Genomic DNA, 72,089 nt, shown 5'->3' with positions numbered 1-72,089 from the left:
TTGTCTTCCAAATTATTTGTCCTAAACTAATATGAATTCATAAATGTGTTCTAGTTACCTAATTTTTTAATAAATATTGTTTTTATTTTGCCTATCTCCAAAAAAGGAAACATGTAAGAAACACTAACAATTATATCGCTCAAAAACAAAAAAAGAAGGCCTCAAAAATAGGAATTTATGTATGTATAGACAACCCATCTCAAGGAACTTTAAACAGTTATAAATTATTTTTTTTTGTCCATATGCGCATTTATGCTATAAGATATTCTCCACAATACTTCTCTTTTATCTGAAGGTTGGGGGCTTCAGGCAACTGGTGAATTCAGACTGGCCCATCATTTGAAATTTTATATTATCCCAGAGACATCCAGGTATGAGTCTTAGGTACATGCAGGGAAATAGAGGAAAGACCTGTGTGCAAAGGACATGCCTCTGCAGCCCATCATGGCCTCAGGGCCTCCACATCATAAAAATATGTAGTCCTCTGAATGTCCACCTGGAGCAAGAGTTGGTCGTGGACCTTGGGATTATGATTTTGATTTGAAGGCTGATAAAAGGGCATCTTTTCTTGGTATGCAGGTTCTGGGCATGCACAGTGTGGTGGGATGTCTACAGTGGCACTGCTGATAATGGCTAGTGTGCTTACAAAGGCAAGAACTAAGCTGCCCAGAAGTGCAAAGTGCTCCTGCCACGTTTTGGGGAAAGGCAGATGGACCAAACTGGAATCCTTGTAACCAAACTGCTACTAACTGGAACTGCTGGAATACAGAGTTGAACCCACTGACTTTCTGAAGATAAGTAGAGGTGAATTTGGCTCCGGGACCTTGGGACATCCCAAACACGAAAGGATCACAGGTTTCTCAGAAACCACTCAATCAAATCAATATTATGACTACACTTGTACCTTTCTGAGAAAAGCTAATTTATCTGGCTGTAGTAATTTCTTGAAAGTCAACGTGAATTTAGATCATGGTCATAGTATTCTAAGGTAAACGTAAAGATGTGATGTTTATTGCAATAAACAACTTTTAATTTTAAACCTACATTTTCTAAGTTACTTCAGCTGCATACGAAGGAGTTCTTCAGAGAAGTAACTAACAGGGAGAAAAATAAACCAAGTAACAGGAAAAACAAAAAAGGAGGAAAAGCACAGAAGGTTGCAGTATAAAGGAATCTAGGTTACATGACATCAGTTTATTTTGTCATCACATGTACATGAGACTTCATGATGCTTGGCCCTGAAGTTCATTCAAGCTCTGAGAAAATATTCCCAAATCTTGCTTTTGGCTGCCATTATAGTAAATGTGTCCTTTTGACCCAGCCAAAATACTGGTACCTAGTGAGCATTTTTTTTCCTCTTCCCCACACAACATGATACTTCCATGTACTCTGCTGTGGCTCAGCATTCCTTATTTTGGCAATAAAGATGGGAGGAGATGAACAGAGATTTTTTTATAAATATTCTTCAGGACATATAAGAGAGCAAGGTGAAACAATATAGAGGAATGAACTTTGGAAAATGAAAAAAGAAGGTAATGAATGTCAAGGACTAGTGAAATGGAGGCAGAAGGAAAAGGAGGAAGAGAAGCCTGAGGCTTCCTGTTGGATGGACCCATGCAATATAACATTGAACTTTTTTTCCTTTGCTAAAGTTAATATTTAAATACATATGATTGAACCAGAAAAATGAGAGTTGATGGTGTACTACAGGACATTATTTCTACTTCAGTGTCAAAAAAAGAAGTACATATAGTTCAATGCAGGGTTTATTAGCTTTAATTCCTTGTTTTATTTGCAGACATTTGGAATTATCTCAGAGTATCACATTATCGAACTGTCATTTTTTCGTAAGGATAATATAGCTTAGAATAAAATTTGAGCACATGAAAGGAAAATTAATAAATGCTGAGAATTTAATTAATTTCATACTGCTTCCTGGAACACATAAATCACTTTGACATGGAGACCAAAATTGTCCAAAAAGCTAGCTAATTAATGAATATTTTGACTTCTAGTGATGTCGAAGAACAAGACTACAGTGCAACAACTGAATGTCTGATCATTGAGAAAACATGAAGATGAAAATGACAGTAATTCACAGAAGTGAATGTCTGCAATGAAATAAAAAGGTAAAGCACACATCTCTTTGGGGGAGTTATTCAGCAGTACAAAGCATATTCTGCTGTATTTGGGGACTAATAGTAAGAAATCTGTAGCCTTGCAAACTCATTAGCTATAAATGTCAGAGGAGAGGAGCTGACTGATTGCAGGAGGAGTTTGAGCTCTTGATGAAATGTGCCATACCTCTGCAGGTGTAATATATCAAATGTATTTTGGCAAGCACAGGGTAACATTACAGCAGCTCTGACTGAGAACTGGTGATAGCCTGGAATAGGTGCCCATCCCAAGAACAGAGTTCGGCTAATATGTGAGAAGAAAACTGTGAGTTTGGGAATGAGTACTCATCGGGCTTTTTTAGCAGTATAGATACCTGTTGCTTGTATATAAATATACATATTTATACTGAAATAAATACTGCGAAGAAAGGAGACACAATTAGACAAAAACGTTGTTACAAAGAGAAGTAAGATAGACCAGCGGTTAATAAATCTAGGCTGGCAGGAACTTTCGAGGCTCATGTTGGGCCTTTTGTTTTTTGCTCTTGGGTGTGATGATTCACAGCTGACAGCTTGCTGGAGCTCAAGGAATAGGTTGAAAGGATCACGACGGCTCACCCCGGCCACATGGGAACTTGGGCCAGCTCCATTCCCAAACTCCCTTTTCTTCTGTATAAGAAACACATCTTTAAACTAGGGGTCTTTTTATGCTTTTCTATAAAGCCTGGCTAAACAGATCAAAATCGCCACCTAGTGAGGATAGTCTCTCAGCTCACTCATTTCACACAAGTCTGTAAATACAACTGAATATTTGTAATATTCCACTGAATTTGAGTGTAAATGCTATAAACATTTTGCAGGAAAAAAAAATCAAGCATTTAAGGAAAAATGTGACAGGAACACAGGCATTTTCCATAAAATAACAAATACAGGGATTCCTACCACCTCTCACTGCAATCATTAAGGTGCTTACTTTAATGTCTTCTGAGTGTATTTACAGGTATCTTGAGTGAAGAGCCTGATTTACTGTCTGCATTGGGTGTGTTATGCCTCCTGTATGGATAGTGTTTCAAAAGGTCTTCAAGTTCTTGATCCTGGTTTCTCTGAATGAACTGCTAAAAATAAACAAACTGCATAATTGGCTAAAACCCAAAGAAGTATCCAGAAGTGGTTTCACTTGAACTGTGTCCGTAATGAATTGAAGTGAATGCACAACAAAGAAAAGATAAACCAACATGTACCATTTTAGCAAGTTTTTGAAAAGGCTTCCAGTTAAATCCATTTTGCAGGTTCCTTTGGCTTGATCTGAGTGACTGAACAGGCATTTGGAATCTGCAGACTTCTTCATAGCTATCAAATCATTCTTCAACTTTCCACTTTCTATTATTTCTACCTTGACACCCTATGTAAGTTGCTTTCTGTTACAGTGAAGAAATAAACTGACTATTAAGGTTTAAAAAATGCATAGTAGATCACTGTTAAGATTTTATTTTAAAAATAATTAAAGTTAAATATACTATATTTTAGATTCTTTTTTTTCCTGTCCTACACTTAGTCTTTTAAAATTTACATTGTAAAGACTCTGTGCAGTTATGAACCTAAACCATAAGAAAAAGTAAGGGAAAATACACAAGAACCTTGAGATACGAGAGCTGTGACTTTCAAATAACCACATAAAAGAATTCTGAAGAAATTGTGAGTAAAAATAATAGTGAGACAGGAAGTATCAGGGTTTTTTTTTCAAATAAAGTTATTTTCCTTGACTTGCCTTGGTAGACATAGAGTTATGGTGCTTACTGCTGATGAATATTTCTAGATCTTTTTGAAACTGCGCATGCCAGGCTTATTTAAAATCAAATTTTGAATCTACTAGCAATATCATAGGGATCCAAAAAACCTTCAGGATTTTTTTTTTTCCTTTCCAAACAGGGCTAATTTTAAACTGCTAAATGCTACTGCCTATGTTTATTTTCTGCTTTCCACATAAATAAATCATCCTCTAAGTGTGAATACTAGATTTAATGATGAAATGTGCTACTCAGACAGAGCATGGGGGATTATCATGGTTGCAAAATTCAATGCTAGCTTGAATGTGGAGTCACTGGCAATGCATTCACAATACACTGTAATATCTTATTCCTTCTTCTGTGAGGTCCCAAAGATATGTGAACAGGACTGAGACACTGCATTTTGAACAAACAGCCATCAGATGTGGAAGGAAGACTGCCACTGATCACATCAAAACAGGTGTCCAAGAAATTACATCTTGTATTTCACACATTTCCAGCACTAGCTCTGTAACAAATGTGAATGCAGCATTGTTTCCCTGCGCACCACCTTAGTATGAAGCTTTTTCTTAGGTTGGTGGTGCTCCACAGAACCTGTACTATGTTCATGTACGCTCACTGAGCTGCCATGTGCTCGTTTTCTATATGCCAGGAAGGAGAGCTCACTTCTGCCTGCATGGGGTTACCAAGAATACATCAGCAGTCATAGTCATAGTTTGACCCTTTCTGGATTTCTTTTTTTCTGCTGCAATGCATTCCAAGGACAAGTGGAAACTTTGGTTTACTGTGGCTTATCTATTGGGTTGCACTGCATGAGGATAAGCAAAGAAGATGGTAAAGCAATGTGTTTATTTTCTCATTCTGAGAATACAATGAATCTCAGGAATTGCTTCACAGATAGTTGGCACAGTTATAGTTCCTTTTGCCCTCTAAAAATTAGAGCTTTTTACCTTCCTTCCTGTTTAAGAGTCCTTGGGTCGCCTAAGGTTAAAAGCCCACTGTGGTAGACACAGGAATTATCACATGTGAGAGTTGGTGCCTCAGATTAGGATACTATTAGGAACAGTGGGGAAAGGAGTTACAGGGAACGAGTTAGAGGGAAGGAGAGGAAAACAGTGGGGATGAGCTATGTCCTGAAGCCACTGGATGCCCACTCTACTACCCAGTAACCATCTGTTGTGTGTCTGGATGGACTGTGGAAAGCTGAAATGGAAGAGACTGTAGGAGCTGTGGAACCAGGAGAGTGACCAGTTGTGGATGCTGTACCACTTTGGCTGAGTTTTCTATCTGGCATCTAGAAGCAGTTGTTCAAGGAAATACAAGGGGAGGATGTATTTTCATTGGAGCTGCCTTTTACAACCTTTCCCTCTTTCTCTGCACCCACTGGAGTGGAGCTGCTAATCTCTGCAACTTCCCCAGTCATGCCTCCTCAGCCTCAGCAGTTCGTTTTATTTAGGGATGTGAGCCTAAGGAATTCTGCCCACACTGCATTGACAGGATCAACTGCATTTGCTCACAGTGTTTACTCACACATATAATTAAGTATGTGAAACAGAAGACAATGTATAGATCTCTCTTTTAGACTGTAGCTTTCTGGATTTAGAACTTGTCATGACATCTGCTAAAATACCAGCTATGAGATGAAGGAAACTGAGGTGACAATCTTTCCAATGGCTGAATATACCCCTAAGATATGACTGGAATTGAGAAGCAAATAAACTGTGTGCTAAGATGCTAGAAATTTGAAACAAAATTATTCCTGGGTGTAGTTTTTCATGTGGGGTTAGAAAAATGGCCATGTTGTCCCTCTATTGTTAAAAGGGAAGAAGACTTTAAACCGGGAGAAATTAAAGGTCAGGACAAGATTCTACAAGAAATCAAAATATACCTACAACTAAGATGGAATATAGCACAAATTTGGGGATATTAGGACCAGCTCTCGAGAAAAGCTTGTGAAAGTTGTTGTTTATATTAAATAAACTTCACTATGTCATCTGAAAGGCCATGAGCCACAACTAGATGATCTAAAGAATCATCATAGAATCGCTGAATGACTTGGGTTGGAAGGTCCCTTAGAGATCATCCAGTTCCAACTTCCCTGCCATGGGCAGGGACATCTTCCATTAGGCTCAGAGCTCCATCCAAACTGGTCTTGAACACTTTCAGAGATGGGGCATCCACTGCTTCTTTGGGCAACCTGTTCCAGTGCGTCGCCATCCTCACAATAAAGAATTTCTTCCCTATATCTAATCTAAACCTACTCTCTTTCTATTTGAAGTCTTTGCCCCTTGTCCTGTCACCACATGTCCTTGTAGGAAGTCCCTCTCCATTTTTCCTGTAGGCTCTGTTCAGGTACTGGAGGCTGCAACTAGGTCACCCTGAAGCCTTCTCTTTTTCAGGCTAAACAAAATCAACTCTCTCAGCCTTTCCTCATAGGAGAGGTTCTCCATCCCTCTAATCAACTTGGTGTCCTTCCTCTGCACTGACTCCAATAGGTCCATGTCCTTCCTGTGCTGGGGATCCCAGAGCTGGATGCAGCACTCCAGGTGGGGTCTCACCAGAGCAGAGTAGCGGGGCAGAATCCCCTCCCTTGACCTGCTGCCCACGCTGCTTTTGATGCAGCCCAGGACACAACTGGCTTTCTGGGCTGTGAGCACACATGGCCAGCTCATGTCCAGCCTCTCATTCACCAGCCCCCCCTAAAGGTTACACATGATTGGACACTAGTACAGTATCTGGGTGTGCTTTCACACAGTCTTTCAGCACCTCCATTGTTCATCCTGCAACAGATCTTCACTTTACCAAGAAAACAAAACAATGGAAAAGGAAAGAAAAGAATCTTTTGTCCCCGTATTGAATTTTTAACCAAGCAGTTGCTATAGCAATATAATTTCTCAAAACACTAAAGTAACAGCTCCTGAGAGCTACCTCCGCTCCTGTGAAACATTTTTTTGTTTCAATTTCTCTCACACTCCATTTAAAGAAACTGTAAGTCTCTACTCCCACCACCAAAATATTCAAAGTTAATTTGGAAAACAGAACAAAAAAGGGATTGACCTATTTTCCTACTTTTTTTTGCACCTCCCACTGTTTTAGCATTCCCATCCTACATTAGTGATATGATGTGTACACTTTGATGTTCAGTGAGAGATGCTATGGGATACACATTCTACTGTACACAAGCTGGATAGAGGCTGTAGGTGATACACTGCTGACAATGCCTCTGGTTTGGCATAGATGAGAATCTGACTCTATCTTGTGCCGTGTCTTTGTAATTCACTTGGATCAGGCTTTTTACATATCATTTGATACAGTTTTTTCCTTAGTGTTTTCTGTTTGGTTTTTGGTGGTGGTGGTTTTTTTTTTGTTTGGTTTGTTGTTTTTTTCTCCAAAGTCACAGTCCAGAATGGAATTTATGTGAATTATCTTTGTTACTTTTAATTACAGCTGAACAGCCAAAACTTCCCTGAGTCAGCTTAGGCTAGCAATTTGACAGTAACACAGCCAAAAAGAAAAACCTTTATGATATGCACAATGTGTTTCACTCTCTTTCCCCTTATCAGAGGATCCCTTATCAGACACTACCTTGGATCAGCAGCACTGGGGACCCTGTAGGTGCAAAGGAGTTGGTGGCCTTGGGCAGGGGTAAGCTGACATCTTGCAGGGCTCAGGGACCACCAGGAGCTGCTGTCTCATGCAGAAGGAAAACCCTGGCAACTGTCAGCACTGGCCTATGGGTGCACAGGCTGTCCCAGCTCCCGCTGAGCTCAAAGCCCTTCTTCGCTTTCCTTCCCTGTAGCCTTGCTCCGTGCAAGCAGATTTTCTGGCTCTGAGGTTGTGCCGGTTCCAAGCCCCCTTATACTCCCACCCATGTTCTCCCTCTGTGCTGTGTGGAGGTGTGAGAAAACAAATAGTTTGGTCCCTTACCAGCTTAGAGAACTTGACTGATAGTGACACTGATGAAATTGGTAATTAATATGGAAAGCGGCCCAAGAGTGACACTGCTGAAGGCTGTCACCAGACTTACCAGAGTGCTTTCAGTAGCGTCATTCTCTGTGAATGGAAACAGGAAGTGGAATATATTAATCTTATAACTCAAATTCACACTTCCTTTCACTTTTTTTCAGTTATTCTGAAGTCAGATGTGTTAGAGGCTCAAAAATAAACCAAAAAAGGAAAAGGGCAGCCAGGTGTCTGTTAGCCTACAATCATGTGAGTCAGGACTGACTGCAGTGACATTAACAAAGTGAAGCTTATGTTTAGCTATGTCAGAAAGGAAAAATGATCTGGGGTGATGCAAGTTGTGGCTAATGGCTGGACTAGATGATCTTAAAGGTCTTTTCCAACCTTAATGATTTTAAGATTCTAAAGAAAACAGATTAAATGAAGTCTGAAATTCCACCAGCTAGGTCACCACAGTTCACTGAAAATCCCCCAACTTACAAAGCTGAGCTATATATTTGCTGGACATTTGGCAGATGGATTCTGCTTTAAGTGAATTATTGATAGACAAATTCACCTCTGCTGTTATCAAGCTGATAGCAGTATCATTTGGCACTGACATTTCATAGCCTGTGGATATTAATTAAATTACCATCACAGCCCTTTTAATTATCCATATTCTTATCATACAGATTTGAAGTGAGATAGGAACTACAGTGACTCACTGAGACCATACACTAATGTTTTTAGGCATTGTCTGTGGTGAAAATGGAATTTGAATGCATGCCTTTCTTCTTGCCATTAAATAGACATTTGAATTTCATAAACTCTTCTGTAAGGAATGTCCTTGCTTTGGGAAGAGTTCCTGTGGATTTGCCTATAGAGCCATCAGGAATTCTAAGTGGAGTATTCAGTAACAATAATACATAGCATGGATTGGAGCCTGGATGACATTTACCATGTCCTATGCTTCCTGTAACACTGCAATTTTAAACAGAACATAGGTGTTCACTTTCATATAGTAAGTTTGGTCCAACTGGGTCAACAAAATTTGGAGAAAGAATGAAAAGAAGTGTAAATTTTTAGCTATGTAAGAATAATGAAGTAAATACACAAATGATTGAAGTACAGGACACTGTAGTCTCTACATCTAGAAGTTTCCTCATTTCTCCAAAGGATTGTGATTTGAACACACAGATTGAGCATTTTGGAGCAATTGAAGGAATTAGGTACTTACATTTTATTGTCATAAAGGGATAGGACCCTGGACTTATATGAGTTTTTCATGAAGCCCAGCCTATGGGCCAGCCACTGTCATTATTTTCCTTTATCCTGAAGTGAATCTTCAGCAATGCAGGGAGGTACTATAGGAAATGATGCTATGAAAAATATCCACACATACCAATATAGGTTGGTCCAAGCTATGGCTTTCAGGAGCTTTGGTGGAATATTAAAAAAATATAAAATCTCAAGATCAAATTTTGTGGAAATTAAGTTTTTTGCATAGGGTCAGGACCCTAAGTTTACCAACAGAGTCTTCTCCTACCACCTTGGGGATTGACTACCTGCGCACAGGCCAGTGCTGACATGGTGCTGCCATGCCCAGTCTTGTACCTCGCTGATCCCAACCTTGCCTTCCTGACATGCCTTCCCAACTTGACCTCAGATCTGCCTCATCACTACAGATTTGTCTGGTGATCATGGACAGTTGGCCAGTACTGGTTACCATCACCACACCTGCTCCATGTGCCTCGCTGGGGTGCCATAGGACTGTGTGGCTTGTCAGTGATGATGCTGCCAAGTCTGCCTGGCTGTACCCTCAGCTCCTGGCCCACTGCTCCATGCAGAGTAGTCAGCTCTCCCTATTCCCCTGACACACAAGTTAAATTGCACTCAGTTTTGTTGCTTAGCTTTAGTTTTCATTATTCTTTATTCTGTAAATTAATTCTTAAATTCTTTAAAGTGCAAATAGAATTAACTTTCCAAATTTTCCAGCATGTGACAGATCTAAAAGTGAATCACTGAGTTCTTCTTTCCATGAAGTTACAGTGAGGTTTGGTTCTGCTTTTATTCCAGTGCTACAGTGAAATTTCACATTCTGTTGCAAAATGCATAGGTCAGCATAAGGACAAATCTGTGGTGAAGTAACTTGCACTGCTCCTTGCATAATTTTTCCCTCATAATATATAAGAAGGAACTACAGGAGAAAAAGAAAAAACACACCAAAACAAAATCCAGCAAATGGAAACAAAAAAGAGAAGGGAACATATTTTTCTAGAGAGGAAGGCAACAGCCAGAACAGTGACATACACAGTTCATAGGATCACAGGACAATTGTGGTTGGAAGAGACCTCAGGAATTCTTTAGTCCAACCTTCTGCTCAAGGGAAGGTCAGCTACAAGGCCAGACCAAATTGCTCAAAGCTTTGTTCAGGTGGGTCCTAGAAACTTCTCAGGATGGAGCACACAGAACACCTTGGTGCAACCTGCTCCACTGTTTGTCAGCCCTCATAGTTCAAAAGTCCTTCCTTAAATCAACTCTTACCCTTCTTGCTTCAGGTTATGCACATGATTCTTGTCCCTCCTTCTATGAGCTCTTGTGAAGAGCTTGGCTCCATCTTCTCAATACCCTCTTTGCAGGGTTGCAAGGCTGCCATTAGGTCCCCCAATGTCTTCTTTTCTCCAGGCTGAACAAGCTCAGCTTTCACAGCCTCTAAGTTCCCATTTCAGAACGTGAAATTAATTGAAAGTATAAATAGACACAAACAGCAACTCACGAAAACTATGGAAGTGCTCTTTGTAATGGAGAAAATTTTAATTTACACACAGATTGATGTTCTCATAAGAAATTTCTTACTGCTTGTGACCACTGTATGCACATCCTCCATATATGTCAGACCTAGAAGTGTGCTGAAAAGGGATGATCAAAATCTTTCCACCACACAGATTTGCTAGAGGGGAATTTTTTTTTGATGGAAAGAAAAATTCTTTCCCTATGAAACTGAAAAACTACCATTACCAAATATTCTTCCTGGCAATTGAACAAAAGTAAAAGGTAGTGAGAGGAGAAAAAAAAAAGAAACTCCCCATTGTGTTTAACTCTTTTCAGAGGCTTGGGTGCAGTTAAGTAAAAGGATATAAACCTTGCTCTATTGACTCTGAAAATGTAACCACAGTCCAGATTTAAGTCATAATAAGCAAGTCTAAAGGCTGGCCATTTATGTTGTGGAGATGTGAAACTTCACTTTTCAACCTTTCTCTTCCTCCCTTCATATATCAGGAAAAGTTTCTTTTGAGTTAAAACAGTAGTGGTTAGAATTGGTTCTTTATAAGCACTTAAAGTAATGAATCTTCCACTATCTGAAACCCAATATTGATATTGTAATGAAACTGCATAAAATATGGTTATTCATTAGAACATATATATTTCAAAGGAAACAAAAGCTGAAAAGCTTGAGAGCAGGTAAGTACCCCTGCACATGAAGTAAAAATTTTAAGAAATGGCTGATCTCAGGTGTATGCTGAAGAACAATTTGAGTCTTCACTGAAACACAGGAACCATCACAGCAGCCTAAATCACACCATGAATTTAGAGAGAAATTTACAACACTCCCTCTGTCTGCTCCTTTGTCAATCAGGACAAGGAGGACTTCAGCCTTCCTCCAGCTGAGTACATGAATGCCCATCTTGTGGGCTAGCTAGCAAACTGCAATAGAAGGCAGTTCTGTGGGGAATCCTCAGTAATTCTGTCATGTCATGGTCATTCTTATTGACTGTGCATGTGTTTGTTGCCCTTGATTTATGTACCATACCTGATTTAAAGATACGTGTTCATGCTCCATTGATTTCATTGATCCTACAGTAAGTTCTTATTGGCTCCAACTACTGGTTTTTTTTAGATTGGCATCTCTAACTTTTGGGGTATTTCCTAAGTACAGACTGGAGAAGAATTTTTCTTTCTTTTCCCTTTAGGTCATCCAATTTTGCTTTGAATGTGCTCACTCAGGCTTTTTTGACATCTCCATTTCACAGGAAGTTCTGCAGGTGATCAGGGCACTGCTTTTTGTAGCAGAACTGCACAGAGCATGGTCTTTCACTTGGTCTTCCTCACGCTTTCGTAGGCACAAGCAGCACCTCAGCACATTCAGAATGTGTGTTTGTGCAGTTTCACTCAAAAAGCAGTAAAGAATGGGGTCCGCAATGCAATTCAAACTTGTTAGGGCCTGTGTGATTCTGTAAACCTTATACATCGGCAGCAAAAGGTGTGGGTCAGTGGTGGAAGGTTCTCTGATGCTGCGAATAAGCAATATAATGTGATATGGAGTGAAGCAAACAATGAAACTAACTGTGATATTCAGAATAAGTTTCCTCACTTTTTTCTTTTCTTCATCTAGTGTGGCTTGGTTACACTTCACTACTTGGTAGATTTTATGGTAGCAAAACACAATGATTATCAAAGGGACCAAGTACCCTGAGCATATCCGAAGTAAATTTATCCGTGCCTGCCACCCTTCCAGGGGGTATGTATCATAACATAATGTATGATTAGTGAAATTGCAGGGATCACTGAATACTTCTTTGTACACCAATATGACTGAATTCAGGATGCTTTCCAGAAGCCAAACAGTTACGCTGACAATCAGTGAAAATCTTCTCGTGCGCAAGTGCTGGAGCTTCAAGGGGTGAACTAATGCCAGGTACCTGTCAACAGAGATGCAAGCAAGGAACGCGGTGCTGGTGTAGAAATTCATATACATAAGGAAGGCAGAAACCTGACAAAGTGAGGCAGAGAGTCTCCAGTCATCTCCATTCCAGGCATAATTAATCCACAGAGGTAGAATCAAAGAGTACAAAAGGTCAGCTAGAGATAGGCTAAAGATATAGACTGCTGACTCATTCTTTTTCCTCACCTGAATGCAAGATGAATAGAGGGATATGCAGTTGATGGGGACACTGATCATCATCACAACGCTGTACACAAATGGAAACAAATATTTATCCAGAGTGTGATCATCATGGCACTCAGCAGTGCTGTTGTTCATTGTAAGCCCCAAGTAGTATCTTTGGGCTAATTCCAGCCTGGGTGCAATAAAGACCCCTCTGTAGTCTGATGGGTGGTCATCTGTTACTTCAGAAGCTTGTTGACAAGATTCTCACCTTCTGTTAGTAAAGAAGAAAAATGTCAGCTATAATGTTTTTGTTTGTTTTTTTATGGGCTTCTTGGTGTGTATCTTTTTTTTTTTTTAGAAGAAAGAAACTGTGTTTGTAGGAGATTAAAGGTTTTAAACACTCCTGGAGTTAGGACTGCATAGGATGAGGCACCCAAAATCTAAGGTGTCGAGGTCAGTTAGATGCAAACTTCTACAGCAGAAGCAGGATGAGTAGTTAAGACCCTTCTGGTGGTTGGGTGGTGTCCCGTAATCCCAGGTCTGTCTTGTGGGAGAGTTGAAGGAGATCAGAAAGTGGCCTAGAAATAATAGAAAGGCACTTTCTGTTATTCTGGTAAGCATGATTTTGGGAACATAAATAACCAAATAACCTCCTCCCCTCTAAGTCAATGGAGGGACAAGGATAGAAACACAGAGATTCAATTACTGTTGGGATCTGCTCAGAAGAGGAAAATGCATGACTGGTATGTCTTCCTATTGCGAATCACTCTCTCACTGTACCTTCACACATCCCTGCTTTCTCTCTCTTCCTTTGTATGCAATCCTGCAAGAACTTGCCATCAACTGTGCTATTCCAGCAAAATTTACTGCATGTCCCAGAAACCCTCATGTGAAACCTGTTGGGTTCCTGCATGCACAGGAGAATCTGCTGGGTGTCCCTTTGACTCATGTCAGGTGGAGACTCTGAGTACAGTTGTTCATTTACACTTCTTTCCCCTAAAAATTGCAGTTGCCATGCATGAGCTATAAAACCATTAGCAATTAAGCTTATCTTAGGCATTACCAGAGCTGTGGGTTTCAACGGCTTCAACATGAATATACCAGTAAAATGGCAGCTCTGACTAAAGCAGTGGGATGGGAGGAGCTGTGCATGTGAGATGTAGAAGCAAGTTGAAGAGCTGACCTTTAAGTAAGAAATGGTGTACAACCATAGCAGTGAGAAGCTGGTACTCACTGGTTGTATCACAGCTCTGACACTCAGTAGTTCTCTTCTCTAAAGACTTAATTGTTATGTTCAGGAAATATGAGAATGGAGAATATTTGTTGTGGTCCAGTTCTACTGCCAAATATACAAACTGCTTCAGAGACTATCTGTGATAACTCATCTGTGCTTTGAGCCTGGACTACCAGCAGGGGAGGTGAAGAGGCTGAAGAAGGAGTACGTTGCAAGATAGCAATTTTGCAACTGTCCCCACATGGGAAAGAACTCAAACTGAAAACAACTCGAGTGCAGAAACCTTCCCATGTGGTAAGAAAAATTCAGCCTTTTATGGGTTTGATGCGTGTGTTTGGGGAACTTCATGGGTTTATCAGAGAAACCCAAGCAGGTTTATTGCCTCTGCTGAGAGGTTATTATATGGATTTCTTGTCTATAAAAAAAACCCCTTTCATGCCAAAAAAAAGAAAAAAGGACCAATGACAAAACTAGTCAGAAAGCAAGTATTTAATCTTACCAGCCACTGCTTTATTTGATCAAGTTGGCTAATCTTTTACAGTTAAAGCTAAATTAATTCCCAAGCTTGAAAGACAAAGAAAATTCTTGAGAATGACTTGCCAATTTGGTCCATTGAAGAACTTTACCTACATGGGAACTAACTAAAAAAAAATGCAGTGTCTGTATTTAGGACAAACATAACATCTCTACATTTCAGTGTGGTTTAATAAAACCACACGGTAAATAGGGCATTGTAAGCTTACCAGTATAGACAAGTATCACGAATTAAAAATCTAGCTCTAAAAATTGGATTGTGGGCTTTTGCTGACCCACTTCATACCAAAAACAAACAGACCAGATGAGTAAAAGATAAAATAACTACCTCTTCTTCTAATCACATTTAAGCATCTCTTTTCCTATGACAGGTCTCTTCTTGTCTAACAGGGAAACATGCCCTTTCAAAAGCATGTGTGTAATGTAGTGTATGAGGCAGTGTTTACTAGTCTCGTGACTGAGAAACTGGAATTCCTTCTCCCTCCCCCATAAACTCTTTCTCTTTTGTTAGTTGTTGTATTACAGAATCGTCATCCTTACAAGCTCCTAACTTGTCTCCATGTTGCTCACAACAGCTTCTCTCTTTCATATCTACTCACAGACCAACAATTTCCTCATACCACCCACCTTTTTTGCTTCAGCTTTCTCATTTTAGCTCATTGTTTCTGAGAGTTTTGCTCTGTTGATCTCACTGATCATAGGGTAAACCACTTGTCCTTATATTGCACTTGTCTGAATAAACCACATGTTATTTGGGGCAAGACTTTGCTTTGTTCTTCTGCCATCTGCCTTAAGGAGCTAATATCTGAAGGTATAATTGATCAATGGCAGGCTGGGCCACTGAAGATGAAATGCAAAAAAAAATGAATTGAGACCACATGAAATTTGCCATCTTGGGAAGTTTTTTCTGTCCTTCATATTCACATGTCACTGTACCCCATCTTTTTCTTTTATTTTAAAACAGTATGTTCATTAGCTTCTGTGAACGCAGCCCTGGAGACTGTTTAACATCCAGGTAATCCATGTCCCAGCTGTGATGACACATTGATGGCACTTATATGAAGACATGCTTTCAATCAGGATAATAATGAGAAGTGTGTCATTCTGGCATGTATTGATGACCTATACTTAAGTGTGTCAAAGAGCCAGCAAATGAAGCATACCACAATGCATTGCTGCAGTTTCTTGCACAGAAATATAAAGCAGAAAGCACTGTTTTTCCCTGATTACAAGAAATTCCAGTCAAATTGCTTGGGGTCTTATTTCAGAGGACGTAGTCCATATCATACTTTGTTGCTCAGTTGTTTTTCTGATAATTAGGACTTTGTAATGCAAGATGATTTTGCTTACCTTAACACCTTCCCAGGTTTTCTGTCAGCTACTGAGCGTACCTGCTGGTTTTGCCAAGGAGGATGGCATTGACTTACAGTTATTCTAAAAACCAATGTTTGATAATTTACCCCACTGATTTTTATTTAAAACAAATAAAACAAAACAAACTATAAAGGAATTTCTGTTTAATGATGTAGTTTAATGGTTTGATTTTCATGGTCCAAATCCACTGTGACTAATTCTGTAGACTTCTGACTTATTTTATAGACTTGTTTTGTTGTGAATTGCATTTCAAATGAAAAAAAAATATTTTTAACAGTAATTTTTTCTTTTAGACTCATTATTCAATTATTATCATGATTCCTGTCTCTGTCATTTTGCTACAGAAGACCTGCTGTACAAGAATTCAACGAGAACTAAAATTTAGAGAAACGGACAGGCAAATGTTATGCTTCAAGTAACATATGCAAACAAGCCCGTAAAGGAACCTTGTGAAAGTTTCTAGAGAAAGGTAGTAATTATATATTGTATTTGTATCAATGCTTTCCTACAGTATCTTCTTCAGGCTCAAAGAGAGATTTATGTAGTCTGTCCATTGATGAAATTTTGAAAGTAATAAAGTTAAATTTTCATAAGTATAGATACATAAATACATAAATACTCTTATCTGTAAACAACTTTCTAAGGGAAGAAAGGAACAGGGCTGTGTGAGCTACTGCGGTAGATGCTGTACTGGTGATATCGTACATCAACCATAAGACAGAAAGACAGACAACTTTCTGGATTTCTTTTTTCTCTTAAAGCAATTTCAACAAAGTAGATTGCTTTGTGTTCTCAAAAATAAGTTCTATTGCTAAGTTGATTTCCTTGAGACACTTCACAGTTCAGGAGAACTGAGATACACCTTTCAGTAACGTGGACTTTTTTGCTTAAAATGAACAGCATTTTTCCTCAAGCAATACTAAATTTCACCCATTGGTCTGATAAGATTCTGTAGAGACTCCAACAGGTCTTAAAGAGCTTGGCCTTTTTAACTTGGAAATATGCTTTATGGACTGCTTTATTGAGCATAAACATTCTGTTAATGTGAGCAAATAGAAAGAAAAAAGCCATGTCTTTCAGGATATAGGCCATGGAGGCAAGTATTATTTTGCTACATCATTATGTGCATCAAGATTTCCTCTATGCATGAAGAAAGATTTACAAAATATTTTCATGTACATGATACTTGGTATTCTAAGAAGCTATTTTTACTAGAGTTTATTTTTCTGCTAATTTTAAGCTTTGTTTATATCTATCTATCTATATATATCTATATATATCACTGAGTATTTTGTTAGTGCCATAAAATACTAAAGAACAATAACAGAAAATCTACTGGAATCCCCTGTGAGGCCTCAGACACTTTTTGCAGTGATGGGACAGCTCAGAATATTGAAAACTCCCTGTCATAAGCACCAGGTATTTTGATCATGGCAAAATCATTACAACAAACAAAAATCAAGCTGGCATGTCTTTCCTAAATCAATCTTTAGTTGTCATTTGCCCCTTAGTCCCATGTTTCAGTTGTGCTGAGATTCAAATAATCCTTCCCCCAGAGAAATCTTTTCCAGCTCCTTTTGTGTCCCTTCTTTTTATTGTATGATGCCAACCTCACATTAAGGGAGAGATAACTTGAAACCTGTTCCAGAATATAAGTTGTGTGTCTGACTTCTTGGATTTTGAACACTTACCTTGGCAGCCATGTGTCCCTGTGTAGCAGTGTCCCTGTTGTACCATTGGTAGTGTAACCCGTGTCTGCTTCTGAGGAAAAGTGTCTAAGTGTCTGCTTCTGCTTTATCAGATACAAGACAGGAAGCTGCTCTTAAGAAAATGAGTCACACGTTTCACACATTTCTTAATTTTTTTTGGCCTCCTTTTTTTTTTCCCACCAATTCCTTGTTAATCTAAGTTTATCCATGGGGAAAAAAAAGATTACGTAATTACAAATAAATATGCAAAAAGGATGGTACCAACCTTGCTACATCTAGGAATACTTTTAGAGAGTTTAAAAAAGTTTAATTGAAAATATTGCCTAATTTTTGCAGTTTGAGGGGTTTCTGGGGGGTCACTGCTGGCCGCTCTGTGAAGGTTTTCAGGGCTGGAATCCCCCCCCACCGCCCGTCCCTCCTGGCAGGGACAGGTGGCCGAGGTACTTAAGCCAGGAGACAGAGACCACGCAGGGAATCCAGCAGTGAAGAAGAGACTTTATTCGAATTTCCCGCAGCTTATGAGGGCTGCTGGGCCAAGGATGGGATTGGCCATTTGGCTAGCCAATGCAAGGAGACAATATAATAACTATGGCAACACAGAAACCAATGGTAGACAAGTGAGTTAACAACTTCCAAACCCTAATTACATGAGCAGAATATATTTTGAATCCATTAGCTAGGAGACATCATGTTCTGCAGACAAACCAATCCACAGAAATAAAATACCATGTTTTATTTGTGGTTTTTTGTATATGTTCAAATATAGTATCTTTTTTTTTGACTGAAGGACCTCATTTTCCTTTCCCTACAAATTTATCACAGAATCAAGTAAGAATGCACTTAAGAAGAGCTAAAAATACATCACAATGACTTTATGACTTTGTGGAAAAAGAATTAAGTATTTTCAGAATTTATGGGAAGTTTCAGAATAGTTCTAGTTAACAAAGGATAACAGAATTTTATACACTGTGACAGGCTGCATATTTATGTATTTTTATATAAACTGAATCTGAGGTTGGATACAGCTTTCACAGGAGTGATTCTTTTAGCAGGTAATTCTATTCAAATAGGTGGAAAGTTGTTACATAAGCACAGTTCTCTTTCCCCTCTGTGATCAGAATAATTTACTGTGTGTATTTTTTCTTAAATTCTGCTTGGAATGATACAATTCTTTAAGAAACTGGGTACAATTTCACTTAAAATGTGGGGCAACACAAAAACCTGTCCTGTGATGATTCAGATGCTAAGGAGAAATGAAACAGATGAACAAATTTAAAACCTCTAAAGTAGAGACATATAGGCTTCCTTGATAACAATACCAGACAGCTCTATAACATTTAACCACTGGATGGAGAGATTTGTTTCCTTCTTTTTCATCCACAATTTTTTTACTGATGTGCTTGTTACATGAAGCCTAAATTATTAAATCATTCCATACTTGTGGACATTCTCAAACTCTTATCATAGCCTCCTCCAGTCTAGTGAAAGGGAGGCCACTTGGTTAGATCAATTTCTAAAATAAATTTCAGTCACACCTTCATTTTCACTGAGAGAAAAGTCATTAGACAAAGTTTATCACTTTCCGCCTGCCTTTTGGTACCTACTAAGAATGGTGTCCAGTGTGCTGGTTCTGCTGTTTTGTTGAGGATTCCTACACTTTGATAAAGAAATATCTAGAAATAGAGAAACATAGTTGAAACATTTCTACAGTTCTTTGCTGTAACAACTGATAGTGGAATTGAAAGGTCAAAGGAAGCAAGCGTATAAAATGCCTTTTATATGTTCTGGAAGTAAAGCCATATGTAAAAATCAAATCTTGACTGTGTCCATATGCAACAATTTAATGTCTGATGTAAGCAGCACAGTTTTCCAGGGTTTTTTTGAGATCTGGACATACATGGTATCTCAGATATCTGGCTATCTTGGAACCACAGGTGTTCTTAGTGTTGGCTGAGATTAATGTAGTATCAATAAAAAAAACTGAAATAGAAAAGCATTAAAAGTGGAAAACTACCTTATCTAGAAAAGAAGCAATGAACAAGTCCTCAATAATTTTACTGGATATATTTGGACTTACAAAGGGTCTAAATCATATGTCCTTGGGCCATGAGAAATACCCAAAGAAGGTTCATAGCAAGGTCAAGATTCTTAATGCAGAATAAATTTCACAGAGTCACACCAAAACATCCTTTTATTTCCATCAAAACATATTCTGAGAACGTTTTTCTGTACCACCTGAAAAGGGGAGGCACTCACCACATCATAGGATGCCAATATGAGTTTTGAAAACTGACACTTTTAAGGTCCTATGAATGATTAAGAAACTGAATTTCATAGCTGAAGCTTTCTGTGTGGAATAAATTGATGTATTTATTTAAGAAACTATCAAAAGTGACCAACTAATAATTTATGACGGTTTTGCAAACCTTCCGGGTGTGCAAAGCTGTACAGTCTGCTGGAATGAATGTTAAGTAGGACCATGGGTACAATTCTACCTCTGCCACTGACTCACTGTAGCCCTGAGGAGTCACTCTGTCCTTCTACATGTAATAATAATATTGTATAGCTCATTTGGGTGTGAGCAGGTTCATTAGTTAATGCTCGATAATGCTGCAAAGTACAAAATGTTTTGTGAGTGCTTGGTATTGTTATTTAAAAAGAAATAAACAGGAAACGTCAGCCAGGTAATGTCATCACTGAGACATCAGATCCCTAAATGACAAGAGCCGCAGAGGCTCGAGTAAGAGCATTCTTTATGGCTAGAAATGTGCAAAATCTGGGCTTTTCCACAACGTCTGCAGGACATCAGCAACGGCATCTTCTGGTGCCTCATTCCTCCTTTGGGCACACGAAGCATCTCCTCTGTAACACACTGTCAGCACACTGAGAGCTCCCCATTATGAATTTTATAGGACAATCAAGCTGATTATCGAGCTCCTGAATACTTTCCTCTGAGCCGAATGCTTGTATGCTGGAGTCTGTGGGACCACTCTGGCTATCCCCCCGGAAACTTTGGGCGTGTGGCACCAGCTCAGCTGCTCACGCTTTGTTGCGGCTGCCCCACAGCGCGCCCCTGAAGGCGTAAAACAGAAAGGCTCCTTCAGCCCCTTGTATGTTAAACTCCACTTTCAGGATCGCTCTCTGGGGTCCTGTTGACGCAGCTGAGGCCAACCGGGATTCCCCGGGAAGGGCAGCCGGGCCGCGCCTCTGCGGGACTGGCGCGGGCCCAGGGCCGCTCCCTGCCGCTTCCCCCACGGCGATCAAAGGTCCTTCTCACAGCGCGCTGGAATGTGCTCCTTCAAAGCGCCGACTTGTGCCGACTCTTCAAAGGATTTGGTGGCAGCCTGAGAACAGGGCAGAACCAGGAAACTGGCTCCGAGGCGCTGGCGAGGGCCTAGGAATGAGAGTGGCACTGGAAAAGGCCATTCCTCACCCAGGACAAGTACCTAGCCCTGTCAGAAGCCCCGAAAATGAGGGTCAGAGGCTCCGTAAAACAGGGTCAGCTGCGCTTTGCCCCACCCGCGCCCGGTCACTCCGGACTGAACGCAATTCCCGGTATGCTCCCACATAAACCCCTCCTCGCCTCACAGCCATCGGCTTTCCCACGCCCAAGATGGCTCCGCGATAGCTTCACTCGCCGCTCAAGGCCAGTTCCAGCATGGCAGTGCGCGCCTCTCCAGCCTTGCCCTTTGTCGAAATGGCGACTGTTGACTTCAGCTGGGGAGGGGTTGTCCGTCAAAGCTGAAGCGTCTTCCCCTCCCTCCGCTTTTCCCTGGAGCAAGATGGCGGCGCGGGAGCTGACGCCCCGCCCCGTGGTGGTGCCAGGCGGTGTGGTCACGTGACGCGCGTTGCCGGGCAGTGCCGAGGCGCTGCAGGAGCGGGGCGGGAGCGGAGCTGAGTCGGGATTGGGGTTGGGACTGGGATGGGGAGCATGGTTCTGCTGTGGGGTGCGATCCTGCTCGGCTGCAGCTGCGGCCTGGGACCCCCCAGGGTCGTTGCCGCTCCGCTGCTGACGGCCACCTACGTGCTGGACGATGCGGACGGGCTGGGCAGGCAATTCGACGGGATCGGGGCTGTGAGCGGCGGCGGGGTGAGCGGCGCCCCCGGGGCTGCGGTGCTGGCAGCGCTAGTGCCCTCCTCGGGGCCACAGGGGACAGGGGCTGGACGTTCCGTCCCATGGGAATGTGTGGTGGCTTCGGCGGGGCCTGGGCCGGGAAGGGGGGATTCTGGAGGGGAGCCGTGAGGGCTGGGGGATGTGAGGACACACACGCGACGTGATGGGGCTCGGAGGAGGAGGTCTGGAGGGCTGAGGGGAGCGGTGCGGGCAGTGGTCCTGCCTGCGAGGAGAGCTGGAGTCGCGCTCCGCTTCGCCCCAGCCCTCCAGTTTTTTTTAGGGTTGGCAGGGGCTTTTTGGGGTTCCGAGGGGCAGCCATGTCCCGGGTGCCAGTAGAGGAGAGCTAAGCCAGGATGGGCTTTTCTGTAGAGGGTCTTCGTAGCTCCTCGTCTCTGCGTCTTAAAATGCTGGAAGAGCCAACGGCCGGTCGTCGTCTCTCCTGTGGTCCAGTCAGCACAGCCGTGAAATCCCTGGAGTTTTTACTCACTCATGGACCTGCTGAGATGCTTTCCTTGCCCTCCTGCCTCTGTGCCTCCTGTTGCCTTTGATATACGGTGAACCGAAGCAGGGAGAAATGATACCGGGAGGGAGCTGCGTTTTCGTGCCATAAGCCTGTGTGGTCTCTGTTTCTCTGTTCTCTGGACTCTCTTTGCGGTGAATTGCAGGTAACAGAGTACAAGGCAATTGCAATCTGCGAAACCAGAAATGCACAGTTGAAGGATTAGAAACACGTAGGAGCTTAGCTGAGTTCCTGGTGCTATAATTATTTTTGTAGGTTTGTTAGCCATGTGAAAGTCCTAGACTGAAAAACTGGGACATACTTAAGCATTTGAGTTGGGTTTTCATATTTTCATGTTTTCTTTCCATTTTAGGCCACGTCTAGACTCCTGGTGAACTACCAAGAACCTTACCGCTCCCAGATTTTAGATTACCTGTTCAGGGTAAAGTTGGTTTCACTGTTACAGTAATGTTTAATTTCATGCAGAATTTGTGATTGTGTAGTGTTGGAACCCCAACTATAGTATATTTAATGCTACCTGAAATTAGACAATATCCTATCTTATAAAGAATCTTCTTTAATGTTGATTGTTACCAGAACCTTAAATTTTGACAACCAGGATTTTGTTCAAGAGTCCGTTTGTTCAAACATGAAAATTCCTTTCATGTTTTCAAAATATGTTTTAAAAATACATTTTCAAAAATGTATTAAACATACATTGATCATCCATGGGAAATCATCCATGAGAAATTATTTTTATGGCTAAAATGAGGATTTTAGCTGTTCTTAGTGATGACAGGAAGTGGGTCTTTGAGGCAGTTTTGCAGCCTGCATGCAGTCTGCATGATTTTAGTAGCTTATCTATTCCAAACTAGTCTCAAATATAACTGCAGTTACTCTAGAAGGTGTGTAAATATTACTGGTTTGTAAGCTGCCTTAGTTAGCAAGTGTAACCTGTGCAGTTCCTCAACTTATTATAAGGCAAGATTATTGCACTGGACGTTAATAGCTTGTTTTGCTTTTGGCACTGTAAGTTACTCTGCTGGAAGAGGATGTCATGTCACTTTCAAGTAATGCAATCCAGATGGCTGGAGGGGAATAATTTACTGTGTAGTTTAAAGAATTAAAGTGTAGAGTAAGGCATAATGTGTGACTGAGCAATCAAACCCTATGTTTTTTGGAGACTGAAGCTGTGTGTTACTAATACAAGTTTTCTGAAGGAATCAATAGGCACGTGATAAAAGAAAATCTAGTTGAGAGATTATGATTTTCAAAGAATTTTTGACATGTTCTTTCACCAAAGCCTCTTAAGCTGTTATACTGTGGAGGGAGTATACCTTTCCTTATTCTCCTTGCCTTTTAATGTCAGTCAACTTTTGTGATGGGAATGGGAGAACAAAAGTATTAGAAGTTTAAAATCAGAAATCTTGGGAAGATAAATGGTAAATTGGAAAAATGTACTTTTTATTTCAAAGCAAGTAAAAAAATCCAAAACTTGTAAGCCAAACAAACTACTGTCTATGCAACTTATTTTTTTACTCAAAATGTGTTGTGATGTCTTACAACATTCTTTTAGATACCAGAATTATATTTGGGTAATTCCATGGAGGAGGCCAGTGGTTATTAAAATAATGATTAATCATAACTTCTGGCTTGAGCAACTCTTAAGCCACTAATGGCTGGAAGAACATACTAGGAGTAGGGTCACCTATATGAGCTTGAATTTTATATTTGTTTCCACCAGTCAGATGCCAGGGGAGGGGGATAATGGATTAGGTGGGTTTTCCATTGTGGTGGGTTTTTTCCCCTCACTTGCCTTTGTGCATCTGGTTAGCAGATTATTTCTGACCTGTATGTATGTTCTGTCACATAAGCAGGATAACCCTTTACACCAAAGAATAAATTATTTACAGAGACATTAACTTCAATAATTTGATTTTAAAAGGAAGCAAATTTAACTTCTAATAACACTGAAATACTGTTGTGTTCCTCATGTAGCCCACATCCTACTTGAAGAGTGGTTCAGTATTTGCTTGAGCATAACCAATTTAAAATCTGCACAGTTGTGGAGGTGTGTTGTTAACAGTGCAAGAGTCAATGAAACCTGTTAAAGACCAGTGTACTATTTACACTGCTCGATTTTCTTTTGAAGCAGAACTCTATGTATCTCTCATTGCATTTATAATAGGTGTTTAAAAAAGAAGTGTTACATTTTTAGCATACTCAGAATTGTATCCTTACTTAACACATTCTTCTTAACAGCAGGATTCTCTTTGGTTTTGTCTCTCTTTTTTTCTAGCCTAATTTTGGTGCTTCTTTACATATTCTCAAAGTAGAGATTGGAGGTGATGGGCAGTCAACAGGTATGGATTTTGCGTGAGCAACGTTTAACTTCTTGTTTCAGTGTTGCTGTAAGTAACATGTCCTGCACACATCAGTTTAGCTGAGACATGGAAATGCAGTCTGTAGTTGTACTGAAGTTGCAAAAAACCAATGTATCTGCTAACTTGTAAAGAGAGATTTATACTAACCTTATGGAGACAGGTCTCACTATCATATGGTTAATGGGTTGCATTCTAGAGCAAATGAGTTCTTTCCAACCCCCCAGTAGCTTTCTGCATTGCAGCACATTTCTCAAACACCAGTTTTGCAATACTTAGAAGCATGAAAATGCAAAGACAGCTGGTCAGAAGCAATGACATTTCTTTGGTTTAATGAGCTGCTACATTTCACTGGAGTGGCATTGGCTGACAGTCGCTACTATTTTTTTCTTTTTTTTTGCCTGAGCAGAATTGCAAATGAAAACGTCTTGGTGAAATTTGCCTAGCCGACTACATTCACGTATAAGAGAAACTGTTTAGTAACTGGTTGTAATCAGAAGCTGAGAAGCAGTGATGACAGTTCTTATCTTTCTTCTCTTTTCCTTTTTTTTATCTTTCCCCAAAGTAAGTCTGACCGCATCAAGAACAGACTTAAACCAGACACAGCTGGTAAACAGAAAGTACAGAATCTGGTTTTGTGACATTATATATATATTTATTTGTAATGCCTGTGTTTGTATAATTAGATACTGGTTTTTGTTCTTTGGTTTACTTTCTTTTACAAAAATTAACATGATGAAAAGTACTATACTGGATTTAAAAGCTCAGTATTTGTTAATGAGTTGCTGGTGAGAGGAGAAAGGAGATGTCTTCTGGCAGAAGTCGAAATTTGGAATTTAATTATTCTGTGTTACTAAGGTAAAAATATCAATCCTATTTTTTGTAATGAAATGTCCTGTTTAAGCAGGCTTCATTAGAAAAAAAGTCTCATTAAAAGAGGTCTCTGCATATATTTTAGCATAAATAATTGTTGCAGTTGTGTACACAAGTTATAACTTGACTTTTGTGTATGATGGCTTCCCTTGCAACACTGATTCTTTTGCACCTTTCTAGTTTGTTTACCTTTGCCTGAGGAAAATCAGTATATAGTGTTCAATTCCAAAAACTCTTCCTGCAGTCACTGAACACCATGGAAATTATAAACTGCATCTTTTACTCTAAAAATAAAAACTCCCTATTTCCTATGATTGAAACATTTCATTGTAGTTCCTTTCTTTTTTCTCCCTGGATTTACCTTGCCCAGAATAAACAAACTATAACCTTCTTTTGTTTGTTTTTTTGGTTTAGAAATAAGCTGCTTGTTTAATTTTTTTAATCACATCTGATGATAAAAGCAGGCAGAGTCCCTTAAAAATCAAAAATATTAAATTTATGCTAAGTTAATATGCTAATAACAGAGGGTGGCAAGTCTTGCATTTTCCCTCCACTCTTCGTTTTGCTCTGAAATACATACCAAAGAACTTGTGAACCATGTCAGAGATATGTACTTGCATACTATGGCAGTGAGCAATACAGCAAACTTTGCCATGTGTAACAGCTTATGACACAGAGGATAATTGTGAGCTACCTGTCTCTTTCCTTCCTAGATGGTACTGAACCCTCCCATATGCACTATGAAAATGATGAGAACTACTTCCGGGGCTATGAATGGTGGCTGATGAAAGAAGCTAAAAAGAGGAACCCCGACATTAAACTGATTGGTAAATTGCTTCAAGCTTTAAGATTTAAATGCTTTTTTATTCCTCTGACTAAATTACCTATCTCTCACACTTAATTAACATACTCATTTTAATGGGCAGATATTTTGATGTTGCAGCAAAGTGGAATCTCTAATTTATTAAGCTTGCCTTGATGCTTCACTTACTTACCATGTTCCACTTTGTTACAGTAGCACAATATCCTTATGTTGCACTACTGTAACAAGAAGCATAGGGAAAAAATGTCTAATAATTTGCTTGTATCAACTAACATTAATGCTTAGAATGTATCACAGCAATGAACATGGATGGTTTATCGTGAGAGATGAATTTCTGAATAATAGAGTAGAAAAATTGGGAGGGATAAAATAAAGCTACTGGAAGTATAAATCTGTAAATCTTATACACACTTCATTCAATTATATGTTCTTATTACAAACTGATCACCCCCCCCACTCTAGTGGTTCTGGTCTGCTGCTTTGTGTTACGTATGTAGTTGAGTTGTAAGAGGAGCTTCTTATCTTCCTGTTTTGATCGTGAGTTGTGTATGTGCTGTGACAACACAGGTGTAGAACCCTAGATTGTGTTTTCGAAATACAAAATGTATTTCACACAAAACAATGAAAGAAGAGGTAAGAAATGTGTCAGTTAAAAGGTGTCTAATGCCCCGGTCTTCCAGGGGTCAGGCTTTACCATATCCAGCCACAGAGCATGACTTGGTGCAGGATTTGTCAGTCAGGTTCTGTTAAGCTTACTATCTATGACTAATTGTGACTATTGATAACAACCCTCTTCCCTCAGATCAAGCTCTCAACAAAGGAAGCAGGGTTTACCTTTAAATTAGCCTATGGTATCTTGTACAAGTCAGCTGAAAACTTAGCAGCATCTGGTTAGGTTAATTTGTTTTTCTTCCTTACTACAAGATCTACTAAACAGCTGAGACTTCGAAATTCTTTTTCATGATCCTAATCTTCCTTCTTCTATTATGATCCGATCATCACTTCTGAAATTCATATTCAGGAGATTAGCAACTTTTTATATTCAGTATTGATTCCTTGTCTTTAATTTTGTAAATTTTTATGCTAAAATCTTCAGATTTTTAAACCTATTAGGGCTAATACCATACAATTGAAGGATTTTATGTAGTCAGTCTAGTTGTTCTTTAGTAATGAAGGCTTTCTAGCTCAAAAAAACCCAAACAGCTATTAGAGCATACTCTCCAGTTAAATAAGTTATGTTTCATTCATTAAATAAGTTATGTTCCAGTTCTTCACTGGAACTAAGTGAATTTGAAGTGCATGTCTGCTTCTTCATTTTAGGTAAATTACACCTTGCTATTGAAACTTTCTGAGTAATGTAGACCAACCACTTGCCTTATTAATTTGTTTTTCCTCTCTTTCCAGGATTACCTTGGACATTTCCAAGATGGATAGGGAAGGGTGAAAACTGGCCCTATGACTATCCAGATGTCACTGCTTACTATATTGTTTCTTGGATATTAGGAGCAAAACAGTATCACGATTTGGACATTGATTATATTGGGGTCAGTAATGCAAAATCTGTATATTTTGTCTATCTTCATTCCTAAGATCTTGGTCTTGCCTCTCTATTTGTTGATTATTGGAGGAGGAGGATGGAAAGAGAATTTTTTTTTTTTTTAAATTGCAGTTTTATCTTGTTATTTTGCCAGGGAAAAGCAGGAATTGTTAGTTTACAATCTTTCTGCAGTGATGGCTGTTAAAGCAGAACCAGTGTCAAATGGCTCCGGCCTTCCCAATTCTAGAACAAAGTTGCCAGAGAATCTGAATGTTCTGAAATCTTTTCCTTTTGTCCCTTGCTTTTTCTGCTTGGGTTTCAGCAGTTACCAGCTAATGAAAAGCATTAGTTAAGACAGTTTGTGAAAGTCAGCTAACATGACTTCTTAGCATAAAATATGGTTGTTATTTTGCAGAAGAGCAATCCTCTACAACGTCTTCCATTTTTACCTGCATTATTTATAGTAGTTAAAGATGCATATCTTACAGTACATTGTAACTGCTATATTGTGCTACAGTGCAATATATGGAAGATAGTAAATGAATGTTTGAGGAAAAAATGTCATAATTTGGAAATGAGAAGGAGAAGCAGACAATCTGGAAAAACATTTTTCAAGTTCATTATTTGACCAAGAAAGTGTGTGGCTAAGATTCCTCTAAAATCAGTCCTGTACTTATTGAACACTTATTTTGGACTTTGAAGTGTTTTTATATGAGATAGTTTAACAGCAGAAAAGCTGAAAATCACTTCAGCAGTCCAGAACAAAGCTTCTAAAATTGTTCCCATCCCTTAAAAGAGATCTGACCTTTCTGCTGTAACGTGGGAAGGTGTACCTCATGTATATGTCCTCTGGAGTGCATCCCCCTTGATGTTCCTCACTTATTTCAGCTGGGTCAGTCTTGCACTGTGGGTAACACAGTGATGCTTCAGCAATTCAGTTGTGGAGACAGGGAGAACAAACTACTGTTACCTTTTTCTCTGTCCTACGCTCTTGGACTAGAAGGTAAGTTCTGCGCTCCATATATTTGAGTAATGCTTGACTTCTGTTTTGTTGCTTCATGGTACTTGGCCTTCAGAATTCTTTCCTTCTAAGAAAATGGAGTTTCTTCTTCTATAGGAAGTGTGGTGACATTGTATATTGTTCAATTTCTTTGGGGGTATAACCTGAAATACATGAAATCAGTGAGGTCTGTGAAGGCTCAGAAACCATCAAAACAATTTTAGTGCTGTTATGATTCTTCATTGTTAGCCTTTACCATTCTCTTTGTTTATAGCACTTGTTCTGTATTGCTCTTTATGATGAGATGAGCCTTTCAGTAAGTAACTTTTTTACTGGCTCATTTCAAAAGTCACATGTTAGCATTTATTGAAAGATCTGGAAATACCAAAATCAGTGGGGCTTATCCCATCTGCAGGAAACTGTCTGCTTGTACATGGTTGTGTAATCTAATCCTATGGGGGATACTTTCACCTTTACTGGTGAATGTGAGTCGGTGTTCCATGTTGCGGTTAAAAAAAAACCCAAAAGAAACAAGGTTTCTGCTTATACATTTTATAGGCTAGGAGATTTGCTAGAAAGGATTCCTTTCCTTTCCAAAATTCAAAAATGTATTCCTGCTTTTGAATTTTGAGCCGTGTTTAGCTTAAACACTCTTTCCATAAAAGTTGGAAAATTTAGAAATGAGCTCATTTTGTGTTTGTTTACTTAAACTATGCTAGATATCTTTTGTGTTTGAGTTTAATGTATTCCTGTGTAAATTAGAAAGAGCTGTAATCTTCATTGAATTGTTCAATATGTGACTTATTCTTACTCTCCTATGTCATTGTCTTGCAATAGGGCCCATTCATTAGGTCACGCTTTGAAGCCACAGTGTGTTTCTTGATGATTCCTAACAAACTGTAGACCAGTTGGTAACAGAGTCATGTGTAACACTGCTGCCATTGTAGAGCTCAAGCAGCTCTAGCACTCTTTTCAGCAAGAAGGCAATCAGGAGATCTTACAGAAAGATAAAAACCCAGCTATTATGAACTTCCATACAGAATTTTCCCCTGAAAAGCTGATAACAAAACCAACCAGAGCACTTTCCTCTAGCACACCGAAAACATGGAGTTGATTAATGGATTGTATAATCTCAGATATATATAAATAAAATCTTCCATTATGCATTAACTTATCCTGATTTTTCTAAATGGATTTTTACTTTTCCTTTATAGATATGGAATGAAAGGGCATTTAGTAGCAAATACATTAAGGTATGTATTTTTTTCTTATTTTTGTAAAGTGAAATGCTTGTCTTATCATATGCAAACAATTAGCTTTTCTGAATTTGCCTAGTAAAGAGACCCTAATTCTGCAACTACTTCACTTACTGAACTCTGTTTCTTGTAGCTGCACGCATGGAATGCTAAAATGATGAGATCTCTAGGTTGTAAAGCAAGTCAATGTATGCTAAGTGTTTAGGACTTTCACATTTTAATGGACACTTCAGTCAATGTGTCTGAAATCATACAAATTCGTATCATCTTCATACTGGCTTGGATATAGCTAGAAGTCCAAGATCTAGAATTACTTAAAATTCTGTAGCAAAGTTCTGAGGTTATAGTACCTTAAATATTGCTATAAACCTCCAGGTTCTTATTTTATGGAAAACATAGTAAATGCTCTGTGTTTTTAGCTGTGCAAAATTCAGTACCTTTTGTTCTAAAAGGTTGGAGGAACACAATATTTCACATAACCAGCCTCGAGTCTCTAACATTTCTCACTGCTGAATGCCCCCGCTACCCCCTGCCACGCTTTGAAAACTCTCTTCTGTTTGTTACATTATCTTGCAGTGAAATCTTAAGTACAAGCTTCTGGTTTCTTCCTTTCCTTGGTGTTGCTTCGAGGCTAAGAAGCAATAGAGTTACTTCTTCTTAAAAACAGATAAGACATAGAATGGCTTGACTTGGAAAGGACCTTAAGGATCATCTGGTTCCGACACCCCTGCCATAGGGAGGGACACCTTGCACTAGACCATGTTGCTCAAAACTCCATCCAGCCTGGCCTTGAACACTTCCAGAAATGATGCACCATTTCTCTGGGAAACCCGTTCCAGTGCCTCACCACACTTAAAGAATTTATTCCTTATACTGATCTAAACCTACCCTCTTTCAGTTTGAAGCCATTCCCCCTTGTTCTATCACTACATGCTCTTGTAGAAAAGTCCCTCTCCATCTTTCCTGTAGGCTCCCTTCAGGTACTGGAGGCTGCAGTTAGGTTGCCCTGAAGTCTTCTCTTTTCCAGGCTGAACAATCCCAACTCTGTGTCATGTCACCTGGAGGCTTTTTCCACTGTCTTGGCTTCCTAGTGTGGGGAGAAGGAATGTGGAGAACAAGCTGTCAAGTCTAGGTGCAGCATTCATTTGGAATGCTGTTGAATTGAGCTTTTGGCTTGTAGAGCTTAATATTTAGTTTAACATTTATTCTTAAAATCACCCAAATATTTACTGAAAAATTTTGGCCTGTTCTTCACTGTATGTTAACTGATAAAAGTTGGGTTTTTTTTAACACCTGTTTTACCATTCATTCTTTTAGGGTCACATGTCACCTATTCTCTAATCAGCATGATAATTCTATTTGCAATTTGCCATTTTGAAAAAGGTCAATTTACTGAAGTGTGCTGCTGCACATCAAACGTTTTCTGTTAACTAAGAGCTTATCTGTTATGTATTTATCTTAATTGTAAGAATTTATTTTAGTTAGTTCATCCACTGAGGCATTAGTTATGTTTCTTATTAAGTAGAAAAAAAAGAAAAAAGAAATGAGGATTCTAATGCTTATAAATTCTTGTTCAAGAAGATCCTGTTCCTCCAATTATATTTTTAAATACTACCATTTTAATGCTAGAATTTAAGGAGTATCTGTTCATAAACATGAGTACTTCGTGTGGGGGAACTGTTCTGCATTGTGGAATGCATTTTGAGTGTCTGCAGTTCTGTGTCCTTAGTACTTACCTTTCAACTTGGAAGTTCTGCAACTGTTCCAGTCATTTTGTTCTTCTGAATTATCTCTATGGTTAGGCAATATTTCCCAGTGTCTAGCTATCTAGAAAGCTTTAAAGTGTGGCGGCCTTCTAGCTTTATGAATTTTTCTTCTGGTAAACTTTGTGTTTCAAAGGCTTCAAACAGCTGAACAGAACTTCATTGCTACTTCTCTTCTTCTTAGTAAGTTTTATGTCCTTTAGATCTAGGCTTTTATTGTCATCAACACTTGGACTTTTATTTCTGTCTGTATTTGACTATATGAAAAATGGAGATTCTCCCTATTCTTCTTCTTCTATTGCTAGAGGGCTATTATGAGAAATTATTTAAGGATTCATACTTATTGATCTTTGAGTGGTTGGAAAAATCTTTCTTTTTTTCTTCAATAAAATGGGCTGTGAGAAGAGTGTTTAGGTGCTCTTCACTTGAACAGGACAGGTGTTAGGCAAAGATTTCTGTTCCTATAGAAAACTGCATGGTTACAAGGTCTTTTCTGTTTTAAAACTTCAGTCTCCATTTTCTCAATATACTTTTTTGGGGATCAGGTTAACTTTCACTTTTTTCACTTGTGGAGGTATGTCCACTGCCACATCCAGCCAGTCGTTATTTTTAGATCAACTTTATATGACTGACTTTATGATAAATCCATTACTTACGTGTAATGAATTGCATGCATGCATGGAGTCAGTATGTTGAGAGTGTCCAAGTGGAGTATATGTATGCACATGGGGTGTCAAAAGTAATCCAAGTGATGAGAAGCCCCTTTTTGTGTAATGACTGTCTGAATATCATAGATAACCCTTCAGCTTTAAAAATACTTACCATTAACTTCGTCTTAGTTGTCATTTGAGAAGTGAGAACTTAACTTATCCATCTTGGTCTGAAGATAAATGCTTTCACTCCTGACTTCTACAGTTCTTAAATTGTTTTCAGTCTTAAATTTTCATGTTGCCTTACTGATGAAGGCTGTACTTTAAGTGGTGTTGTCTGTTACTAAGGTGCTTCGACATTCTTTGGACAGACTGGGTCTAATGAACATTGGCATCATCGCTGCGGATGGAGATTGGAACGTTTCAAAGGAGATGCTAGTTGATCCCTATCTTAATGATGCTATTGAGGTAGTCGGGTAAGTGTGGGAGAAGGGAGGCATTTTAAACATGGCTTATTGCTTCCTCTCTTTAACTAAGTTTTCATCTCCATTTTCAAGAGTCATATATTCTTACTTCATACTTCCTAGCCGTTCCCATTTTTTTCATCATCATGTACAGTGGTGATGGATTATTCTTTCTTGTCTTCTTCTCTTTCAGTTTAGTGCATGTGTAAGCTGACCTTACCACTCTTCCATTATTTCTTTCAAGTATCCATTTAGGAACTGTGTTTTAGGCTTCTTAGCAATAGTGAATGACAGGAAACTTCTAACTAACTTGCATGTGCATCCTCAAAGCTAGAAAAACTTCAGACTGAATTCTTGGTCTTCAATTGGTTTTAATTTCAGGTAAACTTGAACTTTCACAGTGGAACTTATCACCCTGGGACTTCCTGTGCTTGTGGTATTCCCTGGTACATGTTTGTGATTTTTCTGGTCATATCTTAAATCTAGAATTTTCTGTTTTGTTGCTTATATCTGATAACAGATAGTATTAAAAGTGCACACAGAGACAGTAAAATAGAAGTAAAAACAAACATCCAAACTTTGTAAACTAATACAACCTATCTCAATTTTGGCAGCTAGGAATGCCCACTGTTGCAGTTTTGGCAAATACCAACTCGATTGTTTGCCTTCACTCTTGTTCCATAATACAGTTTCTTACTACCTTGCTTCTGTCAACTGGCTTGACACTTATTCTGCTGCTCCTGCTTTCTTTGTAATCTCTGGTTTCTCAAAACTATAAATAGTTTTTTAAAAATTACATGTCCCAAGTGGAAATGAGCTATATCTGTATAAATTGCTCACTTGTGTTACGTTTGTTAACTTATCCATGTTCTTAACCTTACTGTGATAAAAACATTTTTGTGGTCACTAGTGTACCAGTTATCCTCTGTATGTAAGGAAGTGTGATATGCTCATCTTTGTTTAAATTAATGCATGATTCAAGGGTTATAGTCAGTTAAGCAGGGATTTTATAAAGAAACTACTTTCATATGTGTTGAGCTTGTAAACACGGATCACCTGGAAGTGGCTGCCAGAGAAATACAAATTATAATGTCAGCATTGAGTAACTCCTTTGTTTTAAAAATTTAGAACTTTCCCAGGTTAGGCAAGACTTGCACCTCAGGAAGTTATAGTGCATTAGGAAATGTTTTACTAATGATTTCCATGCCAATACAACTTTCAGAATGAATGCACTGAGTGTGTATGGTTCTTATTTCTTTAAGAGCTTGACAGAATCAAGGCTAGGAGTACCTGTTTCTGCTTGTGCCTTTAGAACCACAGATGTGTTTTAGTTGTTCTTTAAGATGAAAGTTCTTTTTGTAAGAGGTTTTTCTTGAATGTCACAGAGATTTTTCCCCAACTCTCCCTGCCACTGCTGATCACAGAAAAGGAACAGTTAGGTTTTCCTGTGCAGTGGTGTTATCTGTCAAGAAACTAAGGGTAGTACAAAACGAGAACACCATGTTTCTGAGCCAGTGCTGATTTTAAGATACCAGCTATCAGAGTTCTTGCTGACCTAGTGACAGATAATAATATTTAGGCATCTGTCCTTCAAATGCTAAGGTTCATGAAGTTGCTAGAAGTCAGCTGTATCTGTATGTCTCTTAGATAACCATGTCTAGTTGTTTGCAAAATCTGCTATTCAGTCTGTTTTCCTAAATAGCCTTAAATTCCTTCCTCAGAAATCCTTTTCTGTATATTCTTCTGTAATCTCTTTCCAGGTATAACCTCTCAGTGACTTTTTCCTAGTTCCTTTTAGTGTGGAATGGAGACCTGGGTTTAAATTTCTATATTGTCTTATTTAGAAATTATCAACAGAATTGAAGCAATTGCTTTGGCATCCATCCACAAAAAGTAACTGCCCTTTCCCTCTCTTTTGTGTTTCCTTTAATTTTCAGTTTTCCTTTTTGTTTGTTGTTGTTGTTGTTGTTTTTTGCATCAGGTAATTTTTACCTTGATACCGTTGCTCCCTGTGGAGCTTTAGCCCTGCCTAAAATACCATTTGTAGTCTGATGGATATCTAAGGTAAATTTTAAGGTAAATGGGATGTGGGGAGAATCAGAAGGCTGGAAGTGAGAATTCATGAGTGAAGTTAGACAGCTTAACAGAAAAAGCAAAAGCTGTGTCTGCAAGCAAAGCAAAATGTAAACTTCCAGAATTTTATTAAAGACGTCAAACAGGATTGTTCCTAATATAAGCCAGTAATCTGCTCCCTGACTGCACTTTTCTATCTACCTAGTTGGAAGGTTTTGCTGAAGTCAAGGTATATGACATCCACTGATTTCACTTTGCCCACACAGGTGATCATCTTGTTGTAGGAAGCAAACATCTTTGTCAGACATGATTTGCCCTTGGTAAATCCATGCTGCTGTTCCCAGTTGTCCTCCTACCCTTCTAGTGCTTTGACATGGCTTCCAGGAAGACTTGCTCTGTGACCTTCCTGGAGGCTGTGGCTAGATTGATGGCACTGTAGTTTTCCAGATCCTTCTTCTTGAAGATGGACATTAAAACTCTTTGTCTCTAGTCATCAGGAACCTTCCCTAATTGCTTAATAGGTTAGCCTTTTTATGTATAAGTCTGAAAACCAAATACTGCCTTATTCTAAAACAAGATGTAATGAAAAGTACAACACATAAGTATACTGTTGGTAATGTTATTAGTAGTAACATTGTGTTCAGCTGAAGTTATTAAAACTTTGGGGGAGGAAATCTTGATGTTTCAGGCTGCTCAGACTGCACATAACCTAGTTCGTATTCTAATCTGTGAAAAAAAAATATTGCAGCACTTCTTTCTGCAGGTAGTGTGCCCTGTAAGAGAAGATTGTATCTGGTAGAAATATACAGAATTATTTGGAGATAGTTGGGCATTTGATGTTACCTGAATTTACAAGTACAGCAAATGCTGTTTAGGGGACCTCTGCGTCATTAGTACATCATTAGATTTGGTGTTACATGGCATTTTAGATTTGTTTCATTGACTTTCAAGGTCTTAAAATGTCTCTAGGGAAGTGTGAAGTAGTTGCAATTTTAAAGCTTGACATACAACACAGTTGAGTAATAAGGTGTGTACATGTCTGGGGTTTTTCTTGTTTCTTTCGTTGTTTGTGTTTAGGAAGAGCTCAGCTCAATTCTGTTGTTTCACTGTTAAATTGAAATAGCCGATTAACAGGAAAAATAGGGGGAATCAACTCCTGTTCTTAATTGAATGTTTACTGTGCTTTTGCAAGGTTTATACATTATAATTCAGTTGTCCTTGCCTCGTATGTGGTCCTTGTAGCTTAACAATCAGCATTGTAACATCTAAGTGCCTGATCTGCCAATAGAGTATCTTGCATGAAATGTGATATAATTTGTATTTATCTGTAGTTTTGTGTCTGTAAGAAAAGAACAACCAAATGTTTTTAATTTTTCCTGTTTTCATGTACTTTAGGGTTTGGTATGGTAGAGGAAGAAGGTGTCCTTCTTTGAAGGCACTTTGTGCTTGACAGTCTAGTACATTTTGTTTCTTGTAATAGTTGTCTAGGTTGCAAAAACAAGAATCGAAACATAATTTTTTTTTTTAGCTATGTTCAAATAGTGCTGAAGAAGATGCTGCCTTTCCCAATTAAGGTGTTAACAATTTGAAAAACATTTTTTTTATTTGTCCCTTCTCTCTGTTCTTTGCTCTCCTTTTTTTTTCCAAGCTGTTGAGGTACACATTGGATAAGCGTGGTCTGGAGCAGGTGAGGATCATAGCCAGCGATAGACTGTGGGAGCCCATTTCCTTTGTCTTGCTGATTGACTCTGAGCTACATGGAGTGGTCGATGTGATTGGGTAGGGGGTTCTCTCTTTTTCTTTCTCGGTGGTTTGTTTATAGTCTGTCTTCATCTCGTTTATAACAAACACAGTCAAACCTTTAATTCTCTGTACTCTTACCTGCAAGGAAAGGATTGATTGTATAATCTTTCTTACTAACCCACATCAAATCACACGACTGTTGTCCTGGCAACAGCCTCAACTCTTTTGTTGAATCGTGAGTCCTCTATTGTATTGAAGATTCCTATTGGCTGTGAATGTACTTTTGATGAACTGAAGGTTTTTTGGACAACCCTGTTTATTCTGGGGAGTTTTTTGGTTACTGTAGTTGGTATGCAAAAAGCGCTTTAGCTTTACAGCTTTGTATACAGCCTTGTATTACTGACTTCACTGGTCTGTTACTCAAATGGTTGTGATCCAGAAGTGCATTTGGGCTGTGATTCTTCTTTGAGTTACAATAATGTCTTGATTCTTAGTTTCCATTTTGTTTTGATGAGAAAGTTGTTTTTGGAAAGCATGCAACCAGCTGACTTGTTTTACTACTTCTGGACTTTGTCATATGATGCTAATATCGTGCTAGTAGACTAAATTTGGCACTGATTACTGACTTGGTGGCTGAATGGAAATGTGTGTAAGACTTGCTCATTAACTTTTCAATTTACAGTAGCTATAAATTTTAATTACTAGGTGCCATAAACTTGCCTGACCCAATCAAGTGCTTCAAATGTGGCAGTTCCTTGCTTCAAGTGGGGTGTTTTTCATCCTTCTTCTGACCCATAGGAGGTGTAGAAATGAAGACCTTTTCTCTAAATACAGATAGGCAGGCAGTGTCATTTACCTCTGCAATCAATCCTTCCCCCTATTCTGAACATGAACACTATCCTGGCAGTTTTTTGCAGGTGGAATCTTGGATCATGTGTGGATTACTTACTGTCTAAGTAAGCTGTAGTTACTTAACTCTTTACAAGTGTAAGTTTTACATCCCTACTCTGATTCAGTCTTAACAGGTAGATTAAATAATCTCTTATGTATTTCAGCTTTTATTTGGCAGCGTTGTTAACACATAATATTAAACACCTTTTCAGGATATGGAGTGTGAAAACTCTGCCTTGTTTTTGCAAGCTCTGCACTTTATGCCACTACAAAAACCTTTGCTTGGTACTGAGGTAATACTTATGTTTCCAAGCCAAAGGGGAAATATTCAGCAATTTGTAGAGCAGAGAAGAATGGAGCTAAAATCTCTACTATCGGTTACATTCCCATTAGTGAAGCTAGGTATGAAGGACTACACTGGCCCATTGTCCAGTAGAGGGAAAAGAATGGAAAAAAAACCCCTAACAGTCAGCCTAGAAAGTGGTGTTTCTTGTGTCCCTGCCATGAATGTATCAATATGTCAAGTTTCAGGCTAATAGTAAAGGAAGTATTTATGCTTTCCTTTCCAGTGCTGATAATTTCATTTTAGTGTATGTACTTAGTGTCTTCAATCAATATGCTAAGTATTTTTTGCAAGTGATTTAAAAAGGTTTTATTTCAGTCAGACAAATCTCGCACAGTGAATCAGTGTTGTGATTGAACGTAATCAATAGTCTCCAGTAGGAGAAAGCATCTCTCCTCATACTAAGGAAGATCTTGAAAAGAAAATTAACTTTCATTATATGTTTCAACTACTTTCAATTTACACCTCTGTAACTTCTGTAGTCCAACTAGCATGCTTTTTTGAAACCTGAGTTTATTAAAAAAATTAGCTAAGTTCATATTTAGGTCCGAAGACATTCATACAGTTAAGTTCTTAGAATAATGCCTAGTACTGTATCTTATTGTTGATTTTACAATTATTTATGGTTTTGTTTAAGATCGTATGAGTTAACATGTCTTTTCTCTGTTTAGCAGACTAGTTAGGAAAATCTTCAAGCTCAGTTTCAGGATAGAGCTTTGCTTTAACAAGCTGTGGAAATGGTACAGCATCTTTAAATCTAAGTTTACTTATATGCTGTCATATATCAGAAGAAATATTCTTCTACTGATGCAAATACGATAAGCTCTGGAATGTTATGACTCTACCTTGGTCCATTTTCTTCTATTCCACTTGTAGTATTCCAAAGATATTTTGTTTCTCATTTTCAGTTTGAAGGAGATGAATCATTGCTGCTATATGTACTTCCAAACATTGACTTTTCTCTTTGTACTAAGTACTCTTTCTTTTTAAAATGTTATGTAGGGCTCACTATCCTGGGACAAAAACAGTGCAAAATGCCATATTAACTGAGAAGAAACTGTGGTCTTCAGAAGATTACAGTACTTTCAATGATGAAGTAGGTGCAGGCTGCTGGGCTCGGATCCTGAACCAAAACTATGTAAATGGAAACATGACCTCGTAAGTGTTGTGCACTATTGCTCACTTTCACAACTTGGTGTGTAAGAATTATTTAAAGTACTATATAAGACATCTATCTGCTATGGTAAGAAAGCAGGTAAACTGAAACTTGCTCTGCTGTCAGCCTGAATTCAAAGTGAAGTCTGCTGTCCTTAATTCTTTCTGGAGTAGAAGTTCCACAGGTTTTAGTGTATTCTTAGTTACTGTTCCACAGCATCCAATGGTTTATGCAGCTAATTTCAGATACCTTTGAGACTGATAATAATTATTAAAAAGAGAATGTTTTTAAGAAGAACTATCCACATGAAAAACTTTGGAGAAAAATATCCATAATGCTAATTTGTCTGTATTTTTCTTAAGGTCTTGATCAAGTTATTTGTCTTCAGTCAAAAGTAATATGTATGGATGTAATTATCTAATTTTGCCATTCAATTTCTTCCCTCAGAATCCATTCTAAAACACACTGTAGTCGTTAATTTACTGTTCTGCACATTTTCTTTCCAAACTGAAAACTGGAAGAAAGCTGTTCTCTTTACTGGGAAATTACATAACTCCCAGTTTTAGAAGAGAATACCACCATGCACAACAATAAACAATTAATCAAAAAAACTCCAACCAAATAACACCCCAACAAAAAGCTATAAATTTTCCCAACAAAATTTCTTGCCTTCAAAACAGGAAAAAAATGCAAACAAATGGAGTCTTTAACCCTCAATACATATTTCGTTTAATATGCAGTTTTTTATGATGATATAGCCAGGGAATGCATCACAAGTTTTGGAAGAAGCTCTCAACACTGCAAGCTGATTTGCTTTATTTTTCTCTCCTGTGTTTTTTTTTTTTTTCCCTTTAGCTGGAAAGATATTCTCCCTACCCCCATCCCCCAAATTATTTTCATTGTATGCTGGAGAAAAAAGAGGAATGGATTATTGTACTAAGTTCATATAATACTATCCATATGAATGGAGCCAACTGCACAGCTGACACCTGTTTTTCTTCCAGAACAATCGCATGGAACTTAGTGGCTAGTTATTATGAAGAGTTGCCCTTTGGTCGGTGTGGGCTAATGACAGCACAAGAGCCATGGAGTGGCCACTATAAAGTTGAAGCTCCTATCTGGATTACAGGTAAAAACTTTGCAGTTAAAATTTCGGTGATGTGACACCGAGCATCACTGTACTTTCTGAGGCTTTCATTTCTTTAGTGTTTTTATGTGTATTATTTTTTTTTTGTACCAAATTAAGGCAGATTTGTGAAAAGTTTTGTGAATACTTTAAAAAGGGAGAAAAAAATGCTCCTTTCAATAGAAAACAAAAAGATCTAATATCTTAATAGTTGACCTTTAGATGTAGCAGAAATGAATAAGCTACTGCCTTTATAGCCATTACTATTACAATATTTTGATCTGAAGTGCCTATAAGGGTTAGTGTGCTTTCATATTTTCTTCCCCTCTTCTATTTTTAACCTTTGAGGAGTATCAATTTCATTTGATACTTCTCAATTTGAGAAAATGGAACAAAGAACCTCTGTATTCTTACCCTGCTTGAGATTCTTGGCTTGTGTAAATCAGCATTTCCTTAAGCTTGAGGAAAGCGAAGTATGTTCACGTAGTGTCTATCTATGGACACGTGGATTCACTGGCTACTCTGTAGTCCTTCTGTATGTAATGTTTGTTCACTAGAGCAAGTAGGATTTGCAGTGCCATGAGTGAGGTACAAAACAAATACTTTTTGTTCTTATGCTGGTTACCTATATATGTAAAAGCATTAAACCAAAAATGGCCGTACTGTCCCATGAACAGTTCGGAACAGCTGAGCAGTTGTTCCTTTGTCCATGTTGCTCAGGATTTTCAGGATCTGGGTCATATTTTCTCCTTTATGCTGAAAACCGTACTTATCTCTCATGGAGATGCCCATCTATGCTTTCTCTGGCTCAAATGTTTACTTTATTTAAAGAAAAAAAAAGATTTGTGAAAATCTAAACTGTGATGAATTTTCAAATTGCATGTATGTGAGTACCTTATATAGTGGTGTAATAGCTTGTTCTTCCTGTCTAAATAACCTCTATCATTTTAACTGTTTTTTCTGCCAGAGAGTTGGTGTTTTAAATTGTGCCTTAGTATAGTTCTTTAATCTTTCTTCTTGTATAGGTAGAATTTATTATGGAAGTTCTATTACTTTCTTCCCCAAATCAGGTTTTTATTGTGTAAGCATGTATGAGAGAAATTTAATTAAGACTGAAAATGGTACTATTTTTTATTAAGTCTTACTGTATTCTGATTTTTATTCATATTGTCTCAGCACACACAACACAATTTACTCAGCCAGGCTGGTCATACTTGCAAGTGGATGGACACTTAGAAGGAGGTGGCAGTTTTGTAGCTCTGACAGATGGTCTAGGGAACCTTACCATCATCATTGAAACTATGGTATGTGCATCAGCAATTCCAATGAACTAGGAAAGATAATGTTTTGTTATGAAGGACCTGTCTTGATTTTATGTAGTTCAGAATCTGTGAATGTCCTTTGATTCTGGTAGCTTTGTTAGTGAGTCCACTAGAGGGCCTTTTTTCTACGTGAGGTTTTGAATAGCTAATTGAGTCTTCCTGAAGACCAGTATATATGTCTTCTTTATCTTTTTATCACAAATTAGCTTTAATTTGATTACACACTCTGGGAGGAAGTTTAATCATGTGCTTTTTTAAAATCAGTATTAAAAATAACATTATTAAAGTAGTATAATTGTAGTTATTATGTTAACAGTGAAATAAATGAGTGCTTTTTTAATTTCAATTCTATGCTGCATGTTTTTCCTATGGGTTGCCTTGTGATGCATTCCAGTAATTAATGTTCCTTCTGTTAAATTTATTTTTTTCTTCAGACTCATAATCACTCTCAGTGTATCAGGCCTCCACTACCTAATTTCAGTGTCACACCTCAGAGAGCAACTTTCTACCTCAAAGGATCATTTGTAAGTAGATCTTGAATACGCTTGAACAATCTTGTAAAATGAACTACTATTCATAATCAAATACATGCAAGACAGTACCACAGGTTAGCAAGAAATTAACAGCCTCCAATACCAGAGACTGTGCACACCTGGCAAAGTTTTAAGCATTCGAATTCTGCTTTTACCAGGAGATGCAATGTCATGACTGAAATTGTAGAATTGTTACCTCCCAGTCTTATCACCTGTATATTGAAGAAGAAATTCCCCAGAAGAGACATGCAGCTGGAGTTTTCTTTAGAATTTATTCCAATGCTGGGTGCTCTGACTATGCTGATGGAGTTTATCTGGCCAGCATGGCCATCAGCTCCTTTCCAGGGGAATAACTGGTTGATTTTATGCTGTAGGTTATGTTGTTGCATCCTGTGAAAATTCTGAGAATCTCCCAGTTGTTGGTTTGTTTATTCTCTTTTTTAATCTTGCTAAACTAAATTTCACTCTGAAATGTGAACAATACTTTCACTATAAACTGGAGTGAATCTTTGTTAATTGATTTGGATGATTCCTTCTCAGAAGTTGACAGAGTTTACTTATTCAGAATTTGGTTTTTGATGACATTGGTTTTCTTTACAAGGAGACAGCTTGGACAGTACTTTTGGCAATAAAATGATTTGCTTAGGAAAAGCAAGCTCTAGGTTGCTTGCTTATATCCCTAATTTTAGGGATTAGGTATGATTAAAATTTGTAGCTAATGTTATTGATATGTCATAGTATTGCAGAATTTCGGAGATCTGTAAGCAAAATACTTTGCTCAAAAATGGATATCAAAGGACCAGTAACTAAATTAAAGGTCTCGTTAAAGTGAAATTAGCGGGAGATTATTTCAGTCTAGTTACTCCTATCAAAGGGGTACCATTGTTGGTAAAAGAGAAGCTAAAGATTATGTTGTGTGATTGCAATGCTTTCTGTCTTTAAAAACAAGATTGCTGCATGTTAGGACATTATTGATGTATAATTGATAAAAGTATAAGGCATATGTAATGACTAGCTGAGCGGAGTCGCAGTCTCTAATGTGATCATTTAACAGCTTTAAAATAACAAAAATTAGACACCCATAGAGGACTGATACTTCTGAAGGTGAATATTCAAGGTTGTTTATTTTGCTGCTGTTGTGTTAAATTGTATATTGTGTTTTGTTGTAGTTTATGGTGGAAACCCTTCAAGTGTGGCATTCTAGACTTGGTTTTGACTCTGGAAACTCGAGTCTTTTTCAGCGACTCCGCCCTGTAAAGGTGAGCTGATCAGTTGTAATTACAGTCTCTCTTCAATTTCAGGTGCATCTTCCCCCTTTGCTGAAACTCCTTGACTTTTATGCTTAAGATGCATATTTAGGGCACATTTCATTAAGGCCTTTTGGTTACAATTTTACCAGTTGTATACAACCTTTCTTGGAGGTAATAAAGAATTTGGGGGAAAGGAGTTTTCAAAATAGCCTGGAGATATTAAATGCTGAGGCAAGAAGACAGGACGTTTGCCTTAAAGCAGGACTTTAGAGGATCTTCTTTAATTTGAGAATTTGAGTATTTAGTCATTTAGTTGTTTAATTTTTGCAGCTTGAGCTTTCTTCAATTCTAGGTGTGGAGGGGAAGATTTTCTTTAGATCTAGATGTGGATGAAGTCTACACTTTAACCACACTCAAGACAGGACATAAATGCATTTACCCAGAGCCGCCTCCACCTCATCCCTTTCCTTCAAATTACAAAGATGATTTTAATATACGTAAGTCAGAATTCTGTTATCCAAAAGTTTTATTCACACACAGGTACAACCATAATGTAGAAAGGCAGTAAGTTATGCTACATGAAGTAGTCTGAGGTCTGTTTCGTTGTTTTGGTTTTTTTTTGGGGGGGGGGTTGGTTTGTTTGTTTTGGTTTTTTGGTGTGTTTTTGTTTTTTTTTTAATTTATTTTATTTTTTTATTTATATCTGTTTCTCCAACAACTTACACCTGTACACTTCACTTCAAATCAGGTGTATTTTACTCTGTGTCTTAACTGGATGTTCACTAGCAGTTCTGAAATTCTTGATGCAAATGGTATAGCTCATAATTATAGTGAACTATTTTTTTGGAAGGGAGGTAGGGAAGAAGGCAATTTACTTTGTTCGTGTGTTTGCGAAAACTGATGTCTACTTAAAAACTTCAATTTCGGAGACTATGCTTTCATATGGCAGGTCAAAATTCTGAAGAAAATTTTCAGGGGAAATTTCTGAAAACAAGAGTATTTAGAAGAAAAATAATGTTTTGGAGTTGATATGTATTTTATTTTCTGAACAGGTAATCCACCTTTCAGTGAAGCCCCAAATTTTGCAGATCAGACAGGTGTCTTTGAATACTTTGTAAATGCTTCTGACCCAGGAGATCATGTGTTCACACTCCGCCAGGTGGTGGTTCAGCGGCCCATCACTTGGGTTTCTGATGCAGACCAGACCATCAGTATCATAGGAAATTTTCAGTGGTATGTAAATACTATTTTCTAGAGACGTTTGGGGAAATGTCCTCCTTACCAGTGTGAGTTAGGATCAGTTAATCTATCTCGAGCCTCATTTCTCTTGGACAGAGGGCTTGTGCTTTTGCATTCAAATTCTCTGTACATATGTAGGAATGATGTCACAGGGACCTCCAAAAGTCATTGAGTGCTGCTCAGGGCCAAGGATCAACTGTGTCTGTCTAAATGACTCTTAAAGGATGGGTAGTCCACTGCATCTCTTGATTACTTGGCCCACTGCTACACTGTCTTGCATATTTTTTTTTTTAATTTCTGTCTTGCATATTTTTTTTTAATTTCTGTCTTGCATAATTTTTTTTTAATTTCTGTCTTGCATATTTTTTTTTTAATTTCTGTCTTGCATATTTTTTTCAAGCTATTTTTTCAGAATAATGGATCTGAGTTGATGTACTAGAAAGACCAAGTCAAAATCCGAATTCAAAATATGCCCTGAGTTTCAATATTTTTTAAATGGGACAAAAAAAATTGATTACTTTTAAATTACATAATTTTGAGTTATCTGGATTAATTGTTAACAATTTGATCAATCTCATAATATCCAGACTATTTAATGGATAATTCAGTTGTATTTGTTGCAGACTGCCATCTTCTGAGCAGTTCCTAGAATTGTGTGGATTTGATTCAACTGCTACTTCAACCAGTTTTATTTCTGGGTAGATGTAACTGAGGTTTACTGCTTTGATAAGAGTATGGTTACAATTGCAATTTTTTCTAGGAGCTGTAATGGTAATTTGGAATCAAGCAGCATATTTTAGAATAATGTTTATTTAGAATTAAGAAGCATTTGGGAAAGAGCCTGTTAACTAATTGTGCTTTTATAGTAAGGATAAACTTCATGCTTAAAACTTTTTCTTCTACTAAGAAGTCTAGCTTAAATTCTTTGGATATGGTCTTTAAAGTAGCCATTCTGTCACATTTTTTTCGCTTTGATTAGATCATTGATGTCCCAAATGCTTTTTAAGGACTTGCTTCACACTTCTAATTTCAGGCCTGGAGAAGTGATTGAATCACTTTGATCTGAAGCCTGGAAGAATACCATAATCTTGTAACTGGAGCTTGTTCTTCAGTTATCTGATGTTTTCTTTTACAGCCCTCTGTTAAGAAAAAATCTCATATTCCCCTATAATCAACTTTCCCTCATTGAGTAAATCATATACAGTGATTCCTATAACAGCTACGCAGGCTGTATTCTTAAATTACTGTACTGACATTCCTAAACACTTCCTATTATTTCATTTTTGATCCAGTTCTTTCTGAATCTTCATCTTATTTTCAGAACCATGTTTGTGTCGTGAATATTCAGGTGATTCTTCAAGTTTTACTGATCTGTAACTTTTTGTAATGCTGATCTTCAATTTCAGGCCCTCAGATTTGTTTGCTTCATGCTCAGTTTAAAGCTAATCTTGTCTCTGGCAGATGTTTTCAACAATTAGTGTATGCTATTAAAATTCAGAACCAATCTTGGCTAAATTTCTCTGTGGAATCATATGTGACTTCAGTCGTTAGTGGCAATTTATTATGATTCAGTTTCAGGATTATTTAGTTGGCTTTAGTTTGCATTTTAAACTTGTGCATGTGAAAGCCTTTTTTTCCCTTCTTCTGAATTTGATAGTGTTTTGCTCTGATTGTTTTATTGAACCTAGCTATATTCTGAAACATTACTATTTAATTAATTATTCATTGCTTCCAGTCTCTTAATAATGGCTTAAGGAGGATGTGGGGGTTCTCTTGTTTAATACATAGGGAGTCACGAAAGTAATCTGGTTTGTGTAATGAATATATATCCAAGAATCTAATACTTCTTATAACATTACTATTGTGTTAGAGGTGAGGAGAAAAGATATCTAAAATAGGTATTCTTTCATTCAGTTATCAGCTGAGCTGGTGTCACAGAGTCTTTTTGCATTCTGTAAATAATCATGGATAATTATAAACCTCCTAAATATGTGACCTTGCAGCTGTATCCATATTGCAAATGTTTTCAGATATGGGATATAGATTTTTAGTTTGAATATACATTAATAGAGGTAAAGAATGCTTTTAATTTTTATGATTGAAAGGCTTGTTGTGCAACTTTGGGGAGGAATAAGTTGTGTAAATTTACTAGGTGCTATTTGATGGTTCTGGTATCACTTTGCTTTATTCTCCTTCACAGCTGTCATTATGTGTATAATATAGTGTCTTACTGTTGAGCTGGAGTATCACCTCAGGAAAATCGAATAATTTCAACATATTTGAACATTTTGTTTAAAAACATTTGTTTTGGCTTTGGGGCAAGCAGTCTGGATTATTTAAGACCTGTCCTCTATTAAAAATCCTAGAGAAACGGCAAATTTTAGCAGATCTGGTGCTATGACCTTGAATCTTGGATTTGATTTATCTAGAAGCAACTTTTATTTTGCAGACCGGACAGCTTTTCTGTGGACATGCAAAACTACTGTTTGGTAGATTTTTGTTTGTGTGGGTTGGTTTTCTTAAATTTTATTTTAATAATTAATTGAAACTTGCTGACAAAACACTTTGTTTTGTTGTTGGTTTCTGAGAATTGCCATGCTTATGAAAATCTATGAACTCACATGTGGGAATGAGTCTAAACAAGTTCTGTGTTTCTCCCACATTAAGATTGCTAAATCTTTCCTTAAGAAGGTTGCTCTACTGAATAAGGAATACCTACTGCCTGCTTAAAACAATTGATTCCTTCCTTCTGAAAACACTGAACTTCTCTTACAGGGTAAACATGACAGTCACCTGTGACATCTACATAGAAAAGCAACATGATGGGGGTGTATTTATTGCGGGAAGAGTTGACAATGGTGGGATCTATGTTCGACGTACCAAGGGAGTTTTCTTCTGGGTTTTTGCAGATGGCACCTACAGAGTGACTCGTGATATAGGTAAGCAGCTCTTTGCTGAAGAGGATGCTGGCATATGAACATGTCTTTTTGACAACCTTGATAAAAATGGCTAACATTCAGATTTTATAGTTCAGTTGTCATCACTATTGTGCTCTAATAATGGACCCTTTTTGTAGATGGAGAAAGCATCTTGAGGCTACTGGCTGGCTACTTAGGCTTAGCTATCTGGATTTTTTTCTTTTTCCACTGACAAAACCTATTTTACACTAGAAAATATAAACTATTTTACTTTTCATACATACTCTGATACAGTATTAATTACAGAAGGATTTGATCTGTCTTCTTAAACTACACATTGAAAAAAATCCTGAGTGACATGCAGGGACTTGTCTTGAAGAGCAGTGCAAGTCACTGTACATACATCTGGCTTAGGTGATGCTGATGAGTGGCCTACTTTTTCCTCAAATTATGCATCCTACTGTTAGTCTAGCTCAGTGGAGTGAGAGCATATTCTACTTGTGATGCTAACATTCCATCTGTAGAGCATTTGACAGGCACATGAAAGAGTGTGTCATAAAACTTCATCAGTAGCTAAAAGTTCTTTTCTTTAAAATAGTGGCAGCTTATGTTGTTTAAATGGATTTCCTATCACTTCATGAGTTAAAATTTGCAGTAATTTCTGATGAGTCAAATGCAGCTTCTAGATCTACAAAAATACAATACAAATACAATAATATCTGATCAGATATATTGTTATGTGTTTGTGTGCATGTTCCTTTCCTTTTTTACCATGGACAAGTAGCATAAAGGAAGTTTTACATATCTTCCCTTAGCATACTGGTGCTCCTTGCAATGTCTAACTCCATAAAAACTTAAATTTCAGCTGCATGTAAAAATATACTTGTGTTTAGAATCAACTCCAGTATTTATTTTTAATAAGACATCGCAACATTACCCAATTAGTTTCTCAGGCTGTCAAAACTAATTTTTCCTCGATAAAATGATTAACCACCTCATTATTTAAGGCTGAGACACTTGTTACACAATATGATAATTTTTTTCTGCACAGTGATTTTTGGTCATCTTTATAGATTTGTAGAAGGGAGCCTGAATGTTACATTACCTTGCAGCTAAAGCTGTCTGCTGAATAATTGAAGACTTGTAGCACTTAATTTTTTTTTTCAGGTCTTCCATCCGGGTGTCAAGCACACCCAATTTTTGCTTAGCTTAAATTTTGAGTAGAACTAAGCAACGTGATGATGTGGCAACTCCAACCCTGTGATTTAAAATAGTTCCAAACAATACACAAAGAAGGAGGTCTTATAGATACTATAGCTACTGTCACACTTCATGAACTCCTACTCTCAATAGAGCGAATTCTCATCTTATGCCAAATTGCAAAGAGCATTAGAGATTTTAGTGGGAAAACAGTCCTGGCAAAAGAGGAGAATGCACTGATAATGTAGAGCCCGGTTTGCATGTTAAGCCTTCCATGCTGCGATTGAAATTGGTAAAATGTCAGTCCTGAGCACTTCTGAAAAATAGATATTATTTTGTTTTTGCTGGCTTGGTACTTATCAGCATCAGCAAAAGGCTGAAGTAACAGTTTGTTAACTTAAGCATGTTTTGCAGCTGGAGAAGAAATATTAATGAAAGGACTTTCTGGTGTCCGGGATAATGCATGGCACACACTTACTCTCAACATTCAGGTAAGGACACCGGCAAAAAGCCAGAAAAACAGTTATGAAACTTCAGTCCTAAATGGTTTAGACAAAACAATGCTATACTATTGATGGTCTACTTGTATTAGTTTACCCTATCTAAAACATAAATAATATCTGTTATTTTAAACCAATATTAAAATGCCATACCAAGTTCTGCTGCCTGTATTTTTAAAAGGATCTTGAGAAACTGTAGAGGGTATAGAAAATAAATGATGAATTGGAAGATGGAGGTAGGAGGGTCAGAGAGGCAAATCTCTTGTTTAAGCTAACAAAAAGATCTGATTTTTCTTTTTCTGAAGACAGTCAGTAGACTACAAAACTGGCCTGTTTTACAAATCTGTCTGCTACCAGTTCCCTTTGCAGGCTAAGGCCTTGTATGTGCAGCTAGTAAAGAACTAGGAAACTCAGATGAGCTGCCAACCTTCTCTACTGTTATAAATAAGCATGAGCGTAATGTTGCTGTATAAATGGGCTACAGTTAATGAGAAGCCTGCCCACATTTTTTTCTTTCCCCTCCACTCCACTCTTTTCGACCATAGACACTTGGAGAGGAAAGTACTCTCAAATGTGGCAGTCTGAGCCACATTAGAAAATCCAAAATCCAATTTCCAGGCTTCCTCTCACCCGTTCCCACAATTTATCCAAACACCGGAGAGAAACTTTCAGGCCAGAGGCTTCTATAGGGGGAAGGGGAAATATATACATTTATTTACACAAATAAATACTATACAAACTAAAGGCAACTATATATATATATATTATTACACTTCTATCAGTCCTTTAAGCCCCTCCCTTTAACTTTAGTCCAGGAGAAACCTTTTCAGGCTGGGAAGTAACCAGTCTCTCCCTCATGGGAGTGTTCGGGGCCCGAACGCTCCCCCCTCACCAAGCTCCAGCTGTTTGTGGAAGTTTTTTTCTCCTCACGAAGTCCAAGAAGATAGCTTTGAGTCCTTTCTCCTCGGTCTGCTGTGTGATTTCTCTTTCTCAGTCTCATACCTCGATTCGTAGGCTGCTGCAGTGTAGTTCAGCTTATCAAGCGTCCTCCGAGTCAGTTTTCAGCTGGGCAACTCCCGAGCTCTTGGCTCGTCTCCAATTTTGCCTGGGATTCTTCTCCCTAGCACCAAGCTGTTTTATTATCAGCCTGTCCACTTGGCTCTGCTTTAATGCTGAGCCTTAAAATCCACCCCCTACCAGTCTCAATGCAGTGTGGGGGGAAAAAAGCCCCCTAGCCTTGGCCACAGGCAGCTCGGTCCAGTTATGCACTGTCCTAAGCGTCCCGCAGCTGCAGGGGTGGGGGAAGAGAGCCTAGCCTCCTCCCTCTTACCTCAGGTGCTGTGAATCTCTTCCTTCACAGCACACACTCCAAATGCTGCCTCTTACCTCTGGCCTAGGCAGAGTTGGGGGACGCAGGGCTCCCCTATCCCCCGGAGGGGGAAAGAAGGAGCCCAGCCACCCCCTGGCCTTCTACAACTACACGCAGCAGACACCAATAGAAAAACTGCCAACAGCTTCTGGTGCTGTGTATATATGATTTTTCAGCAGAAGCAAACAACATGAATGGTGATTGGCTCTCCAAGGAACCCTGGCACCCAGTCACCTCTGAGCCCCCGACTCTTGGGGGGGGCCAATCTCAAACTATGACACTCTACTTTAAATATACCTGTGCACTCACCTGGGTGTGACATTGGTGCAATTAACTAAAAGGCCTTAATTCCTTCTTCTGAATGCCTAATCCCATTGTCTAATATAACGTTTGTAACTGCAGTGTGGTCTGGAATGTGGGGAAACTTGAATCCTAGCTGGGGAGATCTGCTACTGAAGATAACTCTTCTAAAATGATGCACTGAGTCCCTCATGCTAAAATGTCATTGAGTATTAGGAGCTGGTTTTTTTTCTCTTGTCATTTGGAGACAAAGGGACACTTGTACCTGAGTCATTCACTGGAATGGATGTAGTTTACTTTTGGCTGTGGTACACCTACATTTATGATAGTGATTGCCATATGTAAAACAGGTCAAAACATTTGTTAACCTGAAGGTTTACTGAACATAAATAACTTAAAACACAAGACATTCACGGTAACTTTAAAATTTCGGTGCTTCAAACTTCCCTCTGTGCTGTTCAAGTTTTTTGTACCAAATATATTTTTGATGTAATAACAGAAGAGCAGAGCCCTCTTTAAAGAATTCTTACATTAACTCCTTCTTGTAAGGCATTCTTTGCTTTTACCTGTGTCTATAATTGTCTTTCAGATTAAGAAATACAATTAAACTGAAGTACTTTTTTCTAAATACTGTTTAGTGGAACACTGGCAAGATAAACTGTAATTTTTCCTGAAACTGTTTTTAATTTCAATGGCTTGAAGTAGCTTGAGTGATACTTGAAAGTTCTGCTGTCTCCTCTTCCTCTCAGCTTAATGACAAAATTAAATCTATCTTTACTTTTGACTTCTGCCTAATTCTGCAGAATTAGTGCCATGTATATCATAAATAGGGGCAGATATATCTTAAGACAGTAGGGCTGTTTGAGGGAGCCTAGTACAAGTGGAAGAGGAAAACCAGTTTACCTTTCAGATTTTACAGAGTTAGTAAAGCTGTGAGTTAGGGAAAATGAGCCTTTTATATATTCCCTGTAAAGGCATTAGATCTGTTTCACAGAACTGATAGACACTGGAGGATTCTGTGCAATATTTAGAAGCACCTCTGCATTAAAAATGTGTGAAACGTAGTTGAAAGTTGACTTGACATCTCTCTGCTTTGTCGTCTCCCATGTGAGTAGGCTCAATGTCAACACAGATGCTGGATTTTACAAAGCTAACATTTTCCTTTTTTTGACAGGGCAATTCTGCCTCAGGACTGTTAAATGGTTATCCACTCTGGGAGAATGTCACTGTTTCTAAACCAAGCAATGGCTGGGCTGCTCTTGGAACTCGCTCGTTTGAGTTTGCACAGTTTGACAACTTTCACGTTGAAGCCAGCTGAGGTGCCTTTCACATTTGGAGAACCCAGTTCTCATATTACTTTGAATAAGAGCCAGTTCAAACTTGGAGGAGAGCTTAATGCTATGCTGTGATTGATCTGTTGGCAAAGAATCTGTATTCTGTCCTTATTATTTGTTAAAGGTTTACTTGAGTAGACGTCAACATGACTGTAACTTTATCCCCCAGTTGCTATGGGATTTTTGCCCTTTGATTTTTTGGGGTAAATTTTAGTTCAAGGTAATGATGAAAACAAGTTCATGGATTTAAATATCTTTTAATAACAACATCTTAACTTACCAGCTCACTTTTAAGATAACTTTAGAAGTTAACTGAAGACAGGTGCATCTTAAGCTGCATTATTTAACACTTCCATGGTTATGTCCGTTCCTTTCACTGTGAAAGAAAGAATTAAGTGCCAGTAAGCCTTATGAGCCAGTGGCCCCATACTTTTGTAGGTCTATCATTTTCAAGTTTCATTTGGATAAAGTACCTAGATTTTCAATAGAAAAAAAAAGATGTTTTGTCTGTTTCTTTGCTACAGTCTGTGACTAGACATTATGGTACTCCAAGTGCATTTGATTAGTTCTTCCTGATTACTTATTCCAACTTGCATTGCCATCCCTAAAATAGATCCTATTTTCAGTGGAATGTAAATATGCCTTATGGCTGATCAGGCAGTGCAGGATGTGCCTTACTTCTAATCTACCTCCTCTTTCCAATGAAAGGGTTGAAATAGATGAAAAGATACCATAACTTATAGTTTGTTGATGATAACCTTGTGGGTTTTTTGCATGGTGCAAAGAATAAAAGCTTTGCATCATGGATGCTGGCAAGCAGAGTACTTATTTTTGTGTCAGATCATGTGTGTAAACTGGCCTTTGTTTTCTAGAAACTTAGGCAACAATCTCTCACTTTTGATGGATCTAAAGCTTAGAACAGAAAATAATTAAAGCATAACAATGTTATTTAGCTTACCATATTATTGTGGCACAAAGGAGATATGGATGCTATCACTTCCTAGTATAAAAGAAAATAAAAAAAGATTAGTCTTTGCCCTTAAGAGCCTGCAGTCTGTTCATAAGGTAAGTGACAGCAGGTGGACAGAGACAGAATTGTATAATAAGCCAGCCAGTGGTACTGACACAGTAGTGTCTGTTTTTCAACTTTTCCTATGTATCGTGGAGTGAAATTCAGAGGGAACTTCAGATCCTTGAGAAAGGAGGGATTCTGTTTTGCTGTTGCTTCATTTTATTTTTTTTCCCCCAAGTTACTGTGTTATAAAGAAAGCAAATCATTGAGAATATAAAGAGGTACTGAATGGGATTTTCCCTCACACACATTCCAACTTCAATTGGCTTCTTATTTTTTCTTGTTTGCCGTTGGTCAGAAGATGATGTCTATTGCCATAATGAAACATACCTCCTGTATCCATCTATTTTTCACATTCACATCTTATATAACTGACAAGTGAGTAGTCTGCAGACTTGATAGGGCAGTAGTAGCTGTATGAGGCCATTTGTACCAGGCAACATCTTGAGAAAAAGATTAGCAGTATACTTGCATTTATAGAGATTATTCTTCTGATCCATTTTACTTTGAAGGCTGATTCCAGTAAGTGTTAACTTCAGTCTTTGAAGTTGTCATCTCATGTAGAGTTAATGCAATACAAATAATTCCTGGAAATTTTTTATGAAATTTTACTTTCCAAATTAGGTTTTGGAGAAGAGAATGTTCCATCTCTAATAACTGAAAATGCTTTGTCTTTTAGCTGTTATACTTATACTGCTCAATTTTGTACATGCTAGTAACCCTGAAAAATGGTTAAGACCACTAAACTTTAAAATTCTTAGAAAGCTTCCAAATATGAAGTAACTGTTTACTTAACTGGGTGAAAAATGAAAGCCTGTTTTCCACATCACTTTCATTTGATGGTTGAAATATGGATGCAGATCTCTTCATTACTTGCTTGATTTCATAAGGGATGTCACTGGTTACTCCAAATGTGAAGGAATTTAATTTTGGGTCCTCATATTCAAGTAATATGAGTATAATATCTCATAATAAATTTATTTTAGCTGTGATGGATTTTCCTAGTAGGATACTTCTGAAGACTTACTGGTAGCTTCTGTGGCTGCAGGTAGTGTTTGTGCAAGAGAGAGATCAGCAATGATGCAGTTATTCCAAAGAAACTGTCCATTTTTTTTACCTTTCAATGCACTAGTGCATTAAACTGTACTGTTATATTGTGTACTAAACACAATGTATTTTGTCACTGGACAAGTTGATTTTTTTTTCCTAATCTTAGTTTACAATGTTAAAGGATTAAAGTGCTATGAACAGAGTATGTGATTTAATGGTGATATAATGTTATTCATCTTTATATGTCTGTAATTCTTCACCCTTCAGCAGATTGTAATATGTTTGGCAATAACAAGCTGTCAACTTTTTCACTGAGAGGTGGATTTATGTTGTTGATTATAAACACTAATCATTCCAAATGGACAAATAAAACACTTAAGCCCCCTTTATTTGTGTAGAATGCTTCTGTAAATGGGTCTTTGTTTTTTTCAGGAAGAAAGCTGACAGTTTTTTCATTGTGGATTCTGATAAATATGCTTGGCATTAACTTAATTGTGTTAGAAGAGTTTTTCTGACACTTTGAATAACCACCCAGACCTCATTAAAAATATCTTAAAATCCATATGCATTAGGACTTGTGCTGTTGATAAAATGATTTTCTTGTAGTGCTCAGTATACATTTTGCATATTTCTGGGTGGCTTTTTTGTGTTTAATGAGGGGAATTAAATTGTATTTGAGGACCAGTGAAGTAGAACTGCTGAGTACTAAGGTCTTACAAGATTTAGCTGAAAGTCAGTTTCTACATATGGAAACAGACGGTGTTGTACAGATGTACTTTGAAAGTTTAAAGGAGGCTTCTTTGCTTTGAGTATCCTTTTGGATCTAGCTTCAAATGCACTTTTTTTTTCCAGCTAAACTTAAGCTTTCAACTATACAAAGAGAGGAGAAATTCCATAGAGCTAGTTATGTTTTCCAGGCCATCATGCCTGGAAATGAAGATACGAATTACCCTGGAAATACTGCCTTCCAGTAACCAGGTGTGTGCTACCACTGTGCAAACACTGCATCAAGATCGGTTCTGTCCCTTCTCTACCACCCCACCTTTGAGGTTAGACACAAGCAGTTCTTGGGATTTTCAAACCCTGCAAAACACTGTGACTCCTTTGCAGGAAACTCTATTACTTTAGGCTACCGGTGATGGTTCCTTTTGCAGTCACCTCCTTGTATCACTCTATCAAAAATAAATTTCTATTTCCAGATTTGATTTGGACTGGTAGTGACCTGCTCTTTCCTTATTGAATCAGTTTTATTGCATTGTAGCAGCAAGGTGGTTGTTTTCACTTAATAAATTTTCATTCGCTTGCTGGAGGGTTGTGCATATTTTGAAAATAACCACAATAATTGTTGCTGCCCTTGATGATTTCAGTGGTATGGCCAAAGACAGACAGTGCTTAGACTTTATTATTCTCACTCTGCTGGTTTGGTTTTTTGGAGGTGTTTTTTTGGTTGGTTGGTTTTGTAAACCCCTTGTAAATACTACAGTCATATGAGTCTAGCATATACTGAAAACGGTAGGCAGGGAGATTGTAAAAAAACACCCTAATTTTGAAGACTTGTTAAGCTTGTAGTGGAATCATCAGATAGCCTTTTTAGTTTTGAGAATATTATACTTTGATACTTGATGAGACAAAATATCATGTGCCAAATGATGTCAGGGTTTGCTGAAACAGAAAATGCAAATGATTATCCATTTTCTAATGAATATATCGTAGGTAAAGGTATTGCTTTTTTGTGTGTGGCTGGAACCTTAGAAATCATCCTGATCATATAGGTAATGCATGAAAAGTTAGCATGAGCAAGTTCCTCCTGCCACGAGTTATGTTTCTTCCATTTATTCTCAAGTGTCACTGAAATCATAAAGGTGGTGTGTGGGAGGCGTGTCCAAGGCACAGGGGATGTGCCGGGGCAGAGAAGCCCAGGGGAGCATGTGCTGACATAGGTAGCCTCATTGATCAAGAAGTCACATGGTGTTAAAGGATAAAACAGCGCAGATTTTAAAATAAAGTCTCTTTGTCTCACAACCTCACGAGGAGCATACTGATTCTTTACCATGTAAAGTACCCGCCACGTTACAGTGGTGTTTCTAGAACGTGTGTTCTAAAAAGAAACCAAAGCACCAACTAGTAATTGAGCAGAGGAAATATGTGTTTGCAGCAGTGTTGCCAGGCTTTCACTGTGTGCCAAGATACTTCCATGCAGTTATTTGCCCCGAAGGAATTTTATTTGGATAAGGTTAGAAACAGACACAGAACTCAAAAATAACTTTTTTCAGGGGCTCCTAGTAACTTTGTAACTAGTGCATTAAACCTGACTTTTACTTTTGTACACCCCAGGCTGAACTTAGACATATCTCTGGAAAGCAGGGATGAAAGTATCCTAAAAGTATTTTGGAGTTGGAGTGTTGACTGTTTTCTTTTAATCCCTTTTCTGTTTGTGTCAAGTGACTAAGTTTAAAGTTCACTTAGGGCAGGAAAACAGTGATTCTTTTTGTTTTTTCTGTGCTCATAGATTCAAAGTACTAGAGGTGGCTCAATACAGATTTAACTCAAGGTTTTGTAAGAGGAGACTGAACTTAGTGCATAACGTTAGCTATGATCTGGGGATCCTTCATGGTCTAAGACAGAGGACATAACACCAAAATCACTATTAAAAAAGCCTCAAACACAATCACTAAAAAAAACCACCTCCAAACAAACTGCACACATGTTCCCAAATAGTACAGGGAAAAGCAAAGAACAGTCCAGGTTTAGCTTGTTCCTTTGTTCAGTTCCTGCTGCGAAATACAGCCATCTTCCTTACTGTTTTCCATTAACAATGTCGCAGTTTGAGACCCTCAAAAATCCAATTTCCAAGTTCAAGCCCCCCAGCCACAATTTGCTTCAGTGTGAGAGGGTTTTCAGACAAAACACAGCTACTCAGCATCGGGGGAAGGGGAAAATACTTACAAGGTTTATTTACGTACATATATATAGGTAACAACTTATTTCATCGTAAAAAAGATAGTTAATATATTTACATTAGATTAAATTTCTCTTTTTCTTCAACAAGAGTCCAGGAAGAAAAGAGAAAAGTCCTTTTGTCACTTCTCAGGTCACAGTTCCTTCAAATTAGTTTCTGTGGTATTAGTTAGTGTCCTTTATTTTTAAGGCAGCAGATTTGAGTATTGCAGTCAGAATTTTTCTGTTTTTACTTTGTGAAAATCCCAATCCCTCAACTGAGGAGGATCACCAGTTGGACTGGGAAAGATACAAGGCCTGGCGGGAAGTATATGGAGCCTGAAAGGACTATAAATCCACGGACTGACTTGTTATTCCCCAGTTTATTACCAGTTTTATACCATATTATAATGTACCCCCATGTTATTCCCTATGGTTTGTATTGTTCAGGGCTTGTTCAGACTTGCCCTCAGTTATTTCCCTCCAAAAGCTGTTTACTCCCTTGTTCTCCCCTGGTTTTCCCGCTCATCTCTCACTGATTGGCTGATGGTGAGTGCAGAGTGAGCTCCCATTGGTCCTTTCCCCTGGATACTCCAAAGTTCCACCCATCTTTCCCCTATTCCCCAGTCCCATTCTGCCCTGAGTTGTCAATCCCATGCTCCGCCCCAGTTATGGAACCTCCCCTTGCCCATACCTTATATGAGTCCCTGTTTTCCCCTAATAAAGTGGCATTGCACCCCTGACCTTCAAACGAGTCTGAATCCTTTTGTGTGGTGCCGTGTCCCTATCCCTTTTACCCTTGGGCCGTGGCACTTGACCCTGTGCCTTCGGGGGACTTCCTTAGAGACTTTCACTCCTCCTCTCCAACACTGCTGCACTTCTGAACTCCCTTCAAATGGAAGTCCACCCCTCTTTCCAAAAGAGGGTCTCTAAAAGGGGTTTTGGGGAGATTTAATTCAGTCTTACCCCCAAAACAGTCTTCACTGAGTTTTCTCTGTTCTGTTGCCAGCTCTCCCTCCTTGCAGGGCATCTCTCTGTCTTTGAGCCTGGCTCCACGCCATCTTGCTGCTGCTGGCTATCTTTTTGGCTTTCAACCACCGCTGTCTCTGTTCAGCTCTGCACACAGCCGTTTTCTTTCCCCCTCACAGAAGAGGGGAAAGAAGGTGCGATCCAGGGGTCTCTCCAATTCTTTCAGAGTCCCCCTCGATCACCAGCCCTGGGGGTCTCCACTCAGCTACTGTGCTGCTCCAGGCCCCCCAGCCAGAGGCTGGAGGGGAGGGCCTGCTGGCCCTCCCTCCTCGTGGCTTCACAACGTGGCTACAACCTTTTCAACTACCTCAACTTCCTTCTCTTCTGGCCTGTGCCATATGTTGATTTTTTCAGTAGCGAAATGTAGCTTCTGATTGGCCCCGGCACACCAGGACCACCACCCCCCGGGGTTAACCACTTTTCTAACTCCAGGGGAAAACACTTTTTATCCCAGGACACAATATTTTAGTTAAATGCCTGAAGAGAATTCAGGATATCATTGTTGCTAAAAAGTAAAAGTATTTTAGCTAATTATAGACACTGCATTTCCCAAGAGCTCTAGGATTAGAAAAGGTTAGAAAACATGAACACAGGTTATGCAGCTGAAAGGCATATCTGTGATGTGTGTGAATCAGTCCTGCTCCTGATTGCAGAAGATTTCTTCCCTTTGAACATGGCAGCAGAACTGTATGAAAAGGGAAAATGTTTCTCTGTTGCTACCACCCCCCTTCCAAGGTTTTGGAAAGCTTCATGTACATCGACCAGTCTGAGATCACACAGGAGCAACTCTATAGCCTCTTAGCTTGATTATACAGCGTTAACAAAGTCATTTGAAAGAGCAGATGGCAATGACAAACAGCAAATCCTGTTAAGGATGTCCATATTCCCTTCTAATGTGATTGCTCTTGTAGTGGGAGCAATAAATGATAGTGTTCACTGGCAAGAGGTCAGCCAGGTTTGTGCTGAACTGAGGTGCACACTGATGTCTTGGTGCAGAGATCTGTAAAGCTTCACTGGGATGCACAATGTCTCTGGCATAAGCTGACTATTTCCTATTCAGTCTAAGATTGCTGTTTAATGATTGAACTTCATTTTTTTTCTTGCTACTCAACTGATGCTTTATCCTAAATAAATAGTTTTGCCAGCATTATAGAAAAAATGCAGCCAGGCAAGCCTGTACCAGAAGGAGAAGGTGAGAGTACCCTGTTGATTGTTCAACCCATCTCCTTGCTAAATAAGAATTTTTTTCTGTTGCACATTTTTAGGACCTGCCTTAGTTGATTGTTGAGACGAAAGGGTGAGAGATCTTCCAATTCTCTTTTTTAGGTGACTGTTCTGCTATTGATTTTAAAACGAACAGCATTGTTGCTTTTGTTTATGATCTATGTAAGGGGTGCAGGGAGATTGACCAGCTTTTCTTCCCAAATCATGATAAAATCAAGGTTGATACTGCAGAATGTATTTCGTATTTATTGAGCTCTAGTATTTGCTTGTGGAATGAATTGAGTCTTTCATGAAACACCCGTGATTCACCTTTGAGAGGCGAAATGCTTTGGTTAGATGAATACAGATACCTTCAGTATGAGCACCCCCTTCCCAGGCCTATGGGAGTTTCTGTTATGGTGTTACTGAATCCATGTGGGACACTCATTTCAAATACCATGTTGAGGAAGATGTAAATAATTTTTTTCTGAATGTTAGTTCTGGTAGATCTCCACAACAAAAATTCCAGCCTCCCCATATGTAAATATATTCTTTATGTACCTTGGTTTCATTCTCCTTTTGTGTTTACACTTTTAAAATGGTAAATACTAGAGATATCAAATTCTCAAATACTTAGCCAAGTGAAAATGCAACAATCTTTATTTTTTGTACAGTTTGATCTTTTTAGCTCTGTATTGCAGCTAATTTTTTTTTTCTTGTGCTGTATCTGAATATTGTCACTTCACTTGATTTTTATAATAAATAGAATTAATGTAAACCAGGCTCTGCAAGGAGACATAAACAGGGCCCTGTAGGCTTTTCAACTTTCTTCTGGTGTTTTAGCCCCCAAGCCACAAGTCACCTTAATTGTATTTTTTCTTTCCTGCCTTCGTCTCCCACACATTCCCCAGTGCCATATAGGGAGGCCACCTGGGTGACATCCTCAGTGGTAGTATTAAGGATTAAAGGTGAGTGTTTTTCTTGTGTGTGACACAGTGAATTGGGAATGATAGATGCCAATCTTCTGTACCTTCTTTGTAGAACTCAACTTCCTGGAATTAAGGCATGTTTTTGATCTGTTTTATTATACAACCAGGCATTGGAATGTTAGTACTCTGAAGGATTTTTTTCTTTTCCTTTGAACCATGTTTCTTTCTTTTATTTTTACCCAAGAACCCTGATGCAGAAGGGGTGCTGGGTTGCTTTTATTACATCAAAACCTGATTACAGCAATTCTGTGTTTAGCAACCTCCCTGATCAGCATATACTGCATCCTCAGATGCCATTGAAGACTTCTGCTGGGGGTACTTATCTGTACTAGGTCATTTCAGAAGGCAGTTTCTCTGGAAAAGTTGCTAGTTTCTGCTAAAGTAATATGCTGATTCTAAGTATGGTGGTGATTATTTTCTGCTCTGTGATGTTTTAGCTTTGCATTTTCTAACTGAAATTTCTTTTTCTTCCTGTTTCTACTAATTCAAAAGACTGTGGACCTCATCTCACTTGTTTAATCTGCAAGGAACTCAGCACCATGTTGATATTACCACTGCCCTCTACTGCAGTTGAGAGAAGTGTGTGTTGCATGCTGCATGTTTCTGATGATCTAGAGAGTTTCTGTTTAGGTTTATCTCTGACAGTGCTCTGAAATCAGAATATAATGAATTTACATATGAACCTGTACTGAATTTTCAAAACGTACAGTTCTGTTTTTAAATGATTATGGGGCACTGTGTGCAGTCCTGGATAGTATAGCATTTAAATTCACTACACTTACCAGATCTACAAATGGGTGGTGGATGGAGTTCTGGAGTGCATCCTAACATGGTGTCCTGGACTCACTCCATGCCTCAGTTTCCTCACTAGAAAACAGATGCAACACAGAGATATCGTAGCACTGAGCAGTCTTCCTTAGTAGACCTGAAACAAAGCTGCTGCTTTAACTTCCCTCCTACAAAGACTAAAAGTGTTAGCAGGGACAACACTGATTAAAAGCTCAGTGTCACATTCTGTTGGAAGTGTGAGTGGGAAAATGACGGTGGCCTGAGAGCAAACCACTGCAGATGTGCATCTGTTTGGTGGTTGTCAGCTCTGCCTTAGTGATGGTGGGGGACTGGGAGGTGTGACTTCATTTCCTTTTAAATCTGCCACTGAATGTGTTTCCCTTTTTATTCTTCATCTCTGCATGGAACACTGATGATGCTCTGCCTCTAATGATAGTCACAATATGAGTGTAGGTCTTTTCACACAGTTTTGGAAAGGACACCCTTGATTCTGTGTACATTGGTGTCCTTGGTTTCCCAGTCCAACAGTCTCATGGTAGAGAGAAAACAGGCAAAAGTGATGGAGTTGGTGAACTGAAACATAAGCACATCACCAACCGCTGCCACTACCCACAAAGAAATCTTCTGAAAATGGTAAGGCAACAATGCTAAGCTTCACAGTGCCTTTCTAGTGGAACTGGTAGAATAGAGAGAAGTAGGATAAGTTGAAAATGGCCTTGTTTGGTATAGCAACACATAGTGGAATGAAGGAAAGCTTACATAGTGTCTCCTTCGAGATGTATCAGTCCCTGCGTGTTTAGCTTGATGTAACAAGGGAGGAGGATTTGTGGCAATGCATCTGTAAAAACTTGAGTCCATAATAGGCCCTTAGAAATCCTCATCTCCAGGCTCTCTCCTTTTTTTTTCACTGAAAAAAAATTATGTCAGTCATACCTAGCAAAAAACTAGAATGGTACGAGAGGAAAACAAGGCCAAATCTACTTGTTTTATCTGCAGCTACCTTTCCTCAGTGTTGTTTTCCTGAAGCTAATGAACACTGCCCACATTATTGCTTAACTATAGCTACTTCTTTTCCTCTGGAGACCTAATTCCCTGTGAAAAGTCTCTCAGTCCTAAACAAAACCAGATAAACAGCAGTGCTATTCCAGTTCACTGAGTGTGACTGACACAGTATTTGAAATCACCACTCAGTCCAGTCAGTCAGGAGGGGCAGCTCGTACTTCAGGCTGCAAAAAGACCCACCTCATTACAGCAAGTCTGATCTGTACTCAGAAAAAAAAAATAAATCTGTAGTGGTATCTCAAAGATTGGTTTCCGAATGAAAAATTGAGGTTTGACATGAACCTTAGGACTTTTTATCTTTTGTGACAAGTTCGTAAAGCAAGAGGCCCTGCAGTCTGTGCTGGAGGCACTAGATGGCAGTGGAAGTATGGCTAAGAAAATAGCTGTCCTGCTTCTCTGAGCCATAAAAAACAAGGAATGAAGGAGGCTTTACTTGAGAAGAAAGATAAGGTTGAGACTATGGATAGCCTTCTGTGCACAAAAACCAAGGCCTCCCTTATAAGAAATACTAATTCTATTAATAATTTTACATCTCCTTTAAGCAGATTAATTTATAAAAACCCAAATGCTTTGTAACGCATCTGTTACCTACAGTGGCTTGTCTGGATCAAAGCCATTAAAACAAGAAAAAACCCCAAATGTCCAATTGCTGCCAGTGACATAGCTTTTGTATGTGTGTGTGTGTCATTAGCTTGTGTGTTCAAGCTGAGAAATGATCTGCAGCTATTATCTTTAGAGCACAATGAATTTGCTCTTCACTGATTATTATGTTGCTACAGCCTATATCCTAAAAGCCTTTGACATGCCACAGCCCCAATATTAGAAGGTCTCCCTAGGAGCATGCAGCTGTATGTGCTCTACAGAGACTCTATGGGAGGGCTGTGCACAGGTGGGATCACAAGATGAAACCCCAGACTTGATATGACAGCAAATGAGAACAGTGTATAGGAGCTTTTTACAGTGTACAGCTGCAAGATTGTTATTTCTCATCACTTTGAGGATTTCTGAGGTGTGGGGCTCATCTTTTCTGCTTAAGTTTTAAAGTATGAAATTGATAGCTTGGGCAGCTGCAAGGGACAGGCTCACTGTGTGAGAAAGAAGCAGCATATTTGCACTGACAGAGGAATTGTCATCCAGCTTACCCTTGAACAAGGCAGTTCTTTGCTCAAAGGGCTCTGGAGACAAGGAAAGGCAGCAGCCCTGTAAACATGTGTGAAGGGAGGTCACAAAGAGCACGTCAGAAACAGGAACTGGCTGACTTTGGGGTGATTGGAGAACTTATGAAAACGAAGAGGTCAACAGTGTGAAAGCAAAAAGGGAGGATGGGTTTGGCCATTATCAAGTATTACAGAACAGCATAATCAGAAATATGGGAGAGGTAAATGAGCAGCATTTACCGGGAAAGCAATTCACTCCCTCATGCCAGGTTTTCAAAAGCTTTATGCACTTTAGGTTAATAGCCAGCTATTTGCTTTCACCCTGGATTAAGCCCCAGGCTTCCTGAGGTGCTGTCCTTCTCTGTCCCTTACAGACCCCCACTGTGCTGGGCATAAATATGGGCTGTCTCAGATCAGCCTCTCTGGCAGCACCTTGCTCAAGGAAATCCTTACTTATGGGTTGCCTGGTTTTCTTTCTGTACCTTTGGCATTGCCCCAGAAAGGGCCTACCTGGATATGTGTAGGGACTGAGAAGCGGAAGGACTTTGGGTAATTTAAAACAAATATACAAGATCCCGTCACGAAAATGTATCATTGTGCCTTGCCTTCTGGAAAGCAAAGCGAGAAATGTTTCTGATTTTGATGGAGTTTATAACAGTACCTAGAGGATGTTTGAAACTTAAGTGGAGACTGTTCTTTAGTCTTGCTTTTACGTAAGGCATCCATGAGGTTTTCTTCTTTAAAGGATGGATATACATTATTTGTGTGATGGGGAGAATGTACAAGGCAAGGAACATGATGCTTATTTGTCTTTGGTGGCTCTTATGAACAGTATTTCATGTGAGGTTTTGCAGAGGAGGAAGATAATGTTTTCTGTGGGAGTGTCATGCCCCTGTCTAACAAGAGGTAACATATTTGAAAAACTACAGAAATTTTCCTTATTGGTTTATAACCTTAATACTGTCTGGGTATTTTTTGTCCATTTTCTTTATGAAATTCCTCTGAGCACTGGTTGTTTTTACAGGCCTTTAGGTGCTCTGTGCTTCTGGGTCATGACTCTTTTCCTTGTAGTTTGCTCTGACAGGAAGTGATCTTCAGGAACATCTCAGGTTTTCATTTTGCCTTTCCTTGCTATGACTTTAACTTCTTGTGCGAAAGTGAGAAAGAAACCTTTCCATGAGGTGCTAGGGGACTAAAATATGGTCACTGAACCTTGACAGGTCTTCCCTTTCACCTACAGTGCTTTGAAGGCAAATTGCCTACCCAGAATGTGCTTGGGTGCGAAGCATATACAGGAAAATGGAAGAGAGATTCCAAGATACCATATGGCCTGTAGAGGACAGTGGTTATTTGCAAGTATCTTTGGAGCGGGTGAGTTACAGGGCTCTGTCTCAGCCAGCAGGATAACACCAGGATGACTGAGCTTGGTGTAGCCAGTGCAGGCATGCAGCTTGGCAGCCTCTTAGCAATGTTTTGAGTTGTTTTGAAACATTCCTTCTGCATTATTTAGTGAGTGAATTTACTTAGGACAGAACCTTTAGCTCCTGAGAGAGAAGGAAGAGCCGGATGAATTGCTGTTGTAAATCTGCGCTTGCCAGCCGCTGGTGAGAGCTCCTGTTTCTGGCTTCCCCAACAGCAATGACAAACCAGCTGTTTGGCCCCAGTGCTGCAATGCTGCTGGGTGCCTGGGCTGCCTCGTGCTGTAATACATAGCATGGAGCAGTAAAGTTAATGGGGAGGACTTCTAGTAACAGAGGAGCTATAATCTGATGCCTCAGAGAGCCGTACATAACGCTCGGCAGAGCAGAGTCTGCTGAGAGCTGTAATGTGAAAAACACTGCATCAGGCAGTAGGGCTTGTGCCAGGCCCTGGACCAAGGGAATAGCTGGCTGAGGAGCAACCCTCTGCTAGTTATAGGATGTTTTAAGTGTGGGAATGGACCTAACTCCCAGAGGGAGTGACTACAGGGAACTTGGTGACCTTCAGCTTGAGCTTAGGGTAGTTAGCCCTTCTGCAGGTAGTTCCGTGGAGGTTTCTGTTTGGATTTCTGTCCTCATTGTGCAATCTGTCCTTAAAACTCTCTTGGTGAAGAGATGGAAAGGTATCTCAGCTGATTAAGGAGGTTTGGGAGGTAGGATTTCACCTTCAGACCAAGGGGATGGAATGATATCATCCTAAGCTGTGAGTAATTTTTAGTACTGTTGATACTTCTGTAGGGTGATAGGCCAAACACAGACATATTGTCAGCCTGTTGGTAGGGTTCTAATACTGAATTATAAAAACCCTTGTGTACTTGAAATTGAGATGTTTGAGTTACTGGAGAATTACTCAGTTTTGGACCAGTCCTAAAGTGAAAATTTTGTCAAGTGACTGATGTGAGTTCCTTGTACCTGAGACTCCCTGTCTGTAAGATGGTGTGCCAGTGACATTGTGCCAGTCTTGAAATCTATTGATAAAATTTCTATCAAAAATGAAAAAATGTTATTATAGGTCAGAGAACCAATACAAGAATTACAGCTCTTGCCTTTTAAAATTCCCTTCCTTCCCAGAAATAACAGCTTGCATTATAGAAGGTCAGCATTGTGTATTGCAATTTACTCTGGAGAACTGGAATACTAAAACCTGGACTGTAGTTTGGTGAAGGCAATGCAAAAACTGAGACATGAAAGATCAGTTGTTATGCACACAAAAAAGGTTTATTCTGAGCTCTGCATGCTGGGACTTCTTTAGGAAGACAACTGTGATTCTGCAATCCAAGAGGCATTTGACTGTTGTGTTAAGTATGGCTAAATATTTAGCTTCATTTCAATGAATTTCATGATAAGGCTTCTTTTTCATATTTTATTTATTCACCTTTTTATAACTGTCATGGACAAATGGAATTTCTATTCTGTGACAAAAGCTGTCTTTGGTATGGGAAGAACTCAATCTTGGAAAATTCTGAGGAAAAATTCCACTTGGAGATAACAATGACACATGGTTCTGTTATCTTCCCAAGTTCTTTCAAGGCAGTCAGGTATCTGGGAAAATGAGGAGGCTGAGGAAACCAGAATCAGCTTCTCACAAGCTAATGATTGTGTTTAACATGTACCTGATGGGGTGGCAGAGGGATGGCAATACATTCCTTTTGATGTTTTCAAAACTGCTTCTACAGCAGCTTCTGAAAGACCCACCAACAGGCAACTTTCAAAGCCATCTCATTGCTGCAGCATCCTCTTGAGTGTGATACAGGGTACCTGCCACCTGTGCCTGTGGTTGGAATGGGAGAGGAAAGGATATTAAGGCAGTGACATTTTTCATCATGGTTATAATTGTTATCATTTGCAGTGAAACTATGGCCTCTGTGACCTCTTTCTTTGAGCTCCTGTTGTTTGCATGCAGATCAGGATTTTAACTGTAGGAGAATTCAGATTGAGAAACCAAAAAGATCCGTTATGTTCACAAAAAGATGTGCAAAAGTGAGACAAGAGGACTAATAACTGTCCTGGATTTGTTGCTTGAGGAACATAAGAACTTAAAAAGAGGAGACTTTTTCAGTGTGGTCCTTTCTTGAATCCACTTGGTGCATCTGGCATGTCTCCTTATCTTAAGATTCAACCAAAAGCACCAAAACAGGTCACTGCAAGCTTGACTTCAGTGCTTCCTATACGTATTTCATGGTAGACATGGGGCAGCATTTCCTAATGCTGATTTTAAAAGCATAAATTACCATTCCAGAGCAGATCAGGATTTTTCAGAGAGAGGAAAGAAGAGTTCACACCAGAGCAATACACAGCCTGGCAGTCGAGTTGGCATGCCTGGATTTCGACTCTTGTTTTCTCTGATTTAGTCCTGAAAATTAAACTGACAGTCTGTTTTTCTATAATGTTGAGGTTGATTGCTATTTTGCAGGGATACATGTGGCTTTACTCTGGATTCAGCCTCATGCTGATTTACAATTGTTGTCAGATGAGTTTTGGCATTTGAGATGAGCTGTTGTAAAAACATATGTATGTTCTTAGCTGGCAAAAGAAATGTAGTGTTTTAATGATGCTTAAGACAGCTCCAGCATAGAGAAGACACACTATTAAAAAGAGTAAATCAAGCTCTGCAAGCATAATAGCTGAACTGGAGTATGAGCTATTCCATTGTCTTTATATTCTACTTTGTTCCTGATATGTACACACAAAGACATATAAACTATTTACAGTTATGGCTTTGCAATTCAGTGTGTTGCTTACAGCCACAATATAATTTAAGAAAACAGCACAATAGTGGACCAACTATCACCAGTAAAGCTAGGTTTGCTTCATAAAATTATTTCTTTAGTGCATTTCTTCTATTCCAAACTGAATATCTTGATAAACCACACTTGAAAGCATCTTGTAGAAAGACTAAATACTTGAATAATGACAAAATATTTTTTCTATTTACTGCTGTCTTATATGGGAGCGTGTGGGGGGGTATCAAGTAGTAGCAGGGGTAAAGCTCTTTTTCCTGATTTTGCACTGAATGATTCTGGCAGAATCCACATCTTAGACTGGACAAGATAGAAATCTCAGGTTCTGTGACATGAGACGGTATCTTGAACTGTGCTCAACCTTAAATTTGTGTTTCTTTTTATGGAATACAAATATTAAACACCAGTCCTAGCTTACTTTGATAGATAAGATTTAAGTTATAGGCACTCTGCTCTCTATATGAGAGATCTGTACCCATACTATCTTTGGTTTCAGAAAAAGCTCACTAGCTACTTCCTCTGCTCCCACTTTCAGCTTCTTGTATTCTCTTTAAATCTTAGACTATGGGTGAACAAAATCCTTCCATCTTTTGCCTTTCAACTACACAAGGCAACACTGCTTAAAATTCTAGTCTTTCGTATTCCATGAGCCCCTGGGAAGTCAATAAATGTCAAAGAAATGTTGGATTATTTATGTATTTATTAGGTCTATACTGCATTTCTGAGAAGGCCTTGTGGCATTTGGCCATCACATTCTTTGAAGACATATCACAGGGTAGCAGTATTGTACATATATCAAAAGAATTTAGATGTTTCCCACAGTATGATGAATCTGTATTGTTCTTGAGACATTATTGTGTTGGAAAAGCACTTCTCTCTTTATCCATTGGAAATTACTTGCTCGGCTCTCCTTTATTTTTTGTGTACTTTTTTAAGGATTCATAAGCAAATTTTAGTGCAAGAGGAAACCCGGGTGGTCTTAGACTTTGTGTATTTCACACAATAATTTTTCTCTAAATTATTTCCAAGTCACGAGTACTCTCTCATAACAAATGCAAAAGAAGAATCTCACCAGGATGATGCTTAAACCTTTTGGTAAAGTTTTATGGCTCTAGCACTGGTGATAGAATCTTTCTAGCTGCACAGTTGGTGCTCTGTAATGAATTGCAGACCTGATGCAGTTTGACCAGGCATATTCTAGCATTTATTTGACTAGTTATGGGTAGGGTCAGTACTGTCTGCCCCACTGAGTTTGAATCAAATGGTGCAGACAGCAGCTTTTTCTTAAATCTGGATATCCCACCCATGGCTGTGACAAGCACTCTGTTGTCATACCCTGCTGTAGTCTCTCTGAAAATCACATAGCGTCAACAGCCTTTGAAATAGAAATTATTTGTAGAGACTAGAGAACCCAACCCTTGTGTCAGAGGGCCCTAGGGGCTTCCGTCTCCCCCTCCCTCTGCACTCCTCCCCCATCCCCACAATTTCTGTGTGTCCCTTGTTTTGACTGTGGGATGTATTTTAGAATTCAGCTAAATCTGGCTTATGGGTCATCTTTTGATTTGGACAGGAATAACAAACTAACTCTTTCTTTGCTAGTGATGTTAGTAATGGATAGACAGATTCTGTAGCTTTCATGTCCTGTGCTAAGCTTTCAGATCAATGTGACAAGGTAAGGGACTATGCAGAAACAGAAATATGTGATATGTGTAAAATAAAAAGCCACTCTCCACAGCTTTGCAATGAGCAGAAAGATGTGAGTTGTGCATAGCATGCTCATGCTGGACTTGATAAGATTGGCCAAGGACACTGTTGACTAATTCTTTTCCTTTAGAGAAAAACTAATATATGATTGTTATCATCCTGGCAGGTGAGACTGCTTTCTAAGTCTTATCTGCATTCAGTAAACATCTTGATATGTGGCCTATCATCCATAAAAGGACAAAAGGTTATGCTGATGTCTGGGTTTAAACCAGTAGTTCATGATCATTCAAATACTTCAAATATGTTGTGCTCAGGCTGTTGAGGCACATCTTCTGAAATCTGTCATCTGCTGTGGTGTGATAGTTAAAGCTGGTAAACTGGTAATGCATATTTAATGAATTCTAATAACTTGTTTTTGTGAGTAATCTGTCAAAAGGCCTCATTCTCTTTATGCATTTGTCCATTGATCTGTTTACATGAACAGCTTTCGCTCTGTTATTTACAAATTACTCTCTAAGTGTGTTGTTCTCCATTTAAAAAGTGCTGACAGTCGAGTGGATAAGATGATGCTTTTGATCAGATAATCGATGTCCAGATCATTTATGCCTAACAGGAAGTAAATCAGAGGCCTTTCAAAATGGTCCCATGAATTTTACTGGCTATTGGCATGTGTGGCAGCGTGTTTATTCTCCCCAGTCACCCATGTGCACAAATACATCATTTGTGGCTACTTTTTAAATAACAGGATAAGCTAACATCATGCTCAAAATTAACAAATATCAACTAATACTTTATGAATATTCCGTATTATTTTTAAGCCTTCTGGATGTGTGTTGGTTACTTTGCAAGCCAGGCAGGGACATGAGTACAGATTGCCCAGATGATTCTGCAATAAGGTCTAGTGTAAGCGAAGAAGAGAAATATAAAGGGAAATAAAGGTTACCTCCAGGATATTAAATATAGGCAGGTCCACATCTTGATGACATACTCACTTGGACACAAAACTTATGCACCGAAGTGTACATAAAATCTTATTACTTTTTTAATGCATCAATTTAGGAGTAAGCCCAAGAATTCCAAGGTTAATTATTTGTATTTTTCATTACTGTAGATAATAAATTAAATGTCTGCCAATGTCATTGGGGTACCATTTTACTGAGTATGAAGGTGGAGTGCTATAGGACCTGCAAGGGGGTGATAATTTTTAGCAACACAGGTCTGCAGTCAACTGGGAAAGAAGTTTATTACTGACAGAATTTTTACTATGCTGGCTGTAAGTTTATTAAGCAGTATACTGTATAATTTCTGTCAGCATATTGTATCATTTTCTGAGCCATATAATAATATGGCTTTGAACTTCTACAGTGCCTTCCATTTCTGTAGCTTCCTAAAAAGTTATACCCATATTAATTGCCATGGCACCTCAGAGAGGCAAAGAAATATTTTCCTTCTCTTGGAAGAATCAATACTTTAAGCAGTGAAAGTGAAGTGAAATGAAAGGCTCAAAAATCAAGCTGAACATTGGTCAGGGCTGGGCTTGAAAAGGGTGTAGCATCTTGTGTCTTAGCTATGAGATTGACAGGTCTCAAAGCAGCCGGTCTTGGCCACAGGCTTTCTGCACAACAGTTGTAAATCCCTTTTTCCTCAGTCCTGCTGATGTGACTATTTCCTGCTCCTAGTCTTGGCTTTTGTGGGAATGGGTTCTTTGCGGCCATTTGCTTTCTGGAATGTACTTTACTCAGTGACATGAGTTCTTTGGACACAATGTTAATTACCAAAAACACTCTCCCAAAATAACAATGTATATTGTTACACAGGAGAGTAATTTTCCCCTGGACAGTGATAGAAGGACTTTCCCTGTATAGAGCAGCACAACCATAGTTCCTCCTGTGACAGCTGGTGGAGTCATCTGAGGGTGAAACCAAACGCCTTTGATTATCCCAGAATATGCCCAGAACACTAAAACACTAACACCTGGGGGCCCTGAGCTCATCAGCTGTCATAAGCTGTCCAGAACTTGGACAGGAAAACTCTGAGGGAAACCCAGGATGCTGGAAGCCACTGAGCTGGAGATTTCTCTCACTGACCCATGTATCAGGTGCGCAGTGATATTAGGATGCACAGTACCACCTCAATAACTGTCTGTCAGATTTGGTATGAGATAAGGCCTGTTTGTAGAACTTGATTAGGCAGTTGCAGGCTTTGCTACACTGAGGCTGTGAGCCCTGTAACAATATCACTGTGCTCTGCCTGCCTGCCCTGATTCTTGGTTAGTGGTACACTATCTTCTTCTTCATCATTGTCCCTCTATGGTTGTGGCTGTGTTCCAGTGATGGGTGTGGTGTGCAGGACCCATTTCATACAGAGTACTGGGATTACAATTTTGATATGCTCTAAATTCTTTGTGATGCTTCATTCCAAACTACAGAAACAACCCACCTGCCCCAGGGTGAGACAAGCTCACTTGCTTTTCATGGCAGAGCAGGTGACTCAGCATAGAGGAAAAAATAATGTCCACCTTCAGCATCTTTCTTATCCTGTTGCTATAGAAGCTGCAGGCAAGGTTTCTACAGAGAAAACTAGGTCTTTCCAGCCCAGGGCAGCAGATCTATTTGTCACTGTCTTGACTGTCCTGT

The 72,089-nt window shown here is 38.8% G+C and overlaps 2 protein-coding genes across 3 annotated transcripts; one reads left to right on the top strand and one right to left on the bottom strand.

Moving 5' to 3' along the window:
• Positions 1–11,494: 11,494 nt before the first annotated feature.
• Positions 11,495–13,042, bottom strand: GPR65 (G protein-coupled receptor 65). Its single transcript, XM_008924340.3, has one exon. The coding sequence runs from the start codon at positions 12,885–12,887 to the stop codon at positions 11,844–11,846; it is 1,044 nt and encodes a 347-aa protein (XP_008922588.1). The 5' UTR covers positions 12,888–13,042; the 3' UTR covers positions 11,495–11,843.
• Positions 13,043–21,470: 8,428 nt separating this feature from the next.
• GALC (galactosylceramidase) lies at positions 21,471–54,751 on the top strand. 2 transcript variants are annotated; one of them, XM_018082924.2, is made up of 17 exons: positions 21,471–21,675; positions 22,572–22,640; positions 24,498–24,561; positions 26,166–26,279; positions 27,680–27,819; positions 30,027–30,065; positions 36,667–36,797; positions 38,998–39,153; positions 40,156–40,280; positions 41,454–41,581; positions 42,034–42,123; positions 43,302–43,391; positions 43,735–43,879; positions 44,435–44,615; positions 47,397–47,560; positions 49,154–49,230; positions 52,083–54,751. In XM_018082924.2, the coding sequence occupies exons 1-17, from the start codon at positions 21,508–21,510 to the stop codon at positions 52,224–52,226; spliced, it is 2,025 nt and encodes a 674-aa protein (XP_017938413.1). In that variant the 5' UTR covers positions 21,471–21,507; the 3' UTR covers positions 52,227–54,751. The 2 variants fall into 2 exon arrangements, with proteins under 2 accessions (XP_017938413.1, XP_017938414.1); XM_018082925.2 differs by lacking the exon at positions 36,667–36,797 and adding an exon at positions 32,830–32,957.
• Positions 54,752–72,089: the final 17,338 nt, after the last annotated feature.

The sequence above is a fragment of the Manacus vitellinus genome, unplaced genomic scaffold, assembly GCF_001715985.3.
Source record: "Manacus vitellinus isolate BGI_N305 unplaced genomic scaffold, ASM171598v3 scaffold_6_pilon, whole genome shotgun sequence".
NCBI classification, from domain to species: domain Eukaryota; kingdom Metazoa; phylum Chordata; class Aves; order Passeriformes; family Pipridae; genus Manacus; species Manacus vitellinus.
The sequence above is the reverse complement of the archived record's forward strand: the minus strand, read 5'-3'. Positions and strand labels throughout refer to the sequence as shown.

Bases quoted from the DNA above. Each gene is read 5' to 3' on its own strand.
- GPR65 (XM_008924340.3), bottom strand. From the start codon at position 12,887: ATGAACAACAGCACTGCTGAGTGCCATGATGATCACACTCTGGATAAA.
- GALC (XM_018082924.2), top strand. From the start codon at position 21,508: ATGGGGAGCATGGTTCTGCTGTGGGGTGCGATCCTGCTCGGCTGCAGC. The intron at 41,582-42,033 runs GTATGTGCATCA...TTTTTTCTTCAG, and splicing joins CCATCATCATTGAAACTATG to ACTCATAATCACTCTCAGTG. The intron at 47,561-49,153 runs GTAAGCAGCTCT...CATGTTTTGCAG, and splicing joins CAGAGTGACTCGTGATATAG to CTGGAGAAGAAATATTAATG.